Source organism: Diadema antillarum, unplaced genomic scaffold, assembly GCF_040938485.1.
Source record: "Diadema antillarum isolate AM-2024a unplaced genomic scaffold, OU_Dant_1.0 seq00000624_RagTag, whole genome shotgun sequence".
In the NCBI taxonomy this organism is placed as follows: Eukaryota; Metazoa; Echinodermata; class Echinoidea; order Diadematoida; family Diadematidae; genus Diadema; species Diadema antillarum.
Window position 1 is genome coordinate 1,984 of NW_027271546.1, and position 72,089 is coordinate 74,072.

General features: G+C 38.3%; 3 protein-coding genes across 3 annotated transcripts; 1 reads left to right on the forward strand and 2 right to left on the reverse strand.

Moving 5' to 3' along the window:
* Positions 1–9,688: 9,688 nt before the first annotated feature.
* Positions 9,689–15,985, reverse strand: LOC139736130 (uncharacterized). The gene is made up of 6 exons (XM_071646862.1): positions 15,764–15,985; positions 14,661–14,810; positions 12,733–13,746; positions 12,047–12,306; positions 11,051–11,114; positions 9,689–10,106 (listed from the first exon to the last, which is right to left on the reverse strand). The coding sequence occupies exons 1-6, from the start codon at positions 15,975–15,977 to the stop codon at positions 9,967–9,969; spliced, it is 1,842 nt and encodes a 613-aa protein (XP_071502963.1). The 5' UTR covers positions 15,978–15,985; the 3' UTR covers positions 9,689–9,966.
* A 4,884-nt stretch (positions 15,986–20,869) lies between these two features.
* On the reverse strand, positions 20,870–29,851 carry LOC139736138 (ganglioside GM2 activator-like). The gene is made up of 6 exons (XM_071646869.1): positions 29,794–29,851; positions 26,601–26,666; positions 26,022–26,173; positions 23,835–24,048; positions 22,739–22,934; positions 20,870–21,559 (listed from the first exon to the last, which is right to left on the reverse strand). The coding sequence occupies exons 3-6, from the start codon at positions 26,146–26,148 to the stop codon at positions 21,467–21,469; spliced, it is 630 nt and encodes a 209-aa protein (XP_071502970.1). The 5' UTR covers positions 26,149–26,173; positions 26,601–26,666; positions 29,794–29,851; the 3' UTR covers positions 20,870–21,466.
* Positions 29,852–31,783: 1,932 nt separating this feature from the next.
* Positions 31,784–55,937, forward strand: LOC139736133 (YEATS domain-containing protein 2-like). Its single transcript, XM_071646864.1, has 18 exons — positions 31,784–31,800; positions 34,522–34,647; positions 36,315–36,412; positions 37,244–37,339; positions 37,816–38,079; positions 38,463–38,581; positions 39,476–39,637; positions 39,901–40,012; positions 40,482–40,526; positions 41,039–41,414; positions 41,893–42,807; positions 43,823–45,580; positions 46,865–47,083; positions 47,405–47,527; positions 48,100–48,338; positions 49,673–49,747; positions 50,854–50,927; positions 55,311–55,937. Exons 2-18 carry the CDS (start codon positions 34,533–34,535, stop codon positions 55,438–55,440), a joined length of 4,920 nt encoding a protein of 1,639 aa, XP_071502965.1. The 5' UTR covers positions 31,784–31,800; positions 34,522–34,532; the 3' UTR covers positions 55,441–55,937.
* The last annotated feature ends 16,152 nt before the right edge of the window (positions 55,938–72,089 follow it).

Genomic DNA, 72,089 nt, shown 5'->3' on the forward strand with positions numbered 1-72,089 from the left:
CAGTTTATGGTTGTCATAGCAAACAGGAATATCGGACATACCTAAATTATATATCAAAATTTTTGTAATAAGATTTTAGGAAAAGCCACCAAATTTGGTTGAAATCGGGTAAAGGGTTTAGGAGCGGCAAATGAAGATATGGTAGGGCTTTATAGGGTTAAACTACCCACCTCAACACTACAAAGTTAACCTGGATAAAACGGATAGGACCCCTAAGATTTTCCCTCATTCTCTCCTTAATAGCATTAATTCATTACTGCACGTTTTAATACAAATTTACATGTCATGACTTTTCATTTTATTTTTTTATTTTTAACCCTAGCTTACCAACGAAAAAGTACGCTTTTAATTGCATTGATGGATAATGCAGTGTACGTGTATATTCCTTCTTTAGAAAGGAATTTATCTGCATTCTTGAATAAATTTCCTTTAAGAACAAGAACAATCATAAAATCGCTTTCTTCTGCTCTTTTCCAAGGTTGTTTCGAATAACCATTTCTCTGTAAATATATACTCTAAAAAGCTAATATCAGAATATCGTCGGCTTTGCTCTCTGTATTAACATAGATTTTGAAGGGAATTTTGTGTCCATACATTGCTGGAAACAACATTTGCCTGTAATTTGAAGTCAAATATGTGTTAAAAGTACGGTAAATGGTACAATTATGCAGGATGACATGCTTATTGAGCTTTTTGAAAATATGGGCATTAGTTCTTAAGTATTGACAGCTGAATTCTGATTGGATATTACTGGTTGCCATGGCAACAGGAAAACACTTTTTTGAACAATAATCAATAGAAATGTTTGTTTTTAATTCACCTATCTACAAAAAAAAAAAAAAACTGAACAAAAAATACCAAAGTTTGCAGCAGTTGGAGGCATTTTTTGGATTATCAATCACCTGTATACATCTGGTTACTATGGTAACCATGCACAATATTTTAACTTACAATGTATCCCATTGTTTTGCTGACATCTCTAGCAATATATATATATATATGGTTTTACGGTGTTTTGAGGAATTATTCATGAAATAACTGCAAAAAACTGTGATTATGTTGTAATTTTCAGTGCCAGCCGCAACCGACCCCAGTCTAGTTTCTAGTCGTTTTTATTTCGTTTTCATCTCTCCGAGTTGCAGCTTGCGCATGTGTAGAAGCCCACTTTATTGTGCTAAGCCCAGCGAAGGCGCATACCAAGTGATTGCGACGCCCGAACGGTTTGGGGTCACAATCACTGGGTATGCAACCTCACTCGGCTTGCTGCAACTTGGAAAAAATATACACGAAATAAAAACGGCTAGAAACTAAACTACACTGACCTCAGGTAGTGAGTTTGCTGGCAAAAACCCTTGTTTGCCGAGGAAAAAGTCTGCGTGCGCTAAGACTACTACACGCACCACTGGCACTGGCGCCTGTAGCAGTGCTAGTGGTGCGTGTAGTAGTCTTGGCGTGCGCAGACTCTTTTTCGAACAATAAGGTCTTGTCGCAACTAAAATGGCCTGTAAAATTTTATTGATACCACAATTTCGAATCACATACTACCTGGGGGTGTTCCTGGAGGTCCCATCTACCACTCTGTGTGGTCAAACCTTTTCTGCGGGGTGGGTTGAACGAACTCCTTAATTAAGGCCCGTACAGGAATTAGCGCCTTGACTAATTGAATCGTTATGCCATTCTCCTAATGTTGCTGCCAATAATTGCCAGCAGTTGCGCCCGATGCGCTCCCATTTATTTCTAAAACGAAATATATAGCTACAAAACTCCAGTTTTGGAACTGCAGAATATCAAAATTTTCAAGCTCGCTCGCTTCGCTAGCTCGCATTTTATTGTTATGCCATTCACCTTATGTTGCTGACAGTATATAATTTGTCGATCGTTTCACACCGTCATTCCATAATCCACGTAAGGAAAACTTACAATGTTCCTCAATGACTGCGTTGTTGAATGTAATATCACATTCCGTAATGTATTGTAGTCCCATTATTGCTCACGCACACACGCACAAGCATACAGACCGTCAAAATTACTTTATGGTTCCCCCCATGTTTCGACCCACCGTATGCCACTTTACATATATATATATATATATAATAGATGTGTGTGCGTGTGCGTGTGTGTGTGTGTGTATGTGTATACTGTGTAACATATGCATGGTCTAATCTTGAGCCCCCTCCAATGTTTGCCCCCCCCCCCCCAATCCAAAACTGCTTCCGGCGCGCCTGTTTTAAACTGTTATTTGATCTTATTCTAATAAGACGTAATATCATGGACTGCTTTTTATGTTCTCCATTACGTTAGTAGATGCCAGGAAAACATCACTTACGGGGTTCAAATAGCTAAAAAAAAAAAAAAAATCGGCGCGACGCCACGCGGCTTACAGACATCGCCTTGTGGACGATGCTCTGCATCGCCATTGGGACATCACAAACCCAGGGACCGCGGAGCCAGGGTCGGCAAAAAAGAAAAAAAATAGAGCATGTAAGTATGCTTAAAATCGCAAGCTGTTAACCCTAAAAATGAAAAATCTCCCTACTGTGGCAGGGGGGTTACCCCCCTCCCACACCCTCCCCCCCTCGCTCGCTTCGCTCGCTCGGGCTTGGTCGCTACGCTCCCTCGCAATACCCAGCTCAGCCCCTCAAACCCCCCCCCCCCCCTTGGAAAAAAGCTAGATCCGCCCCTGGGTGGCAGCATCATTTTGATCTCCCATGACTCCACTCCTGCGCATGTCATACTCTGTCGTACTCAGTTACAATAAGTATAGGCCAAACAAGAAGCAATGATCGGGAATTACAGGCCAACGCCTTCTTCCTGTACCAGATGATGATGATGGTGATGATGATGATCAGCTCATTCATGACTGCTCTGCACTGCTGACTGAAGCTGGAGTCGTCGAGTGTAAATTACGTGTATAGAACGCGAACGCCCACGTCGCCATCCCAGCGCCCGAGCGAGGGAGAAGCAGCCGGTGGCGCCGCCCGGACTCGGAGCCACTCCAGCATCAACACGGACAAAATAGAGAGAATTAAACAATGACGATGTAATTAATCACATCATAATCATGGAATAGTACCTACTTACCACCTGAGCTAATTCAAGAGTCCTCTCAGCGGTGCATGGGAAGACTATGATAACGACGGACAATAAGACCTTCCATAGACCCATCTGTAATGATTTCGTGGTGGTTCCACAGTAGGCTGCCATCTTGTCCAAAAGGTAGAGCATGCACGCACGCGCCGGACGGACGACAGTGCAGTGGCTAGTGGCCGAATTTGACGCGCGCGGCGTGTACATCACTGCCATCGTATCACATGCACATTCTCATAAATTTGATATTGAACCCATAAATTGAACCCCACGAGATTGACAAGGCGCATTTTCCCCCATTTTTTAAAGAAAGAAAAAACAAAACAAAACACAATGAGTCCCTGATGGACAGACATGATTATCCGCGTAACTTCAATAGCCAAATAAGATCAAAAGACTGTTACCTTAGAAATATGTGTCACAGATATTGAAGAGTTCCTATCATTAAAATAATTAAAGCGACTTGAAAAGTTGAATACACTGTATTCCCAGAGAGCCTTTCCCCAGGGAAGGAGAAATATCTCTTTGAATATTCCCTATTTCCTTTCCGGTATTCCTTTCAGTTCTTCGCGAATATTTTGCGTAGGGTATTAAAATATGTCCACGTAAGGCTTTACCAGGTAGGACCTACATGTTTGAGTAAAATTTCTTTTATAAATTGTTGATGGCATTAAACATCAAGTTACGTAAAAAATGCAAAAAAAGTTAATATGGTTATTACATGTTCAGTCTAGTGGCTTTATTTCTTTTCTTTCTTTCTTTTTGGATTCTTTGAGACGGAATATGCATAAATGAAAATCATGGTGAGTGAAATTAGTTTTCAATAATGCAGTTTTACTTTTTGGCGTCGTGAGCTATAGACATAGTTAAGTCACATGGCAGAGACACCTGAAACATTTGGGGCTCATATACATGCAGCGTATGCATTATAAACCTGGAGAATTGATTGCCCACTAAGTCAAGTGGTCATAACTTCACCATTTTTGGTCCATTCGTTGATATTTGTTACTGGGGAGGGTGTTTTGTTTGTTTGTTTTTGCTCATCTTAATTCAGACATGATATTGATACTTCCTTGTGGCAAAGGGCATGTTTGAATTTAGAATTTATAACAATGATTTCTCTCTTCATGACCTAAAGTTGAACTACGTCTGCAAAATGTTAACTTATCGATCAGTTCTGTGTCCACGTGTGCTATCCCTTGGAGATTTGAAGAGAGATCTTTTAATTCTCTCTCATCGATCTCCAGGGAATGATAAAGTGTAAAGAATATATTTCATATATTATACAGTAAAATCATTGGGTACATATCATGCTCGCTCAAGGCATTCACGTTTCCTCTTCTGCCTTTCTAGTCAGTATTCAATTCCTTTTATTTTCCTTGTCAAAGAATTCACATTGAAAATATATATGCAGCATTTGGAAACTCAGAAAATTTGACTGCTATAAAAATTATACATGCATATGTGTGTGTACAAATATATGTATATATGAAGAGTTTGTTTGCAAAAACCGATAAGTCCATTTTTGAAGATTTTGAAGTACTGTCTCCGTCATAAAGTACAAAATAATACCTTTTAAATGATATATTGGTCACTACAAATAAAGGTACATTTTTGAAGTTATGGTCAAAAGAAGCAAAAAAATTCTTATTATTCTCTTTATTTTTCTTGGCCTTTAATTGCAAATATCTCCATTTGGCAAAAATGGACTTATCGGTTTTTGCAAACAAACTCTTCATACATACATATATATATATATATATATATATATCCTGATGTTGTTTAAGGGATAGTACAGCTTTGGTGGAGGTGAGAATTGGGCTTTTAACTTTTTGCGAGATACCAAGAAAACACTTATGAAATAGTACAGAGCATACCATTTTAAGAGGAATTCGAAGTTTACTTGATGGAAATCGGGTTTGGAATGACGGAAACATCCAAAAACAAGGTAAAACAAAGCGATTGTGTGAAAGTGTGGGTCCCACACTTTATTAGAATCGCTCTTTTTGGATATCTCAGCTATTTCAAAACCAATTTTCATCAAATAAACGTTGAATTCCTCATAAAATTACATGCTCTTTCATATTTCATAAGAGGTTTTTCATTATCTCACCAAAAAATGTTAGAAATCTGAAGTTAGGTCTCAACCAAAACTGTACAATCCCTGAGATTGAAGAAATAACACTGTGACAGTAAAAAAAAAAAAAAAACAGAAAGAAGCCTAGTAATTCATAATCAGAACTGTTACAAGACAACATAATGATTATAGTAAATCATTCATACAGTATTTTGTGTATCTGGATTCAATTGGAATCCATCTACACAACTTTAAATACAATTTTGTTCATGTGTAAGCCATGTGATTCATGACAAGAAAATTGTTTTTAACTGGCCCACTGAATTGGTACTTTGAAGAAAAATATGAGCTACTAATATGGCTTTATGTCTATCAACAAACTAGATTCATGCATATGCATTCAGTGCTGTCGCAAACAAGTGTAGAGTCTTTGAGTGCAGTACTTTGAATGACATCATCATATACATATCATGCTCATGACAACATTTTTGTCCTTAATATATTGTAGATAACATTTATTCCTCCTTATCATTCTTCACAGAGATAACTATGTCTCTGCTGTTACAAATATGAAACATAAAATACACTTTCTCCTTATAAATTACATTTGCTGCACAATTGCACTGACAAGCCAACATTACACCAACAGGATGAGAACATCACTGAAATAATAGTGGCTTGCACACAGAGATATCTATGTATTTCAAACTCAGATAAATATTGAAAGATATTGAGTGTGGATAAACCCAACACAAACTAAAGATTTTACATCAGTTTGGTTTCACATCACTGCTACAATTTCACAGTTGTTGAACTTGGTCATGAAATATAATTAGAAACATAATTTCCAACACCTTGAAAAAAAGGTATATGAAACCTCATATCATACAACCAAAGTACTAGTAGATGAAAAGAGCAACACACAGGTAGTAAGTTTAAATTGTTAAAATATGATTATTAGTGACAAAGAACTAGGCAGTCTCTCCCTCCCCCCTCTCTCTCTCTCTCCTTGGGGCATGATAGAACATTTTTTTAATGGATGCCCTCAAATTATTGGTTTTGCTAACATCACCGCCCTATACAGAGGTTTGTGTCCAAAGGTCAACAATATGTCCCTCAAAATGTAAACTAAAACTAAGAAAACATTGCTACTGACTACAATGATTACTATGTTATGGCGGCAAGGCACATTCCTGTAAATAACAATGGGATTTAACTAGCAGACATAGCATCATGCTGTTATTGGATTCATGACCATGTTATACAATTGAATGAACCATTTTCCCTCTTTCACAGTGTGTACTAGACATTATTTCTGTAAGCAGTCAGAACACATAGTAAAACCTAACTATTTTTTTGAAATGTATAGAGGGGAAATCCAGAAAGAAATATCCTCAAGCCAAAAGATATCAGCTTCTAGGTACCTTCTACACACTTAGAAAACTTGAGCCTAACATTATGGGCTCACTGGAACTTCTTTTGTAGCTTATTATGCATTACTGAATGCATATGCTTGCTTCATTCTTTAAATGAACATAACTTTCCTGACAGTGAATGGAAGGTAGCAGCATCTTCTAGTGAGGCATTTTATCCTCATTACCAAGTCTAATTAGAGGAAATATAAAGATGCTGGTCCCATGTGTTATAGGAGAGTCATACCCTATAATGATTATGCACATAAAAGAACTGACTTCGCTTCTCTCACAATAGGTATAAAATCCTGGTAAAGTAGTCAAACACAAAAAAATGACTGATTCACTTGGCTGTGGACGCCTTCAGGTCACAGTCTCTACGTTGACATTTAGCTACCCTGGTAGACTAGAGGATTGCCAAAGAATAAATAGTAAAAATGAAGAAAAAAATCTCTGGAAATGAAACAAACAACAATTGTTCTTTATACATATAAGTGCACTTTCAGAATTATACCCATGCAAAAGCTGTATCACAGCTTCTTTCGTACCATCATGTGACCTTCATTTTTTTTCTGTATTCATGAGAAATCAGAATAAAGAAAGTCACGCTTGATATAAAGCACACCACTGGTATCAATTTCTTGGCAAGGCAATAAATAATATTAATATGAATTCAGACAAGTTGTATGCAGGTTAATGGAAGACAGATAAAACTATGCACTGGCAAGTGGAATGCTACATGAAAATGAACACCTTCACCATTATTATGACTGATGTCCCTTTGGCCATATAAAGACACAAATATATACGATGATATCTCTACACCCTTTGGCACACTAACAAAATATACACATACGTAATCACAACTACTACATGAATTCTGAAAAGCATTGTAATGAAAGGCATTTCTTAAATAAACGCACAGTCAACATATATTTACAAATCTAGCACAGTATTCACACATTACCTCTAATATCACATTCACAAATCTTAGAAAGTGTCTTGATGATTAGAGTTTTGGTAATTATTCAAATTAACATCTCTGAACAGAAATTTCATGGTGTCTTCCCATACATAAATAAAAATGCAATACATTAACAGTACACACAATACATTTAAAATATCTAAAGAATATTATACATTAGCCCACAAAAAAAACCAACAACAAACAAGCAACCAAAGATGCATTCCATATTATAAGGATCTTTTACAAATCATTTCAGAAGCAAGTCAAGATTTTCATTTATGACATTTCAAAATGAGATGTACTTTGAAAATATTCCTGCTCAATGGAGAAAAATAAAATCAACTTAAAACACAAACATACAACTACAAGTGTATCACATTATTTTACTTGGTGCTTGGAGGTGCTCAAGACACTTCGACTTTGTTGAAGTGTTATTTTCTCTAAACATTTCTTCGTGCAGTATGCTATTATCTAAATGTAGGGATAACGGCAAGGTATAATCTTATTTGAGCTCTCTGATTTTGACATTTTTACCAATACTGTGGAGAAGAGTTGCACATTTAAGGAGTTTTAGATTTTATGATTTTCACACCTTTATTTCAAAGAAGCTAATTTTACTGGCAGGGATACATATGAAGTATTTCTCATTGAATTTTTGCCATAATTCTATTTTTACCTCCTAAGTTAAGTATAATCATATCAAGTATTTGCAGCACAAAACACAATCAAAACATATATACACATGTTGGTTAACCCATTCCTTCCATAATTCTGAGAACCTTCAATGCCAACCAAATGATATCCTTTTTGCCCATTAACCAAATATGGACAGGTTGGTAATCTGCCTGTGAGAAAGCAAACAGCTACACATATCCCCTTTTCACAGTCAACTACTTGAGCCACCCAACAATGGGCAATTTGGCAATCAGTTGCAATGAAAACATCTCAACGGAAGAATTCAATGAATTTGAACATATTTTGTTATACATTACAAGGGCACCCAAATGGGGTCAGTGAAAGTCACAATCTAGTGAGCTCAGCCTCTATTGCTATGTAGTGTACGTCTTCATACCAATTTTACAGCAAAACAAGAGTACTCAGCAGTGAGCATCGTATTAAAATTGAACAAAGCATACTCACCTCTCAGTGTGTAACACTGCTATTCCCTACCCCACCCTAAATATTTAGGGTGGGGTAGGGAATAGCAACGTTACACACTGACAGGTGAGTATGCTGCAGTGAAATGAATCAAGAGTATTCAACCTGTGTTGGAAAACGTAAATTAGACAAATATATGTGCAGTTTTGATACAGACAAACAGGTACTGATAGCAGAAACTTTTATCTTTCTCGATCAAAGTCATTTTTCTGGTCAGCATAATACAAATAAACAGCCACCCCTGTGTACATTTTGGGAACCTGGTATACCAAGTTTCCATCTATGAGTTGATGCTAGGGAACCTGGTATACCAGGTTCCCAGAAGGATTTTTTTTTAATTGGTCAGGCTGGAGATAGTGAAAATAATATCAGGATTCTCTCTTGTAACACTGGATTTCAGCAAGCTTAAAAGCAGCAATTTCCATATAGCTGACATGGTCTACAAGTGTTCTACAATGAGGCAGATGAATAAAATAGATATTGTGTACTAGCAGACTACTGGAAGGTTTAGATGATGCCTACAATGACTCACAGGCATGAGATATGTTATATCCTAAGCAAGACAATCACACAGAAAATCCTGCAACCCTGACAAGCACTCAATGTACATGATTATACCTTCTAAAACACGGACCTTAATCGAGTTGATAGCTAAAATAAAGCGGATTATTTCAGGCTGATTTGTAAATCTGTTCTTTATGTTTGTGAGATTCATTGGCAATATTGTGACCTTAATTGCTTTCTTTCAGTGATAGTAATGAAAAGACCATCAAACTTGTTATTAATCACATGTATTGAATTGAAACCAAATATTCAGTAGCACACAGTCAATTCAGCTAAAGAAGCATTCCATTTCTAAGTGCACAAGAAACAAAAACAAGAACATCAATTACAGCCATATTCTATTCAATGCATTATACGTATAAATCTACACTGGAGTCACAGACGCAAAAACAAACAAACAAACACATAAACAAACAAACCCTACAATAAACATATTATTTGACACTCCTGAATCAAGTTCTGCATGCAACTGCATGAAATAGATCTCTCGTTTAATCTACATGCAACTTTCACATGTAGACAGGTGTAAATCATGCCTGCATTCATGTATTTGTAAAGCCAGGTAATGAAGGAACCATTTTACATATTAATCATTGCAGGACTGTCTTCATTGATGTTTTAATGGAGTAACTGGGATATAATCAAGGAGACCATATTTAGCAGGGAGGAAGACAGGAGGTCCAATATTATCAACGATGAGCCTAACTGTATATACCATTGATGAGGTAGTCAACTTTGCTGTATTTTCGCCTTCGGTATCCATCCATCCATCTCTTGGTAACAACTACGGTTACAGTTAGGAAGAAGATGATCCCAAAGCAAAGTGTCACAATCAAGATACCTATGGAAGGAAATGGACAATCATTTATAGTCAGTCAGTTAAATCTGGCAGTCAAGCAAACTAAAATACAATGAAACATAAACAGATTGTCTGGCACATGAAATATATTGATTTGGTACATATATTTTGTCTTTAATCACTTCCACTTCCACTAATACGATTACATGATTATATTAGTCTTTTGTGAAATGGATGCTAACCAATTTCTAAACACTGCCACTAATGACAACTTTCTGGACATTGGGACAATATTTCTCATTGTGGCATTCATCACCACCAGACTTGAGGTAATTGTTTGAACGATATCTTGCATAGAATTCTTACGGAAGCACGCTAATTGTATAAACAGTTTTGCAGCTGATAAGAATTTATATAACAGTTTACTAAAAACCTCTTAATACTATCAGTGGTATTGTAAAATCCAGTAACTGACAGCGATGAGAGCGTCAAAAGGTGAACCGATAATCAAATTGCTTTCTTCTTGGCTTGACCTTATTAACTTTACACCGTGTCAGCAAACTCAGTGTTAGTCATTGGTGTACAGCAGCCTATGATGATGAATACATACAATGTGTAAAATCTTCCCTGTCTTTTCTTTTATCCACAGGTCAGAATTCTGAAAGATACACTAAAAAAGGTGACAAAAAAAGTCACAAAAGGAAGACAGTCATAAACAAGATGTAACTTCTTCCCACAGACCCACAGTCATTTTTGACATACTTTGGCATGACCTTTCTTTTAATTGCTTGAGCATTTTATCCTCAGAAAACAGAAAACAGCCATACGCTCACACAAAAATATTTGCTGAACAATACAATTATCAAGTAATGAACCAAGAGATGCTTTATCAAAGAACAGTTGAACTTGAAACTGTATGTAGAAAAAAAATAGTGTATGAAAATGATTTCTCCCAAATGAAAGTGTGAAAAGATTTGGAAATATACCTGTCTGTGAAACTGTCTCCCTCCCATAGATGACATCTTCATCATGACCCAAATTGTCATTCACCTGTAGAAGGATAATCACAAAATGTCTAAACTTTACACAACATAGACACAGCCACTGTGTACTGCAATAGATATTGCAAGAGATAAAACAAATGACAAAAATGATATCATAAGGCATTGGAATAATAAAATCAATGGTATCTCTACAATTGTTGTAGGTGTGACAAAATGAATCCCTAAGAACAATAAATAGCTCTGATATCTGCTTACAAAATTGATTTAAAAAAATCAAAACTTCTCAGTAAGAATAATACTGTTTGCATACTCATAGTATAAAATGTGATATTTCAAATTGTTTAACACACACACACACATAAAAAAACATAGACAGATATAGAAAAAAAGAAAGTGATTTGTTTCTGTCAATTTCAAGTTGTGGGGAAATTTCAGGCTGAACCAGTAATTTGCTATAAATAAAACTGAAAAATAAGGGTGACAACGTTGGAAAAACTGTGAACCTGTATACTAATGTACAAAATGTATAACCTCCTGACTCATCTGCAAGCCAACAAGACACAAAAGTTGCAGTGTAGAACTAAAATCTCATGTATCTGGTTTACTTTGTCTCATAATGTACAACATGTAGGTTTCACTTTCACATACACAAGTGATACTTCATTGGACATTCAAAAACTTCCAGGAAATTTATCAGTGTCAAAAAACAAACAAACACACACACGAAAAGGAAATTTATCAGTGTCCACACAAAAAATAAAAAAAAGAAAATACATATTGCCATAACCCCACACATTCATAATTCATATCAATTCAAACTTCCAATGTGTGGTACTCAAAGGCTTTTGCTGCATTTTTTTTTCAAATCTTACATTGAAACATTTCGTATCCAGACCTAAACATAAAAAGAAAACAGCACTATTGCTAATCTGGAATGTTTTATTTGCTGAATATCAAAGCTTGGAAAAGTACACCAACCTCTCCAGAGCTCTCTGTTCCATTATTTTCAGTATTTTCCTGAGGCCAAGTCCCATTATGGGTAGGTTCTTGTTCTCCTCCATTTGTTGATAGGGAAGAAGGAATTGTGACAGGTTTCTCAGTTCCTTCTTCTGATTCTGTTGGAGTCACATCAACCTGTTTATTGGCAGCTGTAGAACTGTGTACCGAGGTAGCCAGTTTAGGCTGGGTAGACAGTGGATTGGATGGCCGTGGCACAGATGTTGAGTGCTGATTTATATCTGTGGATATATTACAACCAAAAAAATTTTTATGGGCAAACACATACACCAAAATCGACAAGACAGACTTGTACTTCTTGTTTGTATTAGTTATTGAGGTAAATTCACATACTATATGAAGATCAATTAAAACAAAGGGGAATTCCTTTGCAAGATGAACATCACTGTGAACTAGTAAAACTGAAAGAAACATTCAATGATGTGGTTACAAGAAAACTGTACTGCAAAGGTATTCTTGAAATAATGGACGGTACAAAATTACCTGTAAGATTTTACAGTCTGTTTCAGGTTATATGATATTGACAAGCACTTGTTTTGTAGCATAGCTAAATTTCCGCAGATGATCATATCCCCAAATGGGCATTTGATACTGATTGTATGAAGAACCCCAATGTTGTTCAATGGATGAAGACTTATGGTTAATACCTGAATGTTGGTCAACTGGAGTTGATGGTGATGTTAGTGAAGAAGTTAGTGAGCCCTCATTGGCAGAATTTCCAGTCGAGCTGCCACCAGTATGAGTGACACTGCCCCCAGATGACGGGGCATTAGAGGGAGCTGTTGACATGTCATGGGATGCTGCTAGAGAAGAATGTGGGTGTGGTGGAGTTGACATAGAATTGGGGGCTAAATTGGAAGAAGAGGTGGCAGATAGTTTGGATACCCATGGAGTAGATTGTAGTGTTGTCAAGGGAGTGGAGGGAAATTTGGTTCTTGAGAGATGGAGAGAGGTTGTGGCATCACTAGGAGATGTTGTAGAAGATGAAGTAACTCTAGTTAGGGAGGCAGATGACGAAAGCATAGTGACTAAATCTACTAAAGTATTCTTTGTAGTTGTACCATATGGCGAGGAAGAAGACTTGCTTAGAGTAGATGATGACAGTGGGATAGCAGAAGTGGTGTGCAAATTGGGAGGTGTGGTTGATGCAGCAGACTGGGTGGTCATTGAGGAAGTAGGTAAAGATGACAAAGGCTGAGATGAGGTGGAGGAAGATAACTGATCTTGTGATGATGATGATGGTGATGATGATGATGGTGGTGGTGGTGATGATGTAGATGTTGCCAAGAGTGTTGTTACTGTTGTTGAGGGTTGTGATTGAGATGTTGGTGACACATTTGATGGCAATGGCACTGTTTGCATTGATGAAGATTGTGATGGAGACATTGGTGTCATCCGTGGAGTTGTAGATATAGTTGTAGGGAAAGTTGTTGATGAAGACTGAGGAGCTGTTGAAGGCACAAAAGCTGACATTGACCGAGGTGAATGAGTTGAAGGCTTGGAGGAGGGTAAGTCTCCACTTCTCTTTACTCTACGAAAAAGAAGTTGTGACATTTTGGAGTCTAAGGCTCTATTGGACTTGACTTGAGGTCCTACAATAGGCCGAAGAAAGTCTGCAATAGATTGGACCTCACTATCAGCGGAGAAATATGCCAACTCTTCTACAGGGAAAAGGTCAAGCATGCAGAAGCGAACCATATTAAGAAGAAGCAGGGGAATGAAGTACATTGTGTTAGTTTCAAATATCAGATAATATCTCTCCTGGGATGACAGCAACAAATAATAACTGAGCAAGCATATTATGTCCATGCATAAATTAATGTCATGACTTTTTTTTTTATATGCATGTGTGCTTTCAAAAATTCTGTTGTAATAGCCAAAAATAAAAATGTGTTTATATCTCAAACACTAAAGTAAAGATGAAAAATAAGAGAAAGGCATTGCCTCTTGGGCCTGACATGAATTAAAAATAAAGAATATTTGCTAAATCAATTCATGTTTCCCTGAGAAAGATCATTTACCTAAGATTGCATTTACCTCGGATAGATATACAGAAAGTTGTACTTAAAACATCCCAAAAAACACTGAATCTTGTTTCTGAAATTGTTGATGATATTGCTCAGGTGTTTTAAAACATGCATAAGAAAGAGACTATCAATTGTTTTGGTTAAAGTGCATTTCACTAGTCTTGATTACTTATAAAGACACTCACGACATATTTATTGCAGATATACTCATTGTAGTGAGTGCTGTTAAACCTGATACACATGCATAGCACCAACAAAAAACAAACAAAACCTACAACTCTAGTGACTATAACTGTATGTGGTAGTCACAACAAGTGGAATAATGTTTCAAGCAATCAAAGGCTGTCATACAATTGGGCTCAGAAGGGGCTCTGAGTAAAAAAAAAAACATTCACCTGTCTCAAAGTTTTATTATTTTTATGTTTCCCTTTGCTCATACTGTACCATTATGTATAAAGAAAAGGGCAAATTCTGATCTACTCTGATCAGAATTGGCCCACAATACTAACAGATGGATTACAAAGCTGAAAGAAATCATCTCTACTCACGGTGTGCTACTTCCACTGCAAACATGCCAGAATTATGTCTGTGTACTCTTACACACACATCTTCAGTTGAAAAATCTGGAACACACTGAATCAGGAAACAGTTGGCTTTATCTGTGTCACTGATGGTATACAAAGCCAATGAGCACCAATCTATAACAGGTAACAGAGAGAAATGGGAGGGGACATCACATCAAAATGAAGAACATGGGAAATAACATTTGCAAATTGGCAATGCTGTAAGGTACTGATTTTAGAGAGTATTTTGGGGGCGTGTCTGATTTTTTTACTAACAATTCTCCTTTTAATGGCCTGAGTACCAGGTAACTGCATCCTGAAACTTTGCTCCTGAAATCAACTCATAAAGGTGTACAGAAATGTGCAAAGTAAAACATCCAAATTGAAATCCTGGAGATAGTGCCACAACTTCCAGTTCAGTTTCAAATTGGAAATGCTAAAAACTCAAGGCTATCTCTTTCTGCTACACAGAGCTCCCAAAAGACCTATTAGATATTTTGTGTATTTTGGTTATTTCATACAATATTATTTCAAAACTATTGCATGTCACACTTCCATTTGCCAGTATGGCAAATGTACACACATCACTCATTACCTATGCTAAGATCACTAGGTGACAGAAGTAGATGTACAAATATAGCCATCAAAAGATGTCCCATACACTCCCATAAATATTGTACATGAAGATGAATTCTACTTTCACATGACATTTTGCCTAAAATACAATAAAACTCTTTTTCTTGCATACGTACCAACTCATTTTTGGTAAGTGGACTCCTGTTAAAATGAAGTCCTTAGGACAGGCAGTTTTCTTTCTTATACTGTAAAGAAATTTGGTCATAACTGGACATATTTATTTATAAACGATAAAAATAAATAGAGCCAATAATGTTGTAGCCTTAATCTTAATTTCATTGTAACTTGAATTTCTTTATATCGTGTTCATTATAACGGGAGTGCACTGTATACCAATCACTAGATTTGAGTCATTAGTATTTTATCTGAATTAATCTAATGATATTTTGAGTATCCCAGGGCAGAGCCAAAGTACATGACACAAACTTGGGTACCATATTTGATAGTCTTACCACCAGGCGCTGAGCAACATTCCTCGGCACACTGAAATCTGTCATGAGCATGAAAGTCATACTTCACTATGGCTCCTCGCTCAGACGACAAGGACACGTTCAATATCATATCTTCCTTGAAGACAAAGCGGCATTGGTCATCTGGGGTACCAGATACCAGTATGACCAGCATCAGAAGGAAACAAACTAACATAGCAGGCAGCCAGTCAGCCATCTTGCTGATCCACGTCCTGCAATAATAAAGAATGCATGCATGCAAGATACACTGTACAATGTAGATCTACTCTTAATCACAAAAAGTGGGTCTATTCTAAACTCTGTTACTGTATATTCACTTCTCATACATGTAATTTTCTTTTATTGTTTCACTCAACTCATTCTTTACTGTTTTAATGCATAGTTTGCTACTGTCATGACCGATTCTTTTTTTCTTAATATAACTGATTTTATCACAGCTATATCTCGTCCAACTCAAAATTAACCAGGGGGGCTTGTGAGACACTCAGACTTTTTACGTGCCGCAGAAAGAACTTAATTATCAAAGACGAATTGCACAGCAACGCTCAGGTACAATGTATGAATCACACAGCATTGATGAGGTAGGTACAATGAGTATTCCAGCTCTTTTTAGCACAGAAAATAGATGGGCTGCCTCCGTTGTGCAGAAAGTATACAGCAGATCCATACAGGGTTAACCCTAAATACCCTAAATACTGGATGCTTTGCCATTCAGACATTCAGCACAGCTAACCTAAACCTATCTATGGAATGAATAGGGATTAAAATCTCTGTGATCCACTCTGTTCTGTATCATGTGAATGGCTTTTGTGTGGGGCTCTCACCTCGTTACACTCAAGTGGGCATGGAAAGGGTTTGTTTTGGGATGACCACACAAAACTCACAGGGTATTTCAACCCAACTGTGACCAGCCTGAACGTGAAACTCCAACATAGTATAACTATATATAAGGAGCACCCCGGGGCTAAGGGTAACCCTAAACTTTTTCCATAGTCTCACATGATGAAAATTAATTCAAGTTGAGCAAACATATTATCTCATCATTACTTTGGTAATAAATGGCAGCCTGTATTTGTGATGCCTTGTCCCCAAAAACCAACCTCACACAGTCATAAGTCATTACCCTAAATCATATACCCTTTCACATTATTACCGCAGTTATGCCTTTTTTAGTATTTATTCCTACATCGATAATGATACTGACATAAAATTTTAGTAAACTTTAGACTTAGAAAAAATCTAATCTCGTACCACACTGCCAATGCCACACGTGAATTATATTTGGGCTGATTTTCCTAAACGATGTTACTGCAACGCTGTTTATGTGCAACTTATCAGATTTTCGACATTGGAATGCTAAAATATGAAGTCAAAGCAAATCATTACCTTTTTCAGCTTTCCTCAATGCACCCTTGCAATGAGCTCTAGACTTTGGAGAAGACGAGAACAACAGGTGAAGAAAATCAGCAAACCACGATTCACACACACAGTGTTCTCGGGTTTAAAGTTTTACGTGGTGGTGGTAATGCGAATTCCGTGTGTGGTCGGTATTGGTGGCATACATGTTTACCAAGTATTCCGCTGGCGTACACTATTAAAGCTATTCGTGGCGCACATACCAGTATGCACTCATGTTGGGTATACCAAGTACGCGTCCCAATGACGAAGGTGATATTCAAATTACCACCAAGTTGAGAATGGCGTTCCACGTATACACACACGCTGTTGGCTGCCGCAGCTCCGCTCCGCTGTACAGTATAACGATACGCCATTTAGCTTCGATTGGAGTAGGTTGAAAGCAGAGTCAATAACACTAAACAAATAATAATAACCTTGTTTGTCCTGCGTAAATAGAGGCGAAACGCTGTTGAATCGCTGATGTTTATTTTTAACAAGGAGATCAATGTATGAAATGTGTAGAAAAGAAGAAAGAAAGACGTTATGTGCTGTGATAAAGTTTGAAATACATAATTCATACATCTGATCCCATCGCTCCCTCTCTCTCTCTCTGCCCGTGTCGGGATTTAGGCATACATATCTATCTATATATATATATATATATATATATATATATATATATATATATATATATATATTTGTGTGTGTGCCCGTGTATTTATGATATGCAATGTGTATAAAAACGCGAAAGTGCCACTTAATGATTACTAGATGACGCGAGAAACGAGCAGCGACACCAGCCCTTGACTGGGGAGTCATGCAAATTGAAGAAATTGTTAGATGATCTTTAAACTTGTAATCTGTTTTTGATATACCTCTTTATCTCCACAGCTGACGGTCATTCACTATCCTGCATGCAAGTAAATTATTCGCAGATTGCTCAATATATGCTGCATTACCTGACTTCTGTTTCTGCGACTTCTGGCTTTTAACTCGATCAGAGCAAACATAGACTCAAAACCTTGACATTGCTTTTGGTAGAATACAAGATATTACAATCAGTATTACTTCACGTGTGACGATATAAATATGCAAGCGGAATCCGGTATCCATTGTCCATGATGGCGTATGTATATAGGTGCGTATGGGTGTATGTGTGTATATGTATGTGTGTGTGTGTGTGTGTGTGTGTGTGTGTGTGTCTGTGTCTGTGTGTGTGTCTGTGTGTGTCTGTGTGTGCTCAGATCTGTAGCTTCTAACTGGGTCCAAATATGAGATTCTAAAATGAAGTCATCTGCTTTGACTGTGCATAAATAGGGCCTATTTCCTATTTCATTTTTAAGCAAAAATATGCGTCTCGGGTCATTACTGTCTCCTGTCTGAAGATCATCTTTATCATAAGAGTTTTGTCATAAGGCTTGTTCGGTGACATCTACACACACACATACACACACACACAGATATATTATATATATATATATATATATATATATATATATATATATATATATATAGGGTACATGCAGGTAATATGAGACTGCAGGTAATATGGCACGCGTGACTTAAAAACCCTTATTACTCCACCTGAACCACTTCCAAAATGCATATAGCGCCATCTATAATTTTATATCATCACTGTGCTTAGTTCTTGATGATTTTCCTGCTCGCTGACTGAAAGTTTGGTGAGAATATCACCAAATACTGAAAAGATATGTAAAAATTACAGTATTTTTTAGCCTTGATATAAGATTTGACATTTCACCAATTACACTGGTGTAAGTAAAGTTATTGTGTGTGAAATCAATTCTTTGCATTTTACGTAAGCTCATTGATTGGTTTAACCAAAGAAAGTGTGTTTTGGTCTATGTACTGTACTAAATATGTGTTATATGGCTTCAAAGGGGACCAACAAGACCCAACAAGCTGCAGGTAATATGAGACGTCAATATGGCGGACAGGTTTTATTGACATCTCTGATTTCAAGTGACTTGCTAATTAGATAGAAGCCAACATCAAAATACCCCATTTTCTTCTCTGACAGTTTTTATATTCAAAGTATATAAAAAATGTATCACAAAGTACAACACACAGCTATATGAACATGTATGTAAATTAATATTTGTGTACTTTAGATAGGGTGCTTCCAAATTAATGCCACAATTAATTTGGTGTGCTATAATCTTCAGTTTAAGTGTTATTTTATATGTGTTAGATACTGTACACGATTACTTCAAACATTTGAATTCACAATCAGTTTTAACCATAAAAGACTGGGGTCTCAACGTTTTGTGTGATATTTCCGCGGTTTTTATTATTTTTTATCAATTTTCTTTTTGCAACTGAGCTACTTTAGGCCAGGCCTAGCTCAGTTGCAAAAAAAAAGAATAATAAAATATAATAAAATGCCCATCAGGATTATCTTTTTTTCTTTGAACTTTTGTGCAACATTTGATACCTATTTTGTAAAAATAAAAGTAAAAGACCTTTACGTAATAATCTCATGTCGGTAATGAAATCTCATGTCGGCGTCAAATTTGAGAATTTCTGAGATTTGTGTACAAACACACGAAAAATTGCGTTTCATGCTTAAAATCAATTTTGGCTTAAAATTGTGTTATTTTTCTCAGTTTTAGATAATATTCATATGATATCTATCAAAATTAAATAGTCAAACAACACCAATAGAAAAAACTCATGAATTTAAGACATAAGATTGTCATTACAACATTGACACAATGTCTACCATGCACAGTCTTATATTACCTGCACATGCAGGTAATATGAGACTTCTGCGATGATGTCATAATTTGCATATTAACTGTCAACAAAAATATTTGATTGGTGCAAATGCTATATAAAAGGAAGGATGAATAGTTGCTAATTCCCAAAAACAAAGTTTGATGGGTTTCTCTGTATGCATCTTCATGCCATTTATGCAAATGAGCTTAATAGTCTCATATTACCTGCATGTACCCTATGTATATATATATATACAGTATATAATAGGTACGTCTATGTGATTATGTGCGCTATTACAGGCCTATGATTTATTGGCAGTACAAGCCGATATTGTCTGGAACTTTATTATCACTATGCTCAGCAGCTGCATGTAGGACACGAATAGTAGCCTATCGAAATGGTAGAGAATATCCTAAACTCATATGACAGTAACAATCAACAGATGAGATTATTCTCACTTATATCAAGCTTTATCATCTTACCGATACCTTAAAGGTAAGCCTTTGCATGTTTTTACACGTTTCGACATAAAACTGTATGGATGCTGACGTTCTAACCCATTACTATCGACATAAACACACACACACACACTTTCACACTCGCATAGTCATTATTTAGATCCCCTGACCTTTGCAGGCACCAAATCACACACAATGATTCTACTCTGTGCATTTTCCGTCACAAACTCGTCACAAACACATTCAGTATCTGGTGCACAACACTTTATTATTTCCTATTTTCCATGAAAAAGAACCCATCGTTAAGCCATATACCTTTCAATTACATTTAAATAACAATACCGTTCGTCTATCTTACAACATTCACTATAAAAAATACTTAAGTGGAGAAAAAAATAATTCGGGAAATGTAAAAGTTAATTTTTGAAATGCCAAAAATTTGCCAGTTCACAGTATAATGCACGTAAAATAATCTTTTCTTTTTTTTTAACAGTAACAACGAAAATGTAAAATAATCGGAATTAGAATATTATTTTGGTCCTCCATTATGATCCCATGAAAATAGGCAACTTATATAGAAGAGAGACAGAGAGCAGCAATTGCTTACTTTACCACCAATTTTCCACATTTGATGAAACAAAAGCATCATCGAGCAGTTGTAATTAATCAACCTCTTTCACAAAAAGTGATACACCCAATCTCCCCCTCTCTTTCTTTATTTCTTTCCCTCATTCTCTATGTATCCATTTCTTTCTACGCATACGTATAGCCGTTCCAATTTTATATCATGAATTGCCTTTTTATGAGTACTTTAAACTTTCACAAGTATGTGTTTTACACTTAGACTTTGGGTATGTAATGAGCCTGTGATGTATTTCATTGCATTTTGTTTTTCATCTTCAGGCACATTAGATAAAGTAGTACATTGTATTATTCTTCGAGTAATTCTTATTCGCAGCAGGAACAAACATTTATAGATACTTTCATTCTACTTGATCTAGTCACTGAGAGGCCTCTCTAATAATGAAGTAACTGTCGCTCTGTGATAGGAGTCCGAATATGGCTGGACATTGGCAAGCACGCTTGGTGGCTAATTGCGATGTTCGACGCCGAAATAAAGCTTGAGGCACCCAATTTTCTCTCCGTTTCCGTCGTAGAGGGAAGTATGCATTCGGTACCTGCCCTGTAATATCAACCAGTGTAAGAATAGAATTGTGGTCTTACCAAGCCATATTTGTACTCATCACAAATATAACTCGAGCCTTTCGGATCGTGCTTTTGCTGATAATGACTGTATTATGAACACACAATACAAATGTCGCAATATACAATAAAAGTGAAGAAATCAAATTGACACCATTTTCTTTTTGTTCTTCTTGTTTTTCTTCTTTTCTTCATCTCATACCCATCCTCTTCGGAAAAGCAGATTTTTTTTTAGACACAATGCTTTAGTTAATAGTCTCAGACTGCAGTTCCCGAAATGTTTGCTGTCTTGATTAGAGGATACCAAGTAAGTTAAATTATGTAACAGTAACAACTCCTAACCATCCCTTACCAGAGCTTAATGGTTCCTGGCATGCGTTGGCGTTACATGCCTACTCTAGAGAGTTTTGTGACAACAATTATTGTGGACATGATGGAAAACCTTTCGTATATACTTAGCCATTATGATGGAAGCTCGGCCTACACGACGTACAGTGTATATATATACAGTCAAATAAACAACACAGTCACAGTTTGCAGAAAATGGATCATCCTTGCTCCGTTAAAGACTTAGAACGTATACTGAAGGCCTACATATTTTTTTTTGTTCTTCTTTGAATTGATCAAATGTAATTTATTATTCTAAAAATTTGTTAGGCAAAGAAGCATTCAATGAGGTAAGACAGTAGCGAGCTTTAGATCGACGCTGAGGTTTATGCCCTGTTTATGACGTGCCTGGGGAACATGTTACAAAATATGAGCATAATGTTTCTTTTTAAAAGTTTGCCTAATAACCGCGTGGTTGGATCAGCATCGCAGATCTAAGGCTCACTAATATCTGATCATTTAACCTGTACAATGATGTGATCGTGTTTAATAAGATAACCCTGTGAAAACATGTCCAAAGCATGCGGATATTTTATGATAACTTTCTTATTTTGGTCCGATTTTTATGAGATTTTCTTTGTTCTGTTTAGTTCGTTCTACCGAGGCGCTCATTGGTATTACTCTATTCATAATCAACTTCGTCGTCGAGTAGCTAACCCTCCCAACACAGAGGAATGAGTGCCCCCCCCCCCCCGGACGTTGGCATGGGGATAAATGAAGCATCAAGTTAGTGAATGTCATGCATGGTTGCAACAGATACTATTTCTCTTACCGTCATGAGACCCAGAAGGAGATCGTGAGGCAGTCTGCTCTCCAGAAATTCGTATCGCAAGGGCAGATCGCTGCGAGTGGAGTACGAGCCTACCTCTAGCGGACATGTACAGTTGATGCCGTTACCTGTGGCTTCCGGTGGACATCCCCGTGCGGCTACGTAACGGTTCATTTCTTCACACAAGTCTTTTCGACTGCTGCTGGTGTAGAAGGACAAAAAAGTAACAGTGTTAACATTGCTACTATTAATAATCTCCTCTGTATGCCCCTGTTATGCTTGTCGCTTTCTCATTGCTTTTTATAGTTCCACCGACAGTTGTTGTTGTTGTTGTTTTTTTGTGCTGTTCGTTATTCCGAAGGTTGGTTATTCCGAAGGTTCGTTAATCCGAAGGTTCGATAATCAGAAACACACAAATTTCCTATACCTAGAGGTTCGTTAATCCGAAAATGAAAAAGGGTTCGTTAATCCGAACATTAATATTGTGGCTTTATTCCGAAGGTTCGTTATTCCGAAGGTTCGTTCATCCGAAAATGAAATAGGGTTCGCTATACCGAAGGCTCGTTTATCCGAAAATGAAATGGGGTTCGTTATTCCGAAGGTTCATTAATCCGAAAATGAATTAAGGTTCGTTATTCCGAAGGTTCGTTGATCCGAAGTGATATAGGGTCCGTAACGAATCTTCGGAACAACGAGCTTTGTTTCATTTTCGGATTAACGAACCTTCGGAATAACGAACCTTAGTTCATTTTCGGATTAATGAACCTTCGGAATAACAAACCCTATTTCATTTTCGGAATAACGAACCTTCGGAATAACGAATCTTCGGACTAAAGAACCTTCGGAATAACGAGGTGTAACCGTTTTTTATGTCCTAACACTCTCTTCTCTGTCTCTCTCTAATTTCTCCACCTCTCACCATCACATCATCTCAACAAACTGTTTGCCTTAATCAAATCAATAAATCAGCAATGAAATTGAGAATTCCCTTCGAAGGGGCTTGCAATCATCTTTTCAAGCACTTCGTCACACCATGCAAGCACGATGAAAACTCTCACCAAAAAAATAAAAATGTGGTTCGACGGTTCTTCCAACTCACCAATCCTGTCCCGCTGTGCAAGCGGATATCAAGTCAATCCAAATGTGTCCCAGCCAACCAAAGTCCATCCTGCGGGATAGCTCGATGTCAGCGGTAATTGTTTGGGAAATATTGCGCCTGACATTGACGCTGAAGTCGATGTTCATGATCCCAGGGAGGATGATCGGACGTGGAGTCAGCGAAATTCTGTTGAATCGAATGGCTGCATTGGCTCCTTGGGAGTGTACGGAAAGTAGGTTGAGATGTGTGTGTTAAGTCTTTTCGATACAACAAATAGAGAGATTGTTGACTTTTAGCCAAGAGGCAGCATCACTCAAAAACATTTAACTTTTTTCCATTATCTTGGTGTCTTCCTGAACCTGTTCCGAAATAATGATCATAATTATTCAGTGAATCGATAGTGAAATATCTCTCACATATCAAAGACCTCATTGCAATGGGTACATCTCTTGAGAAAGTATTCTTTGTTTACATATCAGAAGGGAAAATTAAACTCATCTTTGATGAATCACTGGAAACTGCTTTTAATAAACAACTAATTATCTGGAACAGCTATTCTGTTTTTTTAACCACAAATCGTACACAAAAACACAAACGACAAGGAAACTCTCAAGGACGATAAAGTGACAATCATTTTCCGTGACAACAAACAATTTCATTTCGGCACTAATATTGTCCTTGGTGGTTTAGAATCGAAATTGTCTATCTCCGCTACAAAAGATTTTGGAGTGATCCCTGACGTCACTCCAAAATGAGTGAAAATGAGCATTTTCACTCAAAATTCACTCCAATTTCACTCGAAATTCACTCTTTTTTGTATTCACTCTTTTTAGAGTGAAAATTTTCACTCGATTTTTTTTTTAGAGAGTAGGACCCCTCAGATCATCGTGAATATATTCTGGGATATCGCTATGTCCTAAATGTTACATCCATGCTGTTAGGGATGTATTGAAAGTGACAGAAAGGTTGACAGGAAAGATATACATCCAATACAATTAAGATAATTAAACGAGACTTTGAAATGACAATGAAATTGTATCATCCAATCGTATGACAGTGAAAAAAGGCCCGTAAAAGGTGTGTATGTTGATTGAGTCAAAACGTTCAAAGTGCGGAGTTGTGTTCTTATAAATGAAATTGAAACTGGTATTTGGCATGAATTTGAACGTCTATCCAGGTGGCGAATGTAAATTTTGAGTCGTTAAATTGAATGAATTTCTCTCTAAATTGAATGAAATAAAATCTAAAAGGAATGACAAGGAATGAAATTGAATACTCAAAGAATTAAAATGAATCTTGAGAGTACAGCAGTGACCAAAATCGCTTGAATTTGAACGCCCTGTTATTAATTGGAATGCAAATCTGATGAAATTGGGCTGGAAAACCTATATTTTTCACTAGATTATCAGCACGGGCATCAGTATTATTAGTAATTCATTGTCATTCATAATCATCTGTATCACTTTACATAAGGCTTTATTGGTCAAACTTCATGCTTAGTATTGTTAATGGTGTGTTATACCAATCCTGCACATGATGATTTCAGTGTAGACATTTAGGTTTGGGGTTTAGACTTAATACATGCATACCACAATTAATACCAACTGCCATTTTAAGATGTAATGATGAAGTAAAGTGGGGGTGACGAGCCCCCATTTGCAGGGGTGGAGTTTCTTAGTAATGATCTTTGGTATTAGGCTTACAAGAAAATTACAAGTTCGGAGGAACAACCCAGGTGCTCTTAATTCCTTTTCTTTGTGTTTTTTTCTGCGTTGCTATGAAAGCACATTGTATTGCCAACTAACCCTAGCACATAATGAATAACAAGATTATAATCTTAATAAAGGGAGCTGGAGTTTGTGTGTTATAATCACAACCAGAAGATGCTTTTGATTTGGCCTACTGAGGTTATTCCGTAGTGTTTTTCTTTCAACGTTGCTATGATATATTTCAACCCGTAAAGAAGAAAAAAAAAGCATTTGAAACTTATTGCACCATAGATGAAAATTTATTTTGAGTGTGTGTGTGTGTGTGAACAAACAGAGATTTTTTATTTCGCCTTGAAGTTCAGACTACATGTCTCATATCTTTGTCATTGGAATTGGTCAATTATATTAGGTTTTATATACCATTTGAAAAAAAAAATGACTAAATGCAAACATAGAATCGAATCAAATGTGCACTCACCTCCACAGTCTATGGCCTTGAAGGTAGAAAGCCCTCGAGTCGACCTGGAAGATCTTCCCGCATCGACAGCGATGAACGAAACGGTGATCGCTGCTAGGAGCAGCAACAAAGATGATTGTCCAGCCATCGTGGTCCTTTGGTCTGGAAGTAATCTGTCACGGTGATAATGACCCAAATTGGAATTTCAATCATTCTACAGTGATTTTGACAAGTATGACCAGTCACCATGAATTGTATTGGCACATCTTGATCTGCTCTTCTTCTGTACGCTTTGTTTTAGGGTGAGATTCAGACCTATACTGACCGACCCAATGATAGACCTACAGATGAATTTAGCAGATTACATAGCGTTCATAGAAAATGCAACCGATTTTTTCGCTTCGTAAAATTTCATTTCCAGCACATTGTGATTACAACATTATACTGATGATACAACAATGCAATGACGAACAAACTATGAACAATAATACAACTTTGTACATTTCAAGACAAGTCCAGAAAAAAATGGTTGGAAATGGAGGGAACTGCTAAAAAGCAGAGCTTGTAGTCTGCAGACCCATCATAAAAAAGCGTACTTACAAAACTGATTAAACGAGGCAAAGAAGCAAGACAGACAGAGACGAAGTACACACACGAGACAGCTCCCTTGTAATGAAGGAAAGAGGAAAGGTACGTAAGCATAAAATGAATGACACAATGGACAAAGAAAAGGGAGAGGGAAGAGGAAGCTGATGGGTCAAAACCAGGGCACGATAGGCATGAGATATAAGCTCCCCAAAATTAATAATGGAAGACTAGCCAAGTGGCCACGACCTTGATCGTTGGGATGTTGAGGCCATTAAGAATGTGTGCGTCGGTGTGTGTGGGTGGAGGGGGGGGGGCAGTTTATCTGCTGTAGGAAATGAGGCACTGTTGATTGTGCATTGGTTACGGAACCTACGCATTCTATTCCCAGAAATGAAAAACTACACTCTGATTGACTATAGCCAAAAGTCACGCGATTAGATCAACATTACGATATTGCTGTTTTAAACAAATATTTGCAATAGTCCATAATGTAACATGCAGTAGTTCAGCATTCGATCATTTCAGTGTGCTGTTATCGTTTTCTCTATCGTGCAACTTATACCTCACGTCTACCTCCATGCTTATACCTAACTTTTGGACACTGGGACATTTTCATATCGTATCATCATTATGCAATGATCACTGGTCCACAAAGAGCAATTCAGTCTCATGGTTCTCTTCACTTCATATTTAGGTTTATTATAATAACCAATTAACATTTCGCCCTTACGTCTTCTTTACAAAACGAGTAATAGAGATAGGATACTGACAAATACCCTGACCTACTTTGTGGAACATCAACAATCAAGAAATTAAAACTTCATTTAGAATTTAATATCACTGCAATCACTGCAATCTAAGAATGAGAGCTATATGATATCATCTCTTCTACCTGCAAGTGGACAAATTTCTATCGTTTTTTATCTATTACATTTCTATCGGACATATTTCTAGCACTACAACACCATTCTTCACTGTTTGTCTATAGGATGGCCTATGCACAGGGTATCCGAGTGATAATCACGATTGGATATTATACTGAGTGAGTTAAGTCAAATAACGTTCATGATAAGCATCCTGTTTCAAAAGCTAAATCCTTTACATTTAGAGATACATTTAGACAGATCGATTTTTTTATAGGATCATAACCATCAGTTAATCACATAATTGATAAGAACTGAGCCATGACTTCCCGTTTTAAGAGCAACTTCCCAGCAATGTATACCTAACACCGATCTCGACACGATATATCGAAGTTTCTGAAATGAAGCTCTACGGAATGTCAAGCCGGGATTATACAACATCGATACTGTGCCAATGGATGTAATTCCATCCGTAACTTGGCAAGAGAAAGTGAAGAACGTTCGTGGAAGCACGGCACATGTTGAAGAAACACAGTTGACGTTATGGCCTTAAACTGGAACAATCCCAGCATAAATCGTCATAAACAGGTAGAGAAATGTTTGTAGAAGTGAATGTGTAAACAGAACACCTGCATCACAGACACATGCAATCCGTTTTGTGCAGCTTTGATGAGTAGGCCTATACTGAGAAGCTCAAACTTCACTCACATGCGATTATTCTCTGCATCAACTTCAGTCACGCACTAATGTTACGACTCTGAGCACAATGACAGATTAGAGTCTAACCATGTACATCTGGCAACAATATCCTACATGATGTAGGCCTCATATGTAGTGCCATTCTGACCTGTTTGTATTCCAAAAGTCCGTAGGACTTTGTTCCACTTTTAAGGGTCATCAAGAATAGATCATAACACTTGGTTCGGTTAACAAAGTAAACAACCCATTGTGACATCACAAGAGTCAATCAAAGTTAATCAAGACTGGACTTTCATCGCAGAAGAGTTAGATTTAGTTTTCTAATTGTTGAATTGGGACACAAGTAGCTTACCACTGCCGAAAGATCAATATCGCCTACTGATTGTTACCGTATAGCAGTTACCACATTTCAAATCAACCTTAAATGTATACTTGCGTTACACATTGCAGTAATAATCTACGCACACGACAAACTAGTAAAATACCTACAAGAGGTTTTGGGTGGGTTGTAAATAGAACGATGGAATTCGCACCCAGTATTTTTTTTTTTTTTTTTTTATTATTCACACGTTGTACGAAAATAAAATCGTCAATAAATATTTTGTAGTCGTTCACTAATAAACATGTATTGTTTACAAAACAGATTACATTTACACTTGCCCTTTTCTGATTGCCACTTGTTTAAGTGAACAATTGTCCCAAGTTTGGTCACCTTATCCCTTTCTCCTCATTTTATGGTATCTGTGTTGATATTAGATGATTGATAGCACCATGCTGACAACGGAAGAACGGATCTTACAGGCCTACTCTCACTGCACCGCAGGCCGGAAAAAGACACAGCATGCATGGTGGTCAACACATAACATCTCATCCTTAGGATCGTTCTATGGGGTATATAAGTAACACAGAGACTTGAGCCTTTCCTGTTTGAAGCATTTAGAACTTACAAACCGAAGGTGTTCCTCGCTAGTAAACAAGCCTAACATAGAGGATATTTGAAGAGTTTGTTTGCAAAAACCGATAAGTCCATATTTGCCAAATGGAGATATTTGCAATTAAAGGTCAAGAAAAATAAAGAGAATCAGTAAGAAAATGTTTGCTTCTTTTGACCATAACTTCAAAAATGTACCTTTATATGTAGTGATCAATCCATTCAAAAGGTATTATTTTGTACTGTATGACAGAGACCATACTTCAAAATCTTCAAAAATGGACTTATGGTTTTTGCGAACAAACTCTTCATTTAGAATGGAGGTAGAAATTGCAAAGTGATCCCATCCAACACCTGCCTTACAAATTTCGGAATTTTATATACTCTTATTGGAAGTCTTATCATTGAACAGATATTTTGTACTTGTCAAGACCACTGGTTATTCATTTGGTCTCTCTGAACACAAGAACATGATTGCCTATCCAAACAGCGCTTAAGAACGGGGAAAAACGACTTACAAGGGACCCCCCCTCCCACACAAAAACAAACAAACAAACCAGCGCCTATAACATCATTTCCCCCTGCTATCATGCCCCCAATCCACAGAAACAATTAAGCAAGCTTTTATCCAAACATAGTAAATGAAGAGGATCATAGTCCATAATAATTATTTAGGACTACTCGTGAATGAGTTCACTCCATTCAGGCTTACCTTGCAATGCCGCGGCCTTGTGGAAGTGTACACGCTGCAGGCGTCACCTTTAACCAGTCTGAAACGCGTTGTCGCACTGGCCACTTTATAACTTCCTTCAAATACGGACACACCTCTCACCGATCACGTGACATGAAACTTCTCTCTGACACAATAATTACTCCAGTGACTACATAATTATTAGCTTTATACAGTGATACCACAAGCGAGTAAGTCATGCCTCCTCAATCATTTTTTAAATCTTCTCACGATTTATGATAATAGGATTTCGAACAAGTGCTGTGATAGGAAAATGATCCTGAAACTTCAGACTTTTTCAATAATATAACGCAAATAGGGATATTGCAGGGAAATAAGCATTCTATAGCATGTAAGGACAGTCTAACTCAAAGCGCATCAATTATGGTCACCTCCCAGATATATTAATACAACATATTATAATGTGTCATGATAGTGAAATGCTAATCTAGTGATGCTTAATTTCATTTCAAATCATTATATTTGTATATAAAACACACACACACACACATACACACACACGCATATATATATATATATATATATATATATATATATATATATATATAATATATATGATGTGTGTGTGTGTATGTGTGTGCGCGTCTAGACGAAGAAGTAATAATTCCAATATACAATGTAAATATGCAATAATGGAACAAAACGTGGGGAGAAAATTACAATTTCTACAATAAAGTCGTCGGATGTCAAGATAAAGACTAGTTCGAGTTGCGCAAAAGTGAAGAAGTCATTTCTGTTTCATGCACTTGATAAAAATACTATAATAATTATGTCCGGTCAAAACAAACTAACAAACAAGTAAGAACAAACAACCAAACTAACTAACTAACAAACACTTCACAGAGTAAAAGAACAAAAATGACAAAGATTCCACGAATCAGGGGGAGAAGAAACCTTTTCTCTGTCGGACATTAATAACATGATTCGTCTAGGACTTTCAAACAGAGTTTGAGAAGTGCTGCAAAAAGTTCTCGCCAATTGCTTTAACTGCATGAAACATAACATGCATACACACATTCACCCAAGCACAAGGGAAAAAAAAAAAAAGGTAAATGGGCAACTGTCATGTAGTATTTAGCGGGTATCGTGAAATCTTGTTGTGGTGAGCTTATGTAACAAGTCATTTCCGGAAAAGAGACAAGTTTGCGTCATATAGATGTGTGATGCCCTCTTAAACACCCACTTCAACTATTTTTGTCATTAGCTGTGTTTCCCTCTATATAGGAAATTTATCACACCATGTCTTGTAAAGAGAAAAATATTACATGTTTGGTGCCCGAATCCATATCTGGAATCATTTCTAATCATGATGTAGAATTGTGCTCATACTTGTCATAAGAGTGACTGAGTGTCAGAAAAGCGATCTAGTCAAGATTTAACTGTTTCAACTGTTTCCTCTTGTCTAAAAGGTACTTTTCAACATTATTGTCAGAATGGAAAAGAAAAAGTTTTCTGATTGGTAGTCATAGACACTATTAAATATCGCAACATTTTTTTCTAATTTTTTCTATGATGCTTTAAAGCAGGAAAATCTGTGAGTGACCGATATACGGACCGACAGAGACCGATAAGTTTCTGTGTACTGCTATACATGTAACATGGAATATATTTTATTACTATTTCAACGGGTCTAGGGCAATTACCCCCTGGGCAAATACCCCGGACCCTTCTTCTGGCCCTAATCCTAATCCTAATCCTAATCCTAACTATAACCCAATTTCCTAACCCTAAACCTAACCCTAACCCTAATCTTAACTCTAACCTTTTATAATACCACTAAATCAGTATTTAGGCGGGGGGTAATTGCCCTCTCCGGCTAGCTAACTTTTGTCCGCGCCTGTATGGTACCGACAAGAGAGGGAGACATACTCGTTGAGGTTTAATCTGATCATGGGGGTCAAAGATATGGCGACCCTCACGACAAAATCTTGCACCAAAATTTAAAGGGATATTCAGTGTTTTCTAGAGGTTAGTACTTGCTGGAGGATTGTAGGCATTGCAGTTACACGTAATGCATATTTTCACTGCCTGTCATATATTTGGAACGGAAATTAACTCTGTTGATTTGTCAGAAGAAAGGAAATTAGCCCGTCTCGACCGGCAGAATACGAACTTGTTCGTAGTCATTCATAATGTACGTTGAACAATGTGTTCGATGCATGTATGAATTGTGTAGTCCCGCATGTTGCGAAAGATGCTGGTTATTTGTTTTAGTCCCGTCTTGGTTATTCGATTTGCGCTGTCAAGTCTGTCTTTGCTGTTAAGTATGCCATCAGTGATGAATAAGTGTGCATATTTGTTTGAGAACAAAGTATGTGTACTGTGAAGACACAGTGTTTTGCATGATCATACGAGTTTGGAATGAAGCACAGATTGCGGACACATCACATGCTGTGGCGATACCATGTCCATACCATGGATGGTAATATGCTATGGAATAACTGTGCATGTGGTCAATGCCATCATACCAATGCGTATCATATCGCAAGTTTTATCATACAAATGCGACCGCGAGAGACGCCAAGCGGATTTGCATGCAGTCCATTCTTAGGCACTGCAGATCGTGACTACTAGTACTAGGTGTATTAAAAGCGAGAGTTGATGTGTTCTAACGGTACGACGGTAGCAATGCCAATACTATAATAGATCTACATATACTAGTGTAATTATGTAGTACTACCCACCAGATATCACCATGCAGCCCATCACAGGCAGTGGTCCATATACAGTGTATGTGTAGCAACAAGATTTCCTCATTGGGATTAGCCTGGATATTGAAGAACTGGCATACTCGTGAAATCAGTTCGGGAAACCCACTCACAAGGGGGGCCCCTCATAAGTAACCCGTCCCCCTTATAAGTAACCCCGTCCCCCTTAAGTAACCCCCGGGGCACCCCTTATAAGGAGTCTCCACGCTTTTTTGCAATGCAACGCGAAAATGAAGGGACTGCGGCAATTCGCTTGATTATGTCCATAAAGCTTCACAAGTTTCGTAGTTACTCAAGAAATTTGAGCAAAATCGGTTCGAGGCATCATATCTAAAATCATGGATTTAAATGCGATGTCAAACGACCCATGCGAATGCTGAAATGCGAGCGATTACTGGCGTGAGTGTCGCCTGGTGCGGCGTGGCTTCCCACCTGAATGAACGAAAGTCTCCGTACTCAGTCGCCACGTCTGCACTCAAGCATTGCCGCGCCGCCGCGCCTGGCGACACTCACGCCAGTAATCGCTCGCATTTCAGCATTCGCATGGGTCGTTTGACATCGCATTTAAATCCATGATTTTAGATATGATGCCTCGAACCGATTTTGCTCAAATTTCGTGAGTAACTAGGAAACTTGTGAAGCTTTATGGACATAATCAAGCGAATTGCCGCAGTCCTTTCATTTTCGCGTTGCATTGCAAAAAAGCGTGGAGACTCCTTATAAGGGGTGCCCCGGGGGTTATTTATAAACGGGACGGGGTTACTTATAAGGGGGACGGGTTACTTATAAGGAGGGGCCCCCCTTGTGAGTGGGTTTCCCGAACTGAAATAAGCCCCGCCACTGCGTGTCCATACTAATATTACTACGGCGGCTCGCCTGTTAATGCTTGTGAATTCAGCCCCACCGTGTGGCGTTCATCGGTAGATAAGTACGGCGGTGGGGCTTTCTTCCACAGTATAATACACGTGAATGCGGCCCCACCAAATGGCGTTTACGCGAGATTGATAGTACAACTGGTCTATGATACAGCGGTGGGGCGATTTCCACAGCATAGCATCTTTCGTCCTCCCTTTCTCCCGTTTTTTTCCTTAGTCTTCAACTTTTTATTCTCGGAAGGACTCCCTAATGTCCGACTAATTTAACAGCCAATTTAATCATAAATACAACCCTACCTAACCCTAAACCCTAACCCTAACCTAACTTTCCTTTCTAACGCAAGAGTGCACGCGCACAGCGGTAGGGCCAATTTCACGATTTTGCCGAAGAACTTAGCATTTAAATAGGATCCCATTCCTAATCCTAGTTTAACATGATCATTTGATAATTACAACTATATAATAAGGTGTCTTGGCTCTGGCTAGGCTATGCTACCTGAGTGAATGAAAGTCCACATTCGGACTAGACAGAAAAACCCATTTGTTCGGAGGAGTGCTATGATTTTTTTTATCTTGATTTGTTTTTTTAAACTTTGATGGTTCTCCCCCATGATAGATGGAAGCCTCTAGACACTGTTGTGGGGGAATGCTTAACCACTGTTCCTATGAATATGCTGGCTGAGGTACCTCGCCCTCCTTGGAAAGGTCTAAATAGCAGTTCTACCCCTAGATTGACAAGTTTAAACCAAAATAATAAACTTAACATCTCATGACTACAGGGCGATCACAAACCGTTTGCGATATCAAAGATTTGGATGGGATTTTCATCTTTTGTTTTGTTTTATCTTGTTTGTTTGTGTGTGTGTTTGTTTGTCTTTTTTTTTTTGGGGGGGGGGGGAAGTTGGGGTTCTGATGTATACATTATAACCAGAAACAAACAGACCTAACCATAACTATATAGTGTAGAATTTAAAGGATCCAGCTAAACAGTGAAGACTTCCTCTACTCTTCAGTGTATTTTTATGTCATAGGTTTGTACCCTCATTCACGGAATTACAGATTTTCTTGCAATATTCCTTTTGTCTCTTTGCTTTCCATCTTTTCAGCCTTAGTAGCCATGGCAACCAAGAGACGGTTGGAGATGACGCCGTCACATCCTGACCAGGATCCTGACTATGAGGTGGTCACCACACCAACAGCTGCTAAAAGGCAGAGAGTGCAAGAAGAAGAAGGTAAGATTGTAGTCTTTCCAAATGTAATTTAACTTAAGCACCAGGAACATCTGCACAATAACAAAAAGACATTAAAGCCTAGAGGAATGTCCCCAAAGAAAAATAAAGACAGAAAAGAAATTGTAATTCTTTCTTAAAAAATGGAGAATTGGGCAAAGAAAATAGGATTCCATCTGGATTCGAATACGAGACCTCCACATTGCTAGCCCGGTGCTCTACCAACTGAGCTATACAAAGCCATAGTACAGTGTTTGTCCAAGAAACCCTTAATTCTGAATGCTCGTGTGTGACACGCACACACACACACACTTAAAACCCGACATAAACCTGAAGGATAAATCAACTTGGGGATAAATGCAAGGGATCATTGAAGTGATGCAGCTTTTTATGTCTCCCCTAAGAAGTGTCGCTAGAGGCATTATGTTTTTGGGTTGTCCGTCCGTCCGTCTGTCCGTCTTTGGGTGCACATGCTCAAGGTCAAAGGTCAAACGGTCAAGGTCAGATGTTCAAAATTTTACTATTTCTCCCCATATCTTCACAATGCCTGAAGGTATTTTCTTGAAACTTAGTGTATACAAGCACTACCAACTAAAAATTCTCCAGAGAGAGTTTTGGGTCATGAGGTCAAAGGGTAAAGGTTAAAGTGAAAATGTTAAAATTTTACAAATGGTTCAAGGTATCTTCATGGAACTTAGTACATATGCATGTACTGACTGGTAGTGAATGTCTAGGGAATTTGGGGTCATGGGTCAAAGGTCAGGTTCAAAGGTCAAATGTCAACTCCTCAAAATTTCACTATTTCCCTCAAATTCATGCAATGCCTGCAGGATTTTTCTTGAAACGTAGTTTATACATGTATTAACCAATAGAGATTCTCTGAAAAGTTTCTTGCCTAAAGGTCAAAGTTCAAAGGTCAAGTGAAAGTGCTAAATGTCTCTTCTTCCTCAATATCTCAAAAGTGGCTCATGGTATCATCATGAATTTATGCATGTTCTACTTGACAGTGATTCTCGTGGAATTTTAGGGTAATAGTGTCAAAGGTCAAGGGTCAAAGGTTGGGTTGAAATGCTAAAATTTTCTACTTAATACTGAAATTATACTTTTTCCACATACCTTGAAAATTGTACATAATCTTATAAAAGGGTCAGAAGTCAAGTAAAAATCCTAATATCCCCAAATACCGGCACTCTTAGACAATGTAGCCATTTATACCTTTAAACCTTGTTCAAGGAAAGTGAACATTCAACACATTTGTGACAAGCCTGTCATTTTAATAGTTTGCCAATTATGAGAAACTGTCTTCATACATTGTCAAGACATTTTACTATAGACCTATTAGGAGAACCATGCCTTATGGCGGAGGCATACCAGTCACCATAGCGACATTTCTACTTGAATATGTAATAAATGCAAACAAAGGGAAACTGACCAGAGATGAATATAATCTATTAGTGGAAAAGATGTGTGCTGTGTAAAGCTTACTGTATACAGGATGGCAGATTGAGGGTGAAAGAAATTTGAAGTGGTACCCTCCTTAAGAATAATAAAATAAAAATATATGACTATTTATATGTAAGAAATTTTCAGGATTTTCTGTTGCTCATACCCCATGTGATATCTGATAGTATAGAAAAACATTGATACATTGTATTTCTTTGTTTTCACAGCCAAAGAGCAGACCATCAGGAGAATTCAAGTGGTCATCAAGAAGCAGTTTAATATTGCTTTGCAGAACAAGGAAAAGGAGATTGAACTTGTCGATGAGGTTAGTTGTGTCATCTTGCACATTACTTGGCAAGTTTTTATTCCAGTGAGAAGAGTGATCACCACTCATGGGTGGTTGAAATTCTGTTCACTATTGTTGATATGCATAATCTCGTTTTATCAGCCCATGTAGAGAAATATAAGTTAGCAATAAATATTGAAGATCATCTGGAACTGAAGAGAGGAAATCCCTATGTGATTTCGTACATAATACTATTGCAACTACTGCTACCACTGCTGTCACTGCTCCAGCTACTTCTGTTATTACCATTTTCTTGTTTTTGTGTTCGATGTAAAAAACAAAAACAAAAAAAAACAACATTATATTTGAAAGATTAACAAAGATGAGTTTGATACTCATTAAATGTCAACTTGCAGGGTAATGCGTGGAAGTGTCATTCTGTGTGTGAGTATTCATCCTTGTGTTGATTATCACAGTAGATATCCGTGCTTGTTCACCATAATGAAGTGGAATAATTGAAAAGGATATGCTCCTGTTTGATACAAGGAAACAAACAGTTACACAGGCCTTGCTGCAAGGAGGATCTATTGAAATTGTTCAAGTTATGTATCATTTGTTTGCAACCTCTCTTCCTTACTCAAGTTAGGACTTTGAGGAAATGTTCTTTCAGGTCTTCAGACTAATCTGTACCCGATAAATGATTCCTATGATCAACTACATTATACCAAAATACTGGTGTTCTCTTTCATCGTAAGCTCACACAAGACATACAGTGTTCATTTTATGCTCTATACTGTGATAGTTGGCATGGCAAATATTGGATGTAGTATCACATTTTGTAACCCTTTTATAACTGTATTATTCACACAGAGATTGCAGAAGGCACGTGTGCAGCTTGACAGGCTGCGGGCTTGCATTGTTGCAAGGTATTATGGGAAAGCTGGCCTCTCTTCGACATCAGGAGAGGTAAGAATCTTGTTCTGCTCATGAAACTGTCAAAAATCTCTAAAAAAGGAGGTAGTGTAATCCAATAATGAGAAGTTATGAAATATATTCTATTGAATGTGTAATGTAACTTCATCTGTTCATCAAATGATGGCAAGTTGGCTCAGAGTGTGTTAATTTCTGATCAAATAGTTCAGGTTATAGCAAATGGTTTCTTCTAGGCTCATCATGCCATACCAATGAATGAGTGAAATATAACACATCTAAGTACCAGTCTCAAAGAGATATGTGAACTGAAGTAGTTTGCATTGTTAAAATGAAAATGTGGAATTTAGTCATGGTAACTGACATTCTGGCATTGTAAATGCTAACACACATCTAGCCTATCAAATTATAAGATGAGAAAATAAGCTGTCTTTGTGAAAAATCATGCAAATGACATGCTCCCCTGCCCTGCTCCCCCTCTAATACGGTTCCTTGTTATCTTCCTGGTACAGAAGAGCAGGCAAAAACTTGACCTAAGTCATCCTGCCATTCAGCGAGCCTTGGGTCATCCCTCCAAGGCTTCTTCCTCTCCACCTCCACTACAAGATGAGGAGACCAACTTGTCTCGTCCTCCAAGCCAGGTGGGCAGGGCATCGCTGGAGGAGAGTGGTAGGTCAACTCCTATCGCAGAGCTGCTTGGACGGAGCGATGCTTTTTCAGACCTGGATGGGAATGGGTTCTCCCCAGGACCAAAGGGACCCCGCAATCTAGGACAGGTAAGCCAGGGAAAGAATCAGATGGTGAGAACATCTTGTCTTCCTGGTAGCACCATGCCTACCATTCTTTTCTTGTGTAGTTTTCATTTGTTCATGAGGAATGATGTATGTCATAATTTTGCCCTTGTTCATCTGTCTTGTTTGATGTGTAAATTGCCCTCCATTTTTTTTTTTCTTTTGCTTGGAGATATTCAGTTGTACACTTAATGAAAGCTGTACCTCAGTTTCTTGTGAATTGCATTATGTTGATCTATCTGGCAGCCAGAAACAGTAAATCTGTGATTGACTTAGCAGATGAAGTTATCAAAATGTCAGTTCTTTCAGAGAATTATTTAATGTTGCAGATTCTAAAATTGTGTTGTTGTTTTTTTCACCCATGCTAGGATACATTTGGAGTTGGCCCTCCTCTAGACCACATCAAGCATCACACTGCACTCATGGAAGCATCAGAAGGATCACGATTTCATGTCAAGAAACGAATCATTGTTGGAAATGTCTCGAAGTGAGTCAAATTTGAAGACAAACCCAGCCAACAGAATATTTGAGGCATGACCCTTGTCAGAAGACAATAGTGTGTGCTATGGTTTGCTATTGCTGAAATGGAATATATTGTCGCTTGGGTGACAAGACCTCGTATCTGAAATTTTGGTGAAAATTACTTTTTTGGATTAAAGGTCAGTTAATCAGATGAGTGATGTCCTGTCAAAATCCTAGCTGTTTTACCTTAAAAATGAAGCCATCATGGCATGTCAAAAGAAAGGCTCTCCCATTTGATGCAGTGCTTTGGCTGCCATGTTGTTTTGCTCTCCTGAACATTTTACATTATGTAGATACGAGGTCTTGTCGCCCCAGCGACGATATGTAAATACAACTGTGTATCACCTCTGAAGAAGATTCAAGCAAGTCGTTGGATCCGTAAATTTTGAATGTCTTATTTTTAAGAAAAACCCTTTCATATAAAATCATAAGTGCAAAATTGTCCATTGCCGTCAAACTGTGTGAAGTTATCACATTTCTCAACATATTTTTGTGGAATTGTGAGTTGATGAATCAAACTGCTGTTACAGATATCTTTTCCATAACCGCTGCCATATAAGACAACATTGTCTCAACAATGCATGAAGGTTATGCAATTATTGCTTGAAGTCTTGTGCTTTTATGCGAGTAAAGCAAGAGGCACCACAATTGTTATGTGAGTGATTGCTTGTGCTATTTGGGACTTTACCAAGTATGCCCTACTAGGCTTTATCAAGATATGTGTTGTATGAAAATAAGAAGGTCTTCAAAGGTTATGGTTACATACTGTACTTGTGAAGGGTAATCTAGTGTTGACATCTTTTATGTCTGCTGACAAGTCAGTTCAAGGTATGCTGATGTTATCATCTACATTTATCAGATATATTCCCCCAGGGCACAGGGAGGATAGTGACCCGTCCACCCATAAGTGGATGGTGTATGTCCGAGGACCTCCTGATGAACCTAGGATTGACCACTTTGTGGAGAAGGTCTGGTTCTTCCTCCACCCAAGCTACAGACCCAATGACCTGCTGGAAGTCAAGTGAGTTGGGATTTTTTTTTAAAGAAGTTTTTGTTTTATTGTGTGTGATAGCCACTATATAACTTTCATTGTAAGGATGTTTTTTACAAGGAAAAGTTGTGTATTGTTCTACTCTCCCAGCCACCGTGTGAATCTGTGTTCAACTCTGTGCAAATTTGTTTTAGTATGTCTGGGCCACATATTTGTTTCATCTAGAAATGATTCAGGTAAGATTGACAGTTTTGTCATTGATGACTTCTTACTATGTTTAAAACCTTATGCAGAGAGCCACCATTTCATCTGACACGTAGAGGATGGGGGGAATTCCCCATCCGGATTCAACTGCACTTCAAGGACATCCGCAATAAAAAGGTTGACATCATTCATCACTTGAAGGTAACTTTTGATTTGTGCCTAGCTATTGACTTTACCTCATTTTCTATCATTGATCCCACTGAAATATGCTAAATCCTGTTGAAATTATTTGCTCTATTCATTAAAAGTTTCACTACATTGCAAAAGGATGAAATTCAATTGATAAGTCAACAAATATTATCACTTTTTTCAAATAATAGGTCAAAAGTCAAAGTTAAAGATTACTGAAATTAATCGAACAGTGTCATTTCCTGGCCATAAATTCCATGGATTTGAATTGTAGACAATGGACAACAAATGCACATGTTAGTGTATTAGTTTGATTTAAAAAAAAAAATGTTGTATGAATTGTTTTTGAATGATTCAATGAATATGATCATTTCAGGCAGCTTTTGTGCAGAGTTATACATATCACAGAAATTATTAGTCAATTACATAATTCAGATACTCACAGCTATTATCATTCTGGCCTTTATGCTCTTATTTCCAGCTTGATAGAACCTACACTGGATTACAGACTCTTGGAGCTGAAACAGTAAGTCAGCAGAGGAGTAATAACATGGAATCAAATCTGTCCAACTCGACTTACCTGTGAAAATCACTGAGAGTTTTGTGATTTGCCTGAGTCACTTCAGCTCTGACAGGCTGGCGAGCATACACCCATGAATGATGGCAGTTACATTGCTCATCCATCCATCACCAATGAATGCTCGTCAACCAGTCAGAGCCGAAGATGTGACTAGAACAAGTCCTGAAATTGTCTTCTCCATGATTTTCACAGGTAAGTCCAGTTGAATAGAGTTTATTAAGCATCGTTATTATATTACCTGGATGAATCAATATCTACATTGGTATTGACAGAATACTATTTCAAGTTTTTAGTCTTACATGTGTTATTTGCAAGTTAGTTCATTCATTTTTTGATCCACTGAAATATTACTAAAGTAATGTGTTCAGACAAGTGAGAGAGAGAGAGAGAGAGAGCTGACTCTCAATGATGATGACAAGTTTATCTGATGATTAATACTGATTTTTGTGTGTTATCAGATTGTGGATGTAGAACTAGATCGCTACCTCTACAGTGAAACGGGTGATCCACTTTCACGACCTTCGACACCAACAGTCACCAAGGTCAACTACAAGGAGGGTCTGAGACCAGCTCTATCTCGCGTGCCAACTCCCATCCGCAACACCATTTCCCTGAATGATGACAGTCGCAGACAGAGCATCACAAGCCCTAGTCCTCAGCTGCTTGAGTCATTTGGGAAAACCCCAGACAGCACCCCTGAAAGGTCGCGAACTCCTTCCCAGGGTTCAGCAGCATCCAGTCCGCTGCTGAAGTCGTTACCAGGCAGCAGTGGAGCCACTCCAATGTCCATTACCCTGGATGGATGTCTTGATGGTTTCAAGGAAGAGGCAGGAGGTAAGTCCTGTCCAGTTTGAAAATTTTCCAATAAAATCTGTTTGTAGGAATCATATATATATATATATATATATTTTTTTTTTTTTTTTTTGAATGAACAAACTAATGCCATAGAAGGGTAGCAGTTTGCTAATTTTTCTCTGAAAAATAGTCTGTTCACATTTACTTCGTTGAAGTCCTATATTTGATGTCTCTTAATATGTGCAAGCTATCACATGGATTGTTCTTGTGAATAGATGTGATAAAACACGTAGGCATTTGTTATCAATATTGCTGGCTTGTCTTGAAGTGAAGTCTGAGTACAGTGACGTACCAGAGAAGTGCTGACTCTTATGAAGTATTCCAAAGACATGGCAGTATTAGGTATTCATCTTGTTGAATATACAAGTTGATGCTGCTCTGAAGTATTTTGAGATCTCAAGTAATGTGCTGCAAGAGATAGTCAAGTCCATGTTTTTCCTTTGTCTGACACAACCAGATCTAGGTCCATCAGCAGCAGTGTCCCTTGGCAAGCTGTCCCTGAAAGTGAAGGCTCAGTCGGGTCCTGCCTTGCTCAACCAAGGGAAACCTGTTCGCACCATGCCACCACTGGGGCCCATCTCTACACCCATCAACAGTAAGACTCCCTCTCTGGACCCACCCACGACACAGGTCAGTCCAACGGGGCTGGACAGCGTCAGCTTCTCGCCTTCCCTACTGGTCAATTCAGGCAGCTCAAGTCTAGGAACTCTTCTCTCAGATGGGCAAACTGTGTCACCAACACAGACTGGTGCCATCAATGTGGGTGACATTGCAATCTCATCACAGGGAGGAAACCTTATCCGGATACAAGACGGACAGATCGTCCAGGAGCTACCCTCAGACGCCGTCTCCCCAACTCATGCTAAGGCAGAAATGAAGACGGTGGTAACCCTTAATCAAGTGATGTCGGGTTCAAAGTCCATCATCAAGGCATCACAAGCATCGTCCCCTCCTGGCACAAACACACCTTCAATCTCACTGCAGAAGATCCCTGTACCAAGCGCATCAAGTCATCCTCAGGCGATGGTCGGTACATCTACTCCAGCGATGCCAAGCACTGTCAGTATATCCCAGCTGAGCAAGCAACCCTTGGTGGCATCACCTGTGGTGCGCAAGAGCCCTTCGGGGGTCACCCTGGTACAGCAGACTGCTGTTGGTGTCTCAGCCTCCAGGCTTGGCCAGCAGGCAAACGTCATGCCAGTGATTCCAAACCCTCCACCAGGCACTCAATACTACGTCACAGCCAAGTCAACAGACAAGAACCTGCAGGGGAAAGTGATCCTGATTCCCCAGCAGGTCTTCTCACAGAACTCTGGTCAAAGTGGGAAGAGTGGACGAGGAGCAGGGAAGACATCAAACACAAGCAAGCAAGGTGAGAGTGTTCCTGTAGTCTTGGGAGAATCTTTATTTGTTGATACAGACGACTTACTAATTTTCCTTGTAATAAGTTGTTTTAGTGCATGGAACTATTTGACATTTTCTCTGTATCGTCCACACCTGAGATGTATCCTTGTGTTGCTATGTACAGGCAGTAGGGGTACTCATGATCTTTTTATGCTTAGCCATATAAACAATTTATTGTCTGGATATTAGAATGATTGACCAGTCCATTTCCAGAGCAAAAACAAAAACAAAACAACAATGATTTAAGCTGCTCAGCTCTTGTCTGGCATATTTGTCACCTAGCTGACATGATGTGTCATATTACATTTTTACTGCTGAAATGGAAGAAAGCAAATATGAAAACCATAAAGTTTGAAGTATGCTGCTAAAACCATGCATTTTCAGGTCTTTTTGGAGTGGACACTATTCCTCCTATGACATGCATCTTTGACATATGCTTTCAAGGTACATCATGAAGACAGAGAACATAAAATGCACGTGTGGTGTCTGGTAATTTTTGTCACATTTGAATTAGGTTACAAGAGGATTGTGGTTTTTCTCAAACCAGCCCAATTCTATGCCATATTTTTTATGCTATTGTGTATGTGCTGCTGACAAAAAAAAGAAAAGAATTCAGTGGGAGACTCATTGCTCAGCAACACTGGGCTGATGACCAGGTCACAAGGTCTTTGCAAGGTATTACAATAAAAAGCATACTTGTCAACTAATAAGATTTTATCAGATTCAGTAAGATTTTTTACATTAAAAATAGCAAAATAAGATTTTCTGTCAGAGAAATAAGATTACATTCAGCTATATATGACATTGCAATTTGGGAAAGTATTCAACAAAGACCAGTTCAAAAAACCATACACAATGATGTCTTTTTAAAGCTTGTAAAACTGTTGTTGCTCTTCTATATACTTTAACGAGGTAGTATTGACATATGTATAAGCCAAGTTTCATATTCACATGATTGGAGTATATCTCTCTCATTTCCACAGGTTCGGGATCCTTCCTGTCACCAAGCAATGTACTAATCCTTCCTCAGGGCTCTATTGTTCCTCCCTTGCCCCCGGGAAGCATCGTCCAAATTCAACCTGTCCCCACCCCAACTCGTTCGTCCTCTCAGAGCAGCGGGACTGCTCAGCAGATGACTCGCATCGCCCTCACTCAGAAGTCAGGGGCGTCCACAATCATTACGCCCAAGCCTGCCACTCAACGGCTGGCCTCAGGAGGAGGGGTCATTCAAATCCAACGGTCAGCAGGGCAAACACTGGCCAAGCTTGTTCCTGCACTAGGAGCGCCCACCCAGCAAGCCACATCTTCGCCATCATCAAGTGTTTCGCTGATACCAGAGATGAAGGGACAACTGGCTAGGACTCCAGCTGGGGGAGTGGTCCTTGTTCAGCGCTCCTCAGCCAACTCAAAGAGCAACACTGTACAGACTCTCTCTGGACTTCCCAGTGTAGTTGCCACTCAGACAGTCCCTGTTGCACAGAAAATTGCCATCAATCAGATAACTGGGTCCAACATCATTCCAGCACAGCAAAAAGTCTCCTTGCCACTTAAAGGTGGAAACTCTGTTCTCTTGCCACAAGCCACAAAACTGTCCTCATCAAGAACTGTTGTTCTCCAGCCTACAGCACCTTCTCCTTCTACAAATTCAATGAAGACAATCCAAGTCAGAAGGGAGCAGCCTGCTGTGAAAACAGTGACTAAAATTGTGCCTCCCATGAATGACTTGGAAAAGACTTGTGAGAAAATGAAGTCATGTGCTGCAAAAAATGTGAAAGAGGACAAAGTAAAAGATGCAGGAGAATTGGACCTGTTACGTGAGGCTGTAACAGAAAGGACCAAACCCAGTGTCGGTAAAGATGAGGAACCAGGCACTGAGAATAAACCGAATCATGTCAAGCAAGTTAGCAATGATAATGGGCTCCTGAAAGAGAGCACTGAGAAGAAGGAATGTACCTCAAGTAAATCGTTATCATGCCAAGAGGATGTGCAAAATGTTGAATCTATGCAAGCCAGCACAGGAGCAGTATGTAGCAATGAGGAGGCCATGGATGATAGTGACACTGTGCATCAAGTGGTGGAGGATAGTACCTCAGCTCTTAAGGGTTTGAAAACCTTGAAGGATGTGACAAGCCATTGTGATGTAGAAATCAAGAAAGAATTGGAGGAGGAGATTCCTGTGGCAGAATCCATGGAAGTAGATGATGGGTTGATTCAAAATGGAAGCAGTGTAAATGGTCATTGTGTAATACCCAAGTCTGTAGTCACAGCAAATGTCGCTGACAGGAGAAATAAGACTAGCAGGACTGAGGATGGGAATGTCACAGTTAGCGAGTTGTCCATGAAACCTAAAGCAGCCGTGTCTAACAAGTGTGTGATAAAAGTTGTCAACGCCAAGCTCAAAGGATCCACAGGGTGTCAGGATGCATCCCAGCCCAGCCAACGCAGAGTGCGGGTGATTCGCATCAAGCAGGAGCCGGGCACGGAGCCCATCCTCGCTGCCTTGGCAACCGCACCCATCCTGTCTCCCATCCAGGAGATGAGGGATGGCCTGGAGGCTGGTGGAGGACGAGGGGTTGAGGCAGGACCAGCTCAGGATGGTTGGGAGAGCCGGGAGCTCAAGGACTGGATGAAGGTCCTTGGTGAGCACTTTGAAGAGGAGACCAATCTCTATGGTGTCACATCCATTGAGCAGTTAATGAAATATGTAGCTGAGCAGGCTCCTCTGATTGACTCCACTAGAGGTGAGAAGACTTCCTGTGAAAGTGATCCGTTTAAGCTAGATCATCACAGTTTACGTAGTATTGTTGATATTTGGGGTGATCCACAACTTAAAATGTCAGGACATTGCAAAGAAAAAACACATCGTGTAATTGTGCACGAATTTGTTCACATCATGGTCCTAAAAGCTTGACAGCAATGGTCAGTAATGCTGCAGGATTGTAGATGCTATCATTTGCCACCTTAGCCTTACTTTTTCAACACATGGCTGCAGTTAATTGGTTGTAATCTGTGCACCAAAATATCAGCCTGATTTGTTGTGAGTTTGTGGACACATTTAGTTGTTTCTTCCTCTATCATTACATCAATTCATGGCATGATATGTAGAATGGTGCACACTTATCATACTGATGTCCTGCATTTGATGTTTCACAAATTTTTGACATACATGTAGCTATGACAGGCCGAAGCCCTGGTCACCCTGGTTACTCAAAGTGTTGCCAAGCAACCACATTAATTTGCTTCATAGTGATATTGAGGGAATTAGTTTTGGCATTTAATCATGTGCTTATGATTAGATTTTAACATGTTTACCTTGATACTAAGTAAGTGTTCAAATTTTTTAATTTGCTGTGGTATTTTTTTCTTATTTGCAGGATAGATATTTCTATTTGGCATATAAAAATTCCTCCATTCACACATAGTGAAATAGACTTGGTATTCATCACTTGACCCATTGAGGACGAGGCGCAAGTATACTCGGGCAAGTGTTAATGGGGAAAAGCAAAATCAGCCCGTCCACAACGGGTTAAACAGTAAAGATGACATTTACCTTCATCTTCATTCACCTTACCTGACATAACGAAGGCTGTACTTTCAAGCCTTCCATGTGCTACATTCATACCTTTTGGCAATCATCAGACAATTATCATGCCTCATAAAAGAGACCACCCCCCTCTCACTGTGGCCGAACAAATAGTATACAGAATGATTTGGACTACCTTTGAGGGCATTGCTGCTATTAATGCCCTGCCCTTGTTGAGTCTTTTTCAAAACATATGTCATAATCATACGAAACATTTGTTAAAGACAAGTCGTATACAAAGTTGTATGATTTCCTCTGTGTAGGTTGTGTATGAGTTATTATTTGCCCGCAATGCTGGAAGTCAAGCTTGTGGTTTGCAGAAATGTTTCAACCATTTCTTATGCCTCTACTACCCTGAAGGGTCCCTGAGATATTATCTTCATTAGATCATACCCATGATATGGATGTCTGTTGCTAATGAGTATACAATTTGTCCTTGCAGTACAAAATGAGCTTCCTTTCTGTGCGACATCCCTGGATCACTACCACTCATGGCCGCTTCCAAAGCGGCGGGCAATGGAGTGGCAGAGGGCAGTCTTCATGCATGGCAAAGTAGCGCGACTGAAGGTCAAAGTAGCACGCCTGAGTGACGTTCCCATGTGGAGCAAGAAGAAGATAATGATCTGGTGTCGGAGGCATGGCTTCACTCCACAAGAACCTGGTGAGTTTTGTCATCATTTTTGTATCGCATGGAGGGATTGTTTGTGAAACAGAAAGCAGAATCTTTGTAATTTTGCCTTCGTCAAAAAATTTGTGAGGACAGAAGCCTCAGACCCCTTTTTACTCCACTGGCTTGCTACTTCTGGACAAGCAGATTTCAACAATTGTTTTTTTCTTTTCTAGAAATGAATAAATATACTTGTACAATACATTGATGTCAGATTGGTGGTCATCACCAAGACAGTATTCATGACTTAATGAGATACTACATCAATTTGAAGCTTGGTCATCCTCACTGTTTTCACTCATCACTGTTTTACAGGAGCTAAAGAAAAGGAAGTGAATGTGTCCTGTTCTCTGTGTGGACAAAAAGGCTGTAGGAATCCAGGATTGGGAAGATCAGACCAAGCAACGGGTTGTCTCAGGGAATGGCTGAGTCCATCAGGTTTGTTCTCTCCTGGTTTTAGATCTGTCCTTGGTTGAGGCAAGCAAGCAGAGGGAATACTCATTTGGCCACATGCTATTGAAATGCATTAGCGCCATCAATCAGCTTGTTACCAGTATTTGAGTGTGCTTCAGCGAGCCAAAAAATTAAGAATGGAGAATTAGACGATGCTCAACATCCAGACATGGGGCAGAGCAGTGTTTATGATTGGTCAGTGGCTGAAGAAGCAGTTATGTATTGCACATGTGATGATTGAATAGTCAAAGATAGTAATACATGGAACTTTAATCCACCGTCATTCAAATAGAGGAATTCCCTTCTAGATTCAGTGTATGTCTTTGGAACAAAGTCTTTTTTGATATCGTACAGAACTTACAGGTGAAGTACTTTATTTTGCTATAGTGTATATCCCCCCTTTCGTGAATTGTTTGTGCCAATATTTTGAGTCTAGAGTGCTGATGCTCAAGCCATATTCAAGTTTTCATTACATTTTTGGCTGAAACAAATGATTAAAAATCTGAAAAGCGCACAAGGCTAAAACAAGCTAATGTTTCTGACGTCCATTAATCCAGGTATTTTGAAGCAGACCACTTTCTATACTGCAGAAGATTTGAGTCAGCGTGTGTATGAGAGTCAGTGTGAACTCGGCTCAAGTCAAGACTCAGACAGTGACATAGAAATCGATGTCATCAGCTATGGGGACCCTACCAAACGATTAAAGATCAAGACAGAGGGAGACGAAAAGCTCCAGCTGAAATGCTTCATGCCACCAAGCGAGGGCGCCAGATATGTCCAGGATGCTGCACAAAAGGTGTGTAGTGTGCTGTGTGTCTTGTTGTTTCTTTGTCTCATCAACGCAGCCATTTGTCAGACCATGAAATTGTCTTACAAGTTGAAATGTATTGCTTGAGTGTTTCCTTTATCTCATAGCATAAAAAGGGAAGACGTACTACATCCGTGATTGTATTGTGTGTAGTGATGGAATAAAATTGCTTTGAGTCCAGTTTATCTTGATCGCGTACATTAACAAAAAAGTACCATTATAGCCTGCATAATTTTCTTATGTCTATGTACGTTGTAGGTAGCTTTAAAATCATTTGATTAATGCTTCTCTTTTTTAAGTATCTTAGCTGTATGGTATTGCATGCTATCAGTGTCTCTGATAATGTGTGGAAATGAAGTCATGAAAAAAAAACAAAAAACTAAACAAAACCAGAAGTTTTCATTAACTGTTAATTGATATTTCATTATTTCATTTTGAACAGCATTATCTGGCATTGTGGTTGATTTCCATGTACTGTATAGTACAGTCATTCTGAATAGATTCTCAGCATCAAATTCTTTAATCTGGCAAAATATGATGTGAGATATTGACTGTCATGGTGCTGTAAGATGCAGTGAAGTCTATTGAGTGTGACACATCCTAGAGAAGATGTGTTGTGAAGAAGTGCTGGCTATATCCATTGTGTCTGCGTTATACATCCTGCAACCCAACAAAAGCCTGGTTGATATTCACCGTAAATGTTTAGCTTTGGGGAATTAATCTGCATACAAATGATGCACAGGTCTGAGTGCGTCAGTGGGAATTGTATGCATAAGGTAACTATGGAATTGTTTATGGACTAGATTCCTTGGTTCTCGCTGCATGCACATTATTCCTGCTGATGCTCATATGCATTACCTGTTTTATAGAACAGTGGGCATTTTTTCCCCCCAGAATCCATTGTTTTAATCATATGTCCACTAATTACCAACATTTGGCAAATTTACTGCATGAAATTCCTTTGGGCTTGCCATAGATGGAACTGTACATCAGGATACTGGATGCAAAATAAATTTACTGGATGGATGGCCAGCCATCTCTTGCTAAGTGCACAAACTGTTGCTACATGTGACTACTGGATGCGTGACTAGCCATTGCTATGTGTGCGAAAACATGCTTAGTGACCAAACTCTTTTGTTATAAGTACTGGATAGTATGATTCTAGTGTAGTATCGCCAGTGATCACTCTGATGACTTGATATCGAACGTGCAGCGAGTGAGAATGGATGCATGGTTCTCCACCCATAAGATTGCAGAAGTTTAGTGACTTGTTTCATGATAACTTTGTGTATGAACTGCAACACTATTTCTCTTCTCTGCAGATTGGTGTACACTTGAAGCCTGTCCAAGTTTGTGAAGACACTTTTTCACCTGTCATACAGGAGATGATATTTGTAGTAAGTGGACACTTTTCAGCATCTTTCATTCTCTTATCACTTTAACATGATATCTCCTTGTTACAACAATCATAGAAATCAAGTGCATGATGAAATTATTTCATTTGGGTTGGCAGCTTTTCAAGCGGCTCTCTGCCTTTCTTTAAAGACTGGAGCTGGTCATTGAATGCATCTCCAACTCTCCAAAGGAATTGTTTGAGATGATATTAACCCGTTGAGGACAAGTCCTGAGTATAACTCAGGCAGGTGTTTATGGGAAATACATGTTGTAGCAAAATCAGCCCGTCCTCAACGAGTTAAAAGAGCTTCTTATACATCACAATGAGGAGTTCCTTTCAGTCCATACAATACAAGTTTTTATTAGGTTCTTGGTTGCCAGCTCCTATGAAACCAAACATCCCCAGGAGTGGGGTTGAACAGCATGGCATTGGCAGGAGTGAAGCAAGAATACATTGTAATGAGAGCACGTCGCTGGTTGAGAATGAGAAGGGCGTTAAGTTGTCTCGAACACTATTGGTTTAGTGGCAACTTGACACCCTTCTCATTCTCACCTGACGACATGTAGGAGAGATGGGTGTCAGGTGATCGGCAGAAAGTGAAATGTTACAGAGCAGTGCTATGAGAAAATGGAGGCTGCATTGTGCTGAAAGGGATGATTGCCTTTTCTAGAAGCCTGTTGATACTGAATGGAATATCATTTCCAACTGAACTTTGTACAGAATTCTTTTAGTATTGAGCCACAATTTGTGACACTAGTTAGGTCTAGGGGCATTCAGGTAATGTTTTTCACATGTCTGCATCATCCAATTAGCATAGACCAATCCAGATTTCAGATCACTTGTACAGATTTAAGGTGCTTGTGCACTCTTTTCATCACTTCCATGATGCCTCATAAAGGTCACTAAAGGTCACCCACTATTGAGGTAGCTTGAAGCCAGTGTGAGAGAAAATTTGAAACCTGTATTGGCTTTTTTCTTCTCTTTTGTGTTTTCAAGGACTCAATATGGAGAGAATATGCTTGTTTCACATACAGTACCAAAGTTCATGATATGAGTTCAATATTTCGTAGGATGTCATTGTCTTGACTCACATTATTTTCCTCCCAGGCGACCAGACAGTTTCTCAGTGATGTCGTCAGAGGTGCCTTGGCCAAAAGCTATGGGGGTCGTGAGGATTGCAGGTATGCATTTTTATCCCAGATTAATAGCTATAAAACTAGAAATTTTTGTATGCATGAAGAAACATTAATGAATTTCGGGAGGAGTGAAGAATTACAAATGTAAAATGTATGCGAGAGTCTAACATATCCCTGTACTAGGAGTACATACATTATACTCATGATTTTTTTCATAGTCAGCAATTTGCAAAAGTTTCATACTATGAAAAAAGCTGTCGGCTCCAATTCAGGGAAGTTTCATGCCTGGAATGTTTCTGGTTTTACAGCCTACTCAAGATTTGAACCCCGGTGTATGATTTGACTCTCTACTGATTGGAAATAAAACAAAAATAAATGTCATCTCATGCATATGCTTCAAACCTTAACAAAGTATTTTGAGACTGCTCTACAACATGAAGTTTTTATCTCACTCACAAATCTGTTTTGTTTGTCAGTTTGAATCTTTTTCTACTGTCAGTCATTAAGGCATATGTCAACATTGAAACACACACTTCAAAACTAAGTTAGCTATTGCTGCCCAATACTGACTTGCATGTACTGTATACGCCATATATTTCGCGAGTCTAGATTTTCGTGAATTGGGGATTCTGGACGATTTCGCGATTGTGGAGTCTAGAACTGAACGGAGAAATGTACACGCGTACATCACATCGACATCGGGATCAGAGTCAATATTTTCGCGTGTCTTTAATTTCGCGAATAGCACCTGACTCGCGAAATTCGCAAAAATAAAAACCTCGCGAAATATTCGGCGTATACAGTAATGTAGTGATCTGCAGTTGAATAATCTAGTCAGCAGTCTTGTGTAAGCTGGTGTCTGTGAGCTGCTGCTGCCGCCAAATCTTGTGTTGCTGTATTAGGGTTGTTTCCGCAGCTAGTTCACTCAACAAAATGTTGTCCTTGAAACCAAGTTCGCTGTGGACGTAGAATGAAGACATGTTGGCTATTGTGATGAGACATGTGTCACTTCTGCAGCCAGACTGAAGTGTTCACTATTGTGCATAATATAGAAAGTAAACATTGCCAACCAGTGTGGAAAGCTTGTCTTGCTGAAACTGTTTACATTAAAGGCCCCAACAATGGATTGCATGAGGATAGACTCTAGTTTTTCTTTCACTGTCTTAATTTAGTCGCAAGGCAGATTTTCTTGCACAACCACCAGCAATGTGTGAAATGTAAAATTGCGATTTGACAAAGGGAAGATGGCTTTAAAAGTAATCTTAGTCTGCCTGTTCATACTGTCCTTTATCTGGTCTGGAATTCCCTGTAAAAATTAATCTATATGAATTCAGTCTATCTTTAAACAGATCTAAATGATATATCAATGCTCCTATTAACTCTAAATTGTTGTTTGATAATAATAATAACCAATGTTTATATACCGTAGCACCTTTTCTGTATAGACTCATAGCACTTCAGAAATTTCAACAAAATACAAGAAATGAAGAATATTTACTAAAAACAGAAGAGAGAAAGAACAAAACAAAACAAAACAAACAAACAATGACTTTAAACTTTATTGATGTAGATAAACACTGAATAATCAGCGTTTATCTCAGTTAAGGGCAATTTGTCAATCAGTTGCAATAAAAAACAACTCTACGCAAAAATCCTTACTTTGACTAACTCTCCCATAACCAGTGCTGATCTGTCTTCTATCCATCGCTAATGACATTTTGAGCTGACAGCTCTAAGGAGGTTAGAGTTACCTGTTATCTTGTCACATGGTCTCTGAAGTGCAGAGAGAAACCTTGCCATGGCAGTACTATATACACTATATGACAGATATGTTGACTGGGTCTGGATTTATGCTCAGTCCTGGTGCTAGGTTCAGTCCCATTCTCAGGACACATGAATTAGGTGGAAACATATTTCAGTCAAAATTGATGTTTCATGGACACAATGCTTAGAGAAAAAAAAATTGAGCTATCTATCCGCCTATCATAAGTGAGTGAAAATTGCCCTCACTTAGAGAGGCTGCTGTTTGTAGATGTCCTGTACTTACTGAGTACACACACATTCTTACTAATTACTTCTGTCCGTGGTGTTCAGTCCATAATCCCTTTACAAACGCTAGTACTGTTCTTCGTTGACATTGTATTCAGGTCTGCTGTTCATCGAATGCATATTATTGCAGCCACTCTTCGCACATTCAATATGTCCCCACTTTATATTGATATATGTATCTATATGTTTGGTTTTTTTTTTATTACCTCCGCCAAGGGGGGAGGTTATGTTTTCGTTACCGTTTGTTTGTTAGTTAGTTAGTTTGTCCGTGTGGAAAATAACTCAAAAAGTAGTCAACGGATGTGGATGAAACTTACAGGAAAGGTTGAGAATGATACAAGTAACAGATGATTAAATTTTGGTAGTGATCCAAGAATTTGGGGGGAATTTATGAAGGATTTTTTATATTGTGGCAGGTAGGGTCAATGAACTTGGGAGTTCAGGCTGCGCGTATTTGAGGTTTGCATGCACGCACTAAAGTGCGTGCTCTAGTTTCTGCTAGAGCGAGGCGCACCGTGCAGCTGAGGGTTTATGACATAACAAAGGCTTCTATATTGGGAAATCAGGCGACTTTCAGCACACAATGCTTTCAGTATGTATGGATGGAAATCACTGATATCTCTATGGAAGAACAAGATCAGTGGGGGAAATAAGCTGCATGCATGGCGGAGGTCTGCACTATCAGAGTGCTTCTCTAGTTTTATTTATTCATTCATTTTGATATACAACATGTATTCATAATTTTTTTGGGGGGGAGGGGATCAGGTAGTAGTGAAGAATCTACATACTTAGTATCAGCATTGTGTCCTGATGTAGGGATGACAGCAGTGGAATTATTCAAACATTTAAATGAAGATGTGCCATTCAGTTTTGTTTAGGTTTTTTTTTTTCCTGTATGCACTGACTTTACAATGGTTTTATTTCACACGTAACTCTACTTTTGAGTTAAGTGTGTTTGAGTTAAGTGTGTAAACACAGCAAGTTTCATTCAGTTCATATTTTGAATTTTTGGCACACATGGAGACGTGAAAGAAGAACAGATGATTCATATTCAGTGTCTGGATAATTATTTGTCATCACATAGCTTGGATTATTAATTCATCAAGATGAAGACCATGTATTTGCTCTATATTGCTTGTGACAAGGAAATATGTTGGTTCTATTTGTTGGGTTGGGCCCTCTGTAGAGACATCCTTTGATGTATGCAATATGCCTTTTTATGTGTAAAGGCGTGATGACAAATTGCATTTTGCATGACACTAATTGCTGCTCACTTGAGATTTAATTTGCATGAAGCCTTCACTTAAAGTTGCTAAAAGGCTTGAGCTTGAAACCTGTGGAGTTGAATGTCAACTAGAATACCTCTTATGGATAGTTTCAGTTTCATCCGTCATACAAAATCCCTGTACATCACTCTCAGAAAGAACTCTGTGTGTTTCATAGTAGTGTTGTATTGTTCACCCTACAGTAAATATGTCTCAAATATCACCGAGTAATTTTTAATCAAACTCATGAGTTTTAATACTTTACTATATTAGGTAACTTGAGAATTGTTTATCATTTCATGATGTGATGAGATTTTTGGTACCCTGAGATACCAAATAGAAATCTTCATTTTGTTGAATTATGATTATGATTATCTCTTTTTTTTATCACTGTACCCTTGTTTACCCCCAAAATGGGTAAAAGCAATTTATGCTGCTTTATGCAGGAAGATTTTGTAGCCCTGATATACAAAAAACTCTGTGGATTCCTTTGTAATTATGGATCGTGGGTCTCCAAATATAAATAGGAAATAAAATTCTGTTAATTATCAAAAATAGAATTCTAAGTGTCAGTTCCTTTGAATTGATACTGTAATGCTGCAGTTAAAATGTATGTACCGGTATTTCCTTTCATTCCCTCAAAACTCTGTAACTTTAGCAAGTTCTTTTTGCCATCAAAATCAATGATATTGTTTGAAAGGATCAGAAATTAGCTACCATTACTTGCACAAATCAGGTGAGCTGATGTAACTTTTTCCCTAATCCCTTAATTATTATTCATAAAAAAAAAAATATTATTGTTCACATGTTAAACCTGCCATAACAGTACTGAGTTGGTATTGGGGTCATTATTGCTGATTGCTAAAATTTGGCTGCCATAATAGCAATGTGCAACTGTACATCTTAAGGACACAAGATGGCGCTACACAGTGCCATAACCCAGGGTGGGATGGTACCCCAGGTTACAGCGTGCTACATCATATGTTCATAAAGACACCAAATTCTGTGTTTATATACACATGCATAGGTACTTCTATCTAATATTTGTACTAAAAGCAGAATTGGATATTTTTCACTGTGCTTGTTGTTTTCTTGTTTGTACTTTTCACTACAGGCTTCCTGATGAAATCTTGCCTCTCCATGTCCACCAATCAGTAGCCAGCATGCAATCATGTGACTTCCTCACCAACAAGCACCTCGGTGTGGCTGCCACCGCATCTCACACTGCTACCGAATCGCAGTGAATAGTTTCATCGGGTACAGCTAGTGGATGGAAAAGTTACTGATGCAAGGTTGCCGTGGTAACACTCATGACGAATGTTGGTAGGAGGTCATAGGATTTGTCATCTTATGATATCAGATGTTTGGAAGAGGAATTGAGGAACTGGAGGTGTGAGGATCAACCTCCTGATACAGTCAAATTTGAAATGTAAGGATGGAGACAGGTGAAAGTTGAAGAGTTCATGTGTCATGTGCTGGTTGCCATGCCAACAGTGTTAGAGAAGGGAGAATTTAGGAAGAGGAGTTATATAGAGGCACTGCATCCCATGTTTAGATCACCCTTTGCACAGAGTAGCAGCAAGAATAATACCTTGAGTATGTGTGAACTTAGGAGCTGAATTGGAAATTATTAGTGAGTCTGCTTGTGAAGTTTGACTTATTTGAAGAGATGATGCTGAGAGAGTGTAAGATAAGACAAGTGTGCAAATGTGTGATATATGTTGCAACAATAACATGTGTTCCAGAGGATTTGGGGGGGGGGGGGGGGGGTCATGGGAAGGGACGAGTAAGGTAGGGAAGGGAATGGAGAGTGTTATGTGACACCTCTGGTTTCGGTCAAGTAGAGTTCAGGGGGGGTTGGAACCTATGGAAGCTGTACAAGCTCTCTTATCCGATTGACTCCTTGTGATGTTTTCATGAATATGAACATGAAAGAAAGTCAGCCAATTAGACTAACATCCAAACTGATATAACTTGAGCTGGAGGTGAAGTGCTGCTTGGATTGGTACACATCCATCCATTCATCCATCATGATTGACCTTAACCCATTCTGCATTTCTTGGAGAGCCTTCAATGTCCCAAAACAAGATTCTTTTTGCAGGTCGTCAGAGAATGGACAGGTTGGTAATCCACCTGTGCGAAAGCAGTCAAGCATTGCATGTATCCCCTTTCCACAGTCAACTACATGTGCCATTGAACAATGAAAATATCAATCGGGCATGAGGTATGAATAGAGCATGCGCTGATGGACTCTTAAACTCCTTTGTTATACACTCGAGAGGCACCTGAATGGGGACAGCGAAAATCAAAATCTACCGAGCTCAGCCTTCGTCGCTATGTACATCTTCATACAAGTTTTTAGTAAAACAAGTGCACACTTCGTTGGAAAAAAAGAAAAATTAGGCAAATATACACACAGTTTTCATACAAAAAGAGAACAGATGTTGATAGAAGAAGCTTTAATCTTTCTATCAAAGCCATTTTTCCGGCAGCGTAACACAAATTTCCATGAATTTAGGCCATGAATGCAGACAGTCTTGTCTACATTATACATTTTTGGGAACCTGGTGTGCCAGGTTCCCATAAGAATGGGTTTGATAATCAATGCAATCAGGTGGAAGATTCTTTTTAGATTTCCAAAAACTTCTCATGGAAGGGATGTGTACAGTGCCCATTTTACAGATCTCACATTAAAGGGGATGGCTAGTAACTGATCAGTGGGAATCAGTGGGAATGCTGGGGGATGATTGTGCCAATCCTTGTGGGATTCATTTGATAGTACATTATATATCTATTATTGTGTGAAAATTATTTGCTTCAGAATGGTCTCGTATTCAAGCAATGTGTAGTTTAATGTTTCCAGGTTAGTATGCCTGTACAGTGACAGGGCGATCGTTAACGATTAACTGCACATTACTTGAATATGAAACCATTCTGAAGCAAATAATTTTCTCACAACAGTAGATATATAATATACTCTTAAATGAATCCAAGGATTGGAACAATCATCCCCCAGCATTCCCACTGATTCCCACTGATCAGTTACTAGCCATCCCCTTTAAGTCTTGCTAATGACACCCAATGGTCAGTAGCAACAGAGCTTCTGTGACGTCCTGTTTTGTTTGATTGCAGTTTAAAGTATTGAATCATGTAGAGGTATGATATAAGGAGGATATCAGATTCCCTTTCTCCAAGGACAGAGGTATAGGAGCATTAGGCAATGCATGTAGGGCAGTGGAGAAGTTTGCAGCTTCAAGAATAATGTGTGAATGTGATAGTTTGGAAAAGCAAGCAGTCATTTGAGACTGATAATGATGAATTAGTCTATAAAGCTGAAGTAACAAAATCACAATGAAATGAAAGCATACAGCACTGTGCCCTTTATTTATCTGCTTAATGGATTATGTTGAGTAATATTGTAAGCATACTAGATGCACAAATATAACAAAGAAAAGATAATTACATCTGAATAGGAATCCACAATGAGGGACTCGGATGATGCGGTGGCAGATTTCAAAGCTGTCCCCATCCTATGTGCATGAAGGACTGCTACTAGGAAAATACTTATACCAATACTCATAGTCCATGAAAAGTTTACAATAAAAAGTACACCTCAGTGTATGTGTTTTCATTGTACAGTACAATGCAATGAAAGCAAAGACTATAAATGGATTTATGCTCTGAATGGTTTTCATTTTGAAGGTGATGGCAAAGTTGACAAAGACCCTGCCCAAACTCTGCAAAGTGTATTCAACGCCTAGGATTTCGAGAAGAAAGAAGAAGCTGTACTAAAATTCAGTCATTGCTTGACCAAGAAATGCTGATCTGTGTCATGTAGACCTTCATGTCATGGTCATGCAGTTTCAAAAGTAATTGATGTAGTACAAGAACAAATTACATAGATACACTAAACATTTGTCATAATAGCTGTCATGATTAACTGCAAGCTGTGAAGGGTCACACAAGTGTTCATACACAACAACTGGTGATCACTCTCGTGGTGTGAGTTTCAGTGATTCCAACAGCTCTCTTACCTCTATAGCAAGCTGATTAGAAACTCATTATCCCATCACCCTATCCTCCTCAGTGCTTCTTCTTTGAACAAGTACTATCCATGCATTTTGAAAATTAACCAGAAGTCATATCTGCTAGCGAAGATAATTTTAGTGGCTATATATGGAAATCTTCTGTGTTCATAACTTGTTGAACTTTTCAAAAGTGAAAGCTGTTTTCCAAAAACCATCTCCTTATGTCAAGTAGCAGTTGCACCCATCTGATGCAGAGTTAAGATGACTCTGGTTTATACATCCTTCCTTCCTTGTTTTTCCCTTGACAGTTCATGTAGGTTGGTACTCTTGAACAGTCTGTAATTTGTCTCTTAATGAGACTATCATGTAGTCTTGAACTGCCTTCTTTCTCAGTAAGAGTAGCTACAATCATGTGAGCATAGTAAAGCTTGAATGGACTATGATTACTACTGTAAAACCAAAAATATTTGTGGCATGAAATTTTCATGAATTGCCACTGGCATTTAATGCATATAGTGTAGACAAGAACTTTCACATGCATTTCAAATTTTTTTCGCGAATCTTGGCTCCTTGTGAGATTTGCAGAAATTTCCAGTTTTACAGTATGTGGATGTATCATGTCGCCTCAAACCTAGAAGAAAGTTTGTTAATATTCAAGATTTTCTGAAAGTGTTCCTCTGAATTAAGTTGGCAGACAGCTATGTTCAATCTCCGAGTATGTTGCAGTTTATTGTCCACCCAATACATGATGTACTGTTTAGAATGAACCTTTCTTATACTTTCTTATACAACTGTGTTATTGTCATTCGGCTTGTACAGTAGGTTCTAGGTTTCTTTACAATTTCTTCACAGATTAGAACAGCATGATATGGGAGCTGGCTTAATGCCAAACACTTGAGGTGAAAATCCTCTGCAGAGTGCTCATAGATATTGCTGCATTCTTGATCTTTGACACACTAAATGCACCAATGAGGTAACACCTAAAAAGTGGTTGTAATGATTTATACAGTGTAGTCATATACTGCATGTGTTGTTGTTTTTTTTTTGCCTTTGATTATAATAACTATGATTAACCTGTTGAGGACAAGTCCCAAGTATACTTGGGCAGGTATCTATGGGAAATATGTTTTAAGCAAAATCAGCCGGTCCTCAACAGGTTAATAACTGCCAGGATGGGTATGGTGCCAAGTTGTTTATCGAGGGACTTAATTTTGCCAAACCACTCTCACTTTTGATTTCTTTGCCAAACAGCTTTTTCTTACTGAGCTTTTTTTCTTTTTATTGAGTTTCTAATAGGTTGTGTGTTTATTGTGTTTTGTGCTGTTGGGGATTTAGTGCTTTTCGTAAAGGATTAAAGGATTTCTAGTACCTTCTTTGTTAAAGGATAGCTGCTCAAACTTGCAAGCTGAAAGATCAAGAAAGACAAAAAAATAAATGTAAGATGAGAAAACATAGATTTTATCCTGTTCCAAACATTTTGATTTTGCTACAACACACATTTCCCATAGATGCTTGCCGGATTATACTCGGTACTCGTCCTCAACAGGTTAACTTACCATTACAACTCGTTTATCAGTTTCAGTCTCCATAAGCTCAGACGAGGTTTTCACCTTTCCTTCAATGATCAGGAAAGATATGTGCTTCAGGAGCAAAACAAAGACACAGGAAAAAAAAAAGAGAGTAAAGGTTCACCTATCAACATTGATTTGCTACATTTGTCCCATTCAGCAAAAGATGTTTTTACTGAGGTTGCTATATGTAGAAATCATGTTATTGGTTTCACTTAAGTGGTCAAAGCCTGTGAAAAGATGATGGAATACTGTGTTAGTGTTTGTGGCCAGTAATCTGTCTCACAGAAGGAAATTTTAAGTGCTGCTCACCATACCTAGGAGTTGGCTTTTTCAATCTTCTCCAGAGGAACAATGTTCACAATGTTCTTCAATTTGCTTGCAAATGTATCATCACACCGTGACAATTCTGCAGCAGTAATCTCTGTCTCTGAGTACCTTACACACAGCATTTCACTTGTTATCAGTATTGTTTTTTGGGGGTTTTTTTTCAGAAAAGTTGGCATAGTATTGGTCAATTTGTTGGCTTGATTTTATGGTATGAATCAGGGAAAAGTTGGTGTAAACCTTGATAACCAATTAGGATTGAAATACACGACTGAATGGTTCATCAATCTGCCGATGCTTTGAAAGAAAGAAGTTCCAAGCTTAGAGCGGCTAGTTTGTCTCATTCAAAGAGATTTTTTCATCATTGCACGGTTACTGATTACGACATTTGTAATGTTTTCATATTTTTGATATATTTTCATCATGAAAGATTTTAATTACTAGTTTCAAACAGTGATGGGTTCCTAAGGTGTGGTCCACATAAGTGATTGAGGACTGTCCGTGGAAGACTACTAATAAAGTATTCAGCAATTGGTTTGCTGTTTACATCGTCATGAAATGAAAGGAACAACAAATTTGGCTACCTACTGAACATGGTTCAGGAAGTAGGAAGTATTACTCAGCATAAACTCAAGTTTGTAGAAAATTGTCAGCATGAATCAAATGCACTACATGCCGTTAAGGAGGTTTAATATACAGCCGTGGATTGCGTTGTGTTATTTTCCAACTGCACTCTGAAAACTGTGCTTCTTAGGCACTTGAAAGTGACTAGAGAGGGTCGCTTGTACTGTATGAATGTATGATCTCGGTATGGCAGGCACTGTGCCATACTTTCTATGGGAATGTGATACGTCCTGTAACAAGTGGAATTAACGTTCACCAGCATGAGCTCGTGTTGCCATTTGCATATCAAGTTTCAACTGTGATAACAATAATTACATCTTATAAAAGGCTGCACAATGAACTATAGCCTTATGCGGGTAGATATAATATATAATACAATGTATCGTATAATATTGATACTGGTGATAGCATGCTGACATATTCTTAAAGATATTGAGCCAACTAATTCTCTTCTTCACATACAATGCAATCTAGAATAATAACAACTATACATATGTATGATATTTTTATGTGGGTGCTTAGACACTCTCACAAGTCGTGATATCTCTCTTTGGTTAAAGAATGTGTATTCCCATGTGGTCTGTTCCTACTGAATTTTGTACAAAGTACCCTAATACATTAAGTGAGAGAGACACTTGTAGAAAGTGGTAGATGGCACTGCAATATATTGTACGCAACAGTAGATGAGCAAAGAGAAGAGTGTGGGAAGAATGACCTTTAACTATTTGTGGCTTTTGTAAATTGTAGACCTGGAATATGCTTTGTAGTATGTACCAGATTATGGTGAATTTGAAAGAATTTGTCTTACAAATGAAATAAATGTGTACCATGCAAACCTTGAGTTGACTTGTATTCATTTGTCTGAATGATGATTTGAATACTGTAAATAATGTTGTGTTCTGGATGAAGTGGATAAAAAGCTCCTACATAAGTTACAAAGGATTGCATTCACCTGTCTGCCCTTATCAAAATTGACACTACATGTACATGTACTACTGAGTATTCCTCACTGAGATTTGCCACAAGGTATTTTCAATGAACTTCATTTGTGAGAGACAAGTTCATTTCTTGTTTTGTTTTTGAGTTGTTTTTAGCTCACTTGATCCAAAGGCTCAAGTGAGCTATTGCGATCATTCGTCATCCAGCGTCCTTTCTATCATTGTCCGTTGTTTGTCGTGCTTTTTCTTTATTACGATGTTTTTCAATCACTCAACTTATTTTCGTGAGAATCGAAATGATTTCTTGGGGGTTCACTTTACTCCCTAGATTTACTTGGTATCCAAGTACAGTAATCAAATTTGATTTCGTATGCAATGAGAAAACCACTAACCATGACGTAAGACAAGGTATGAATACATCATGATTACAAAAGCACTGCAAAGACTGTGTTGCATGTAGTGAAGGCATTTCTTACATGGCCCAGATATCAAAACACTAGGCTTATAAAGAGAGAGAGAGAGAGAGAGAGAGAGAGAGAGAGAGAGAGAGAGAGCAATATAAGTAGGCCTACATAAACCTGTATGAATTAAATTTTACGCGGATAATATCACAGCAATGAAGTCTATGCGGACGTGTCACAGACGAAAGCTGGAAAACCAGACTTAAAGGGACCACACGTTTACTGTGGGTCTAATATTGCTGCTCTGGAGATAACAGTTTAGTTTCCTTCACCCTTTTAGATTAATGGTGATGGCTAGGACTGAAGTTCATTATGATATACACTTTTGCCGTCATTAATTATCGCTGCAAACGAGCTTTAGTCTGTAGAGATTAAAGATGTTAATTGGGCAAGCGACGCCGCTTGCTTTCACGAGTAAATCTGGTTGGTAGCTTCTAGGACGAAAGCCAAAACTAAAGTGTTGTTCAGATGATAGAATGTTTAGTCTACTTTCATCAGTGCTACATGCGGAAATTATTGGTAGTACATAAACGCGCTTTCAGCTAGTTATTCACAAAGAGACGTATACATTATATGTATACTCTTACATTAAAAAGACAAACGTCTGTAAGACTTGAAAACAGCCCCGGAAAACAGCTGAAGAAATCGATGAAGTCCACGATGTACAAATAAGTGAAGTCTATGCTGAAACTATGAGGGGGGGGGGGGGGTCTCAGTGATTACAACCTGCTTAAAAAGAGGTGTCAGACAAAGATGTCCGCCAATCGTTGTCACGTGATTTTTTAAATCTCTACAGTCAGTTAATTTGGAGAGCCAGTCGATATGAGAAGCTCCAGACAACGGTCTCACGAACTCTTTACAACAGTTGGACAACCAACAACTAGTTTAATAAGCAATACAAGGTCAGTCCATCATACTGCCGAAAATCGAAAATGTCCAGATTGAATGGTCCATTACAGATATTATCTGAAATGGACACGGTGCTAGATAATGTATGTAATTGGGATGGTGAGGGTATAGGATCCTGTGACATCACAGGAGCTTTTTATAGGATGCACATTCTTCATTTGAGAAGAAAATGACCAACCGGTGTAAATCATGTGTTCATATAATCATGTCCACTCATCACCATGCACCCCATCTCACCACACAGAGGGACTGAAGTCAGTTTTGTTTTGGCACAGACATGTGGAAATTTTTATGACTAAAATAAGTGTAATCATACAGACACACATGAGGTTATAAGCAGAGATATTCGTCCTCGAAAAGGTCAATTTGTAATTCGATACCAAACAGCGTCAAAATCTGTAACTGAACAGAGTATATGAGGAGTATGAAAGACAACTACAAGTTTGTATTATATATATATATATATATTTTAAAATTTTCTCCCTTGTTGTCTATCACTGTTTGAGTGTGTTGGGGGATTTCGATTAAGATGGGGTTAATCATCACAACACCCTCGATGATAATAGCAAAGAATCAGTTGTAAGTGTGATATCTTCGCTGTGAGAATACTTACATGTATAATATAGTGCAACATCGAGGTTGCTGTTTAACTGAAACCACAAAACACGTAGACAACGCCGACAGGCAGATTTGGTGTATAATTTTGTCTTTGCGAACTCGTCCCTAGCAGTGGCCTGATTTCCGTCCCGTCAAGAGGTCTCTGGTAAAACGGAGACGTAGTCTCGGTTTCTACCATTTTTTTCTCTATTTTATGCGACATGTTTCAGTGTCACTGAGATTTTATGAGCCAAGCATGCATACTTCACGCCCTAAACGTATTTTCTTGAGACAGATATCTGAATAAAAAAGAAGAATATATATATAGAAAGATATAGATATATAGTACGGTCAGTGGAACTAAATCTTCATTTTTCTTTTTTACTGAAAAGTACACACACATTCGTTGACCTCTCCATAATTCTGGAGGAACTGTAGGTCAAATGTCCTTTCGAAGTCTCAGAATATCATATGTGTGTGTGTCTGAGCGTGTGAAATTCCTTGTGTATTGTTAATTCAAGTCGTTTTATTATAATGTGACATGAATTGTCTTAGAATTCTCACCTACGGAGGGCAGCGCATTGAATTAACCAAAATTGAAATATATTCTTAACTTTTAAACAGATTGACCTACTGTATATCTCTAAAACTTCAATTGTGTTTTTCTGAATTTTCTGTTAGATTGAAGTAACTTTTCAAGTGAAATACACAGCGGAGTGAGGGATATCCAGGATGGATGTATAGCTTCTGTGCGTTTACACTCGATATCATCAGAGGACGATAAACAATCGCTGCAACAAAGAGAAACTGTAGAAATACATGAAATCAAACATTTGTATTTTAACATATAGAATCCGACCTTTTTACAGTGTCTAACATGTAAACATGCGGTTCATGAGGACATACACCCGTGACATGTGTATATTTAGGCAGAGAAGATTTTTAGCTGGCGGTGAGCGGATATCCGGTGAGTGTATGATGCTCATGGGTGGATTACGAGCTGATAACCATAATATTTTCGTTGTTGTCATGCCCTACTTAGCACACAGGCAAAACGGATACACGGTTAAACAAAGTTTTTAGGCTGTCATACCGTTCATTTTTGCCTATGCGCCTACCTACTGTATTGACACAATAACACGTACCTCGTACTTTTTGTTTCCACTGAAAGTAATTGTCTCTTACACAGTTTCATCGTGTTCATGGAATGCTATAAGCGCAGCTGAAATGCACTTCTCATGTTTTAAACCTCTAAATATCCATCCAGTATAACATGCATTGTGCAACTAACTACTTTTCATCTTGAGACTGGTGGGCAAATTCAGCAAATCAAAATTAAAGAGGTTGTTTTAATATATTCAACCGAGCGAGCATAAGAAAACAAGACATGCACGACATTTGCTGAAGATGTGACTTCGTTGAAAACGGAACAGAACAACAAATTACACAAGTAAAAATCCTAAATATACTTCTTCGAATACGTCGAGAGTAGAAATCATTAATATGAAAGATTATGTTACGGATATGATATTGCTATAATAACTAATATCATTTTATTATCAGTAGGTATAATCTGAGCTCACACAGAGCAAAACAATTTCAAGACGACTTTCGGGACAATCCCGTGACTAAAAACTCTTCTATATAGCCGATGAACCAATTAACAGGCAGTAAATCATGATGATGGACACTATAGAACTGCTTTCAAACCCACACTAATTTGCTCTTAGCTTATAGAAACACACGTAGACAAGGGAAGCGTTGGTCATTTGTTTCTATCGTGGCTTTGTCTGGAGAGGATTTCATGATTCACTGCGCCAGTTTCCACTGATTATCAAAGCATAAGACCGGTTTCCGTTTCGATTACAACCCCTACATCCAGTGACATCCGTCGGCAGGTCGACCCTCACTATATTATAAGTACGAGTCAACCTCATACCTGACGTTTTAGGCAGCACCCTCCCCTTCCATTCTTAATATCTCCCTCTCCCCCTCCTTCACCAGCTCCCCTCCCTCTGAGCTCTCCCTCTCCCGAATATTCATTTATACACACTGCCAGTAACTATCATAGAAAGTACTGCTATTACCATCATTATCATGTCGTCATTAATGATAATGATAGAGTAATAACGATGATAGATCTTATTTATCCAGGGTAGCCTCTGAAATGTTGCCATTGCTCAACCAGAGTCCTATACCCTGCCATTACTATTACCCTGGTGTTGCTAGGTTCCCATTTATACACCTGGGTCGAGAGGGACATTGCGGGGTAAAAGTCATCTTGTCCAAGGACGTAAGCACTGGGCGGGAATCGAACTCGGGTCTTCCAATTAGGAGTCGTGAGTCTTATCCACTATGCCATCATCGTTATCATAGCATTACCATAATTTTCACGTTGCAATCTTGTTGATATCTTCATAACATACATTGTACTGTAAGAATCCTGTTAAATGCGTGAAGAGCGAGCTTACTCTTAAACCTCTAAAAGGCAATCTTCAGGAAGAAAATAGTACAGGGACCTATACCATATAGTGACTCTGCATTTGATCAAGATATGAAGAAAGTAGACTTTTATCATAGAGTACATTTTCATTAAGTCAGGGAGAAATTCCATCAGGTGTGTTCTCTCATTATTCAGTGGTATATTCCATAAGTTGCTAGTATCTGCGGGCACTATGGAGATATCAACACCAGGTTTGAATAGATACGATATGTTCAATTTACACGAACGTAGATAAATGAAAGTACAAATGTATATCTAAACCAGTGTGAGTAGGCCGACGTGTTCGCGACTATAACATTACCATCCAATCTTGAGATGTAGTTTTGAAAACCGCCATCCTATAATCTCTCCATGTTTGTGGGTGTGTTGTGATACTGTGAGTAATAACGTTTAGGTTTCACTACTTTAGGAAGGTGAGGACTTTCTCCCTCCCCTCCTTAGGTGTATGACTAGTCCAGTCTCTATACTGATCTTAGTTTACTAAATAAGGTTGAAAAAGAAAATGAAAGAGAAAGAGACATGGGGCCCGTTGCATAAAAGTTACAGGGTAACTTTGCCATCCAGTGGTAACTACCATGGCAACAATACTCAACAGCCAATCAAAATCAAGAATTCCATGGAAGTTACCATTGGATGGCAAAGTTACCATAATAGTAACTTTTATGCAACGGGCCCCAGATGTCAACATACAATATTATAAATTATTATATACAATATTATTCGCCGTTGTGTAACAGATTGATTGTACCATTAACATTTACAGGCCTACTTCGTTTGAATCGAAGTGCATCAATCTTGTATATAACGATGATGATAATTGTTACTGGTTATGATATAGTGCATAACACTATAGTGTACATGTCCTTATCACCTTAAGAAAAGGAAAGTTTATACGAAAATATCATACAAGTGCAGTTGCACTAAGCAAGTATAATGAGAGGCTTTGGGACGATTGAAACAGCATAACTATAGAGATGAACAGTACGCTGACAAAATCACCTCTAGAAACAGAGAAAGATGTTTACACACAAATACACAGTGTCCTATTTTCCCCCATCTTTTGTTTTGTTATTTTTGTTTCTTAAGCAGGATTACTGGCTGTTATGCGAACATACTGGCGTAGAGAAGAATAATGACCAACTCTTTTGATAGATCAAAGATTAGCAGAGTATAAAAGAAAGCTCTTACAGACAAGAATTATAATGGTAGTTTGCAACAACAACAACAAAACAGCACACACACACGAACACACACAGAAAACAACAATAACAGCAACAGAGCAGCAAAATGGGATATGATGGTATATACTTGAGGTATATTCACAATGTGTACAATGCAGTTTCAACTCTAAAGATGTTTCTGTTGACAGCATGCGGAAGGAATTGATCGGTTTACGCTGTACAAAGTGTGGTTTTTATTGACCTTCGTATCTTATAATCATTGCGAGTCTGAAACTAAACTGAGTTAACGTTGATAAGACTTAAACTGAGCCATGTCGCTCCACCGTAAAACAGTGCCTGGTTTAAAGGGGGAGGGGGAACTTTGCGTGATGACGTTAATAAAGGGCGACTAAGCTATCCGATCTATTCTCCTTCATGTTTTGTGAAAGTCGGTTGTTTTGTCACGTAAGACATGATCTCACACGTAACAACAAAAACAGAATGTATCATACAGGGATATAGTTCGTGGTTTCATCTGTTTTCAAGTTTCTGGGGATCATGGACACTAACTTCCTCGTTCGTTGTGTTTGCGATGCTTATCTTTTTGCACTTAGATTCAAACAATACCCTGTATTCCAAGTGTGTACATGTTCTCTGAAGGATCCGATGTGATATCATTACGAGGGCAATTTGAAAAGGATGCAAAAGTCAACAGTTTGCCCTTGTCTTTAGAGTTTATTGACTGTGGGCACCATTTTAATCATCAAGAAGCAAAATGACGAAATCATCCAATTTCCTCACAACTTAACGATAGTGTACTCAGTCTCACCGGGCGTCTATTCCCACACTGTTTATTCTTGGTCCCACTTGAGGCGTTTTCAATTTCAGTTTGCTATACAGAGACCCCCACAAAAGGTTGTTGTACGTAGACCCCTACTGAAAACCTTTTTATCACAACAAATATGTTTTTCTCTTTTTTTTTTAATAACACTCTTTGAATTGGCAGTCTATAATGTTAAAACAATCCATCATTGTACAATGAGCATGAGATTCAAAATACTTCAGACCGTGAACGCCAATCGAATCGCTGATTCAAGTTAATGACTAGGATATTTTTAATGAATAGGAATAAAGGACGGAAACAGGAAAAGAAATATCACAGTTTTTCTGGAAGTATAAGAATTTTCCATTAAGACTGAAAAACTAAATATCATCAAAGCTATACACTTCCTCCTCTCTCGACGAGTCCAGTTTATCTTGTTAATTAAAACGCTCTTCACGTGGTTTACAATAACAATGTCAGTATCTGTGTTCGACGATGTTTGTTTAGATTGTTTAAGTACATCTTAAAACTTTTTGTTGTTGTTGCGCATGTATGTTATTCTTTCTTTCTTTCCTTTTTTTTTTTGGGGGGGGGGAGGGGGTTCGCTTGGTTGAAGTATTCTAATGAGTAGATGCAAAACGCTGTTCCTGTCCTCTTTCCTGTGTTCTCAAAAGACAGAAGAGACGTACATGTCTCCTTCTGGCGCCATTCCCCCCAGTCTCCCAGGGACTCTAAGGTCCCTCCATGTCACAGCCACCATTGCACTCAAGAAAAAGTACTGAGTGGTTGAGTGTCAAAAAGTGTCGTTAGGATGGTATAGTATGTTAAGTGGCATCAAGTGCATTGGCATTGATTCAGCTTCAAAACGAAATCAGGAAGTACATTATACTTTGATGAGAATAATATCCCTCAACATCAAATCACCAAACTAATGTTTGCTGTGAGAGTTAGCTCGCACTGACATTCAATGTCTGAATGTGTTTTCATGTTTGCAAAGTGCCGCCAATTTCTTTTACAGACAGCCTTCGGTACCCTGAGAAACCTTCCGTAAACAACAAATTAGGTCTGCAAATTTGACGTGTCTGTCCTGTTTTTTACATCTAACGGAAAACAGCGTCTTTACTTGTTGATTGAAAGGGATTATAACACGATGCGTCAAGCATTAACTCGAATCTGGAAAACACATGGTGTATGTTAAACCTAATGTAACCAACTTGGGGTGACTATGGAAACTCTAATTCGCAAATGCTGCTCAGAATCCGCAGGACAACTTAATAACATTGCAAAATTCATTATATGCCTTCTTGGTTGATCCCAATTGTATCATGTTTTGATCCACTGTTTCATGATTTCTTTTTAATCCTTATCAAATATTTTTGCAGTCTCCATGGAAGTAACTAATCTGTTATTACGATGAATTGACGTCATGTAATCAATCAAAATGTGAACATCTTTAACCCTTTCTGTACCGGGGACTTCATTTAAACAGTTTGAACAACGCTGTGGGGTTTCCTGTGTCAATCGACACTTCAGATTGACATAAAGGGTTTACAGCTAAGCCCGTTAAACGATGTCACTGTCCAGTAATTGCATTTGGATTGTAATGTTCCATGAATTCATTACCGACACTCCTTAAAATGATTGGTTGTCTGTCAGATAAGACTAGGGCATTATTCCTTGAACATGTCTTTTGCCTGTGTGTGTTTACTTGTGTGTATAAGTAGGCCTACACGGTTTTACATTTTTTTTTGTACAGAGAATTAAAGAGTATAAAAACTGATCACCTTCATTTCGTCACTTTTGTGGGTGTGTTTGAGTCCAGACAGTACCACAACACAGAGAAGGAAGAAGGGAGGTATAGAATATATTCATATCAATGTACAGTTTATTATAGGCTTCAATTAGTCAGTTCATACGAATGTGAACGTTACCTCACATGCTCGCTTTGCTATCCGTGCAGTTGAGATGTATGATATCATGCTACCCATGAGCACTGTAGGATTAGATGACTATGTCTGTGTATTATACTGTTTTCCTTTCATTTTTAGTCACCACTAGGGAAATAATCCAGCCGCATTAACAGAATAGTTGCCATCACTTCAAATCACATCACAGCGTATTGGGCTGAATTTCTTTCGCTTTTCACTATTCTCTTCTTAAAAAAAAAGTAGAGATTACATACAGGCAAGCCACGTGTTTTAATGTTATATAAAGACACAAGACCGGATTTCGCGAGCTGTCCTTGCCCAAATCTTTCCCAGGCAGGATGAAAACATCCGGTCTGCATCACGGTCAGTGGAACTGACCCAGACCAGGGGACTTCGAAAGAAACTATCCGAGCTAGTCTCCATCGTATAGGTTAGGCACATTTCAAGCACGTCGTGTATAGTCTCACGTTATACTGTTTCATTGAGAAGGTTAGATATTAGAGAGAGGGGAAGATAGATAGATAGATATAGATAGATAGATAGATAGATAGATATACATATAGATAGATAGATAGATAGATGGATGGATGGATAGATAGATAGATAGATAGATATACATATGGATAGATAGATATATAGATAGATAGATGGATGGATGGATAGATAGATAGATAGATAGATGGATAGATAGATAGATAGATAGATATATAGATAGATAGATAAATAGATGGATGGATAGATAGATAGATGGATAAATAGATAGATAGATAGAAGATAGATAAATAGATAGATAGATAGATAGATAGATAGATGGATGGATAGATAGATAGATAGATAGATAGATAAATATAGATAGATAGATGGATAGATAGATAGATAGATGGATGGATATATAGAGAAAGAGAGAACAAATAATCACAACAACAACAAACAAATACAAACACCTCCACGAATTCATTTTGTGAGGAGTCGATTCGTGAATGTGTTTATCATTAAAACAAATTAGGTGAAATAATGTGTTACATGGAATATACAATCATTTTGTCGTTTGTGATATACCCTACGTTTATATTGTATGGGAATTAAAATAAAGATGAAATGAATAAATGAACAAATGAACAAATGAACAAATGAATATTGATAACAGGCAACATTCACGATATTTAATAGGCAATGATTACCCATGATACAGCTCGCTTCAAATCGCCATACACGTCTGTAAATACGATTGATTAAACTCATTAAACATACATTATATCCCTCTGAGAAAAATCACTCTGCTTAGTATTGAACATGCAGTAAAACCCATTCTGTTTTGAATATAGATACCTCGGAGGTACATTAAATGCGTACGAAGTAATCTTATTGAAACTTTACTTTGTTGATTTCAGGAAATTATATTTTGTATTGGCCTCTTGTCGCTAGGCTTTTGGTGTGTATTCTTGTCTTTTTTTATCAGCCCTTGTCATACTTTAATCTGACTTGATGATTACGAGGTAACCATTAAATTTTAATCCCGAGAGGCGACTGACAGAGGTACATTTTAGGTTTGCTGGTAACCAGAGGGTGAGGATGGCCTTTCACGGCCCCACTGTAGACAAGGCCTCTACAGGAGTCATTCTGCCGCCAGTAAGTTTGATTGACATCAAGAACATATTAAACGAAGCAATGGACCTCGAGTAAGGCAGTAACGTTACCTCCATGCTTAACGTGCGTAGATCATTCTTCTTAAACAGCCCTATAAATGACTGGGGCCAGATTTCCGACTTCTTTGCCTCATGACTTGGACATCTTATAGGAAATGTGCCCCAGACTGGAAGGCACGCTTGTTATGAACCAATGAACCAACATCACCAGGTCATAAGATACATCGTCCCAACCATTTCGTTTAATTTCCTCTATTTCCTTTTCCTGCTGTGCCACCCAATGCATTTCATAATCATTTGGGACTTGGGGGACGACATGCCACGTAAATCAGATTAATTCACCTCACACTAGTGCCGCATAGTCCCACTCGAAGGGTTGGA

Bases quoted from the DNA above. Each gene is read 5' to 3' on its own strand.
- LOC139736130 (XM_071646862.1), bottom strand. From the start codon at position 15,977: ATGGCTGACTGGCTGCCTGCTATGTTAGTTTGTTTCCTTCTGATGCTG. The intron at 11,115-12,046 runs GTTGGTGTACTT...ATCCTTCTACAG, and splicing joins GAACAGAGAGCTCTGGAGAG to GTGAATGACAATTTGGGTCA. The intron at 10,107-11,050 runs GTATATTTCCAA...TTCCTTCCATAG, and splicing joins GGAGACAGTTTCACAGACAG to GTATCTTGATTGTGACACTT.
- LOC139736138 (XM_071646869.1), bottom strand. From the start codon at position 26,148: ATGGCTGGACAATCATCTTTGTTGCTGCTCCTAGCAGCGATCACCGTT. The intron at 24,049-26,021 runs GTGAGTGCACAT...TACACTCCCAAG, and splicing joins CAAGGCCATAGACTGTGGAG to GAGCCAATGCAGCCATTCGA. The intron at 21,560-22,738 runs GTAAGAGAAATA...TTGATATTACAG, and splicing joins TCCTTCTGGGTCTCATGACG to GGCAGGTACCGAATGCATAC.
- LOC139736133 (XM_071646864.1), top strand. From the start codon at position 34,533: ATGGCAACCAAGAGACGGTTGGAGATGACGCCGTCACATCCTGACCAG. The intron at 45,581-46,864 runs GTGAGAAGACTT...TTGTCCTTGCAG, and splicing joins TCTGATTGACTCCACTAGAG to TACAAAATGAGCTTCCTTTC. The intron at 49,748-50,853 runs GTAAGTGGACAC...TTTTCCTCCCAG, and splicing joins TACAGGAGATGATATTTGTA to GCGACCAGACAGTTTCTCAG.